The 60,371-nt window shown below is 46.3% G+C and overlaps 2 protein-coding genes across 7 annotated transcripts in view; both read right to left on the bottom strand.

Moving 5' to 3' along the window:
* Positions 1-1,835: 1,835 nt before the first annotated feature.
* CDK5RAP1 (CDK5 regulatory subunit associated protein 1) lies at positions 1,836-41,280 on the bottom strand. Of its 5 annotated transcripts, none has more exons than XM_025398725.1 (14): positions 40,823-41,280; positions 36,156-36,331; positions 34,420-34,523; positions 33,426-33,460; positions 31,529-31,629; positions 30,467-30,677; positions 28,464-28,584; positions 21,599-21,829; positions 14,624-14,721; positions 13,336-13,391; positions 12,632-12,762; positions 9,029-9,178; positions 3,364-3,504; positions 1,836-2,122 (listed from the first exon to the last, which is right to left on the bottom strand). In XM_025398725.1, exons 1-14 carry the CDS (start codon positions 40,951-40,953, stop codon positions 2,042-2,044), a joined length of 1,767 nt encoding a protein of 588 aa, XP_025254510.1. In that variant the 5' UTR covers positions 40,954-41,280; the 3' UTR covers positions 1,836-2,041. The 5 variants fall into 5 exon arrangements, with proteins under 5 accessions (XP_025254510.1, XP_025254513.1, XP_025254511.1 ...); XM_025398728.1 differs by having other exon boundaries at positions 36,156-36,247; XM_025398726.1 differs by having other exon boundaries at positions 36,156-36,479; positions 40,823-40,964.
* Positions 41,281-49,113: 7,833 nt separating this feature from the next.
* The window catches only part of SNTA1 (syntrophin alpha 1), a 35,478-nt gene continuing 24,220 nt past the window's right edge, over positions 49,114-60,371 (bottom strand). The window contains exons 3-8 of one of the 2 annotated variants that reach the window (XM_025398730.1): positions 59,441-59,645; positions 53,702-53,909; positions 53,424-53,554; positions 51,297-51,493; positions 49,861-50,048; positions 49,114-49,759 (exon numbers count right to left, since the gene is read on the bottom strand). In XM_025398730.1, coding sequence (XP_025254515.1) covers positions 49,667-49,759; positions 49,861-50,048; positions 51,297-51,493; positions 53,424-53,554; positions 53,702-53,909; positions 59,441-59,645 — 1,022 coding nt within the window. In that variant the 3' untranslated portion in view covers positions 49,114-49,666. The remainder of the gene's footprint in view (positions 49,760-49,860; positions 50,049-51,296; positions 51,494-53,423; positions 53,555-53,701; positions 53,910-59,440; positions 59,646-60,371) is intronic. The other variant, XM_025398732.1, reaches the window with a different exon arrangement.

Here is a 60,371-nt window from a genome sequence, read left to right as displayed (position 1 = left end):
GGCTGGAGTGCAGTGGCCGGATCTCAGCTCATTGCAAGCTCCGCCTCCCGGGTTTTTACGCCATTCTCCTGCCTCAGCCTCCCGAGTAGCTGGGACTACAGGCGCCGGCCACCTCGCCCGGCTAGTTTTTTTTGTATTTTTTAGTAGAGACGGGGTTTCACCGTGTTAGCCAGGATGGTCTCGAACTCCTGACCTCGTGATCCGCCCGTCTCGGCCTCCCAAAGGGCTGGGATTACAGGCTTGAGCCACCGCGCCCGGCCGCCAGGATGGTCTTGATCTCCTGACCTCGTGATCCACCCGTCTCGGCCTCCCAAAGTGCTGGGATTACAGGCTTGAGCCACCGCGCCCGGCCTTGGTAATGACATTTTCTAAAACTCCAAGTGCTGTCAGACCTCACAGGCTAAAAAATGCTGGTGGCAAAGGCCAGGGAGGCTTTGGAGGGCAACGAGGCTTCCAAGGAGGCAAAGGAGGAAGAAGAGACCACAGCTACAGGAGAGAATATGAAGTTTGAAAAGCTTCTTCTATCCTTGTCTTTTCCTCATCCATTTGAAAGGACTTGGGTTTTTACTCTGTGCCTGATCTATCACAGAGCCTTCTGAGGACATTCCAAGACAGTCTACAGTCCTGTGGTCCACTTGGAAATTCAGACAGATAACATTTCAAGGGGAGAGTTGGTTTTGACTGAACACTCATGAAAACTTTTAAAGAAGTGAGTGACAGAGGTAAACCACATCTCTAAGTTTTGTTGGTTTTCATGTTTTTTATTTTTTTGAGAAAGGGTCTTGCTCTGTCACCCAGCCTAGAGTGTGGTGGTGTGATCACGGCTCACTGCAGCCTCTATCTCCTGGGCTCAAGTGATCCTCCCATCTCAGCCTCCCAAGTAGCTGGGACTACAGGACTGCACTACCACACCCAGCTAATTTTTTTTTTTTTTTTTCCCTATAGCGTCAGGGTCTTGCCACATTGCTCAGGTTGGTCTCCAACTCCTGGGCTCAAGCAATCCACCCACTTCAGCCTCCCAAAGTGGTAGGATTACTGGTGTGAGCCACCATGCCCAGTTTATGTTTTGAATTAACAGTTTCTTTTTTTTTTTTTTATTTTTGCGATGGAGTCTCGCGCTTCCCCCAGGCTGGAGGGCAGTGGCATGATGTCGGCTCACTGCAGCCTCCACCTCCCAGGTTCAGTGATTCTCCTGCCTTACCCTCCTGAGAAGCTAGGACTACAGGCGCCTGTCACCATGCCCAGCTAACTTTTGGAGTTTTTTTAGCAGAGTCAGGGTTTCACCACGTTGGCCAGGCTGGTCTTAAACTCCTGAGCTCAAGTGATCCGCCCACCCCAGCCCCCCAAAGTGCTGGGATTATAGGTGTGAGCCACCGTGCCCAGACGATATTGTTTCATCTCAAGTAAAAAAAACATTTTTTTCCAACAAATAATTTTTTTTGTTGTGGGGGCTGTAAAGGAAAGCAGAGTGTTTTATCAAGTTTTTTGCTTTAGTGGCTTTAGAACAATTTAAAAGTCAACTTTGGTGTCAGAAAAAAAGAGGACCATGAGGGAAATCCTCAGGTAAAACACGTAAAATAAAGTGCAGCGATAGGCAGCTAAGTTAGTGGCATCCAATGCAAATGTCAGGAGGGTCGAGAGCAGTTTTCCCAAGCAAATGGTTCTCCCCACCTTCCTCTCCTTCAGTCTCTACCTCCTAGGCCCAGAGGAGAAAACCAGAGAGGTAGCAGTGTCCACAGGAGAAACTGGGTTGGAAAACACTTAACACAGACTGCAGGGAAAACTCCAGAAACACTAACCAAGGTAAAAATGAAGTAAAATTGAGAGACAAAGGGTTAACTTTAGTTTAGGTAAATTTAATGACTATAAAAGCTGTTCACATAGCAGCTTTAAAGAGACACGTTTTCCATTGACATAAAGTTGCTTCACCCCTTGCAGCTTATCTCCACAGCTTCATGACCTCTTTCCTCAGTGACTGGCAATGTCTCCCCTTCCTGTTGGGGAGGACTGCCCAAGTCAGCTCTGAGGCCATCCTCTCAGGTCAGCAATTTTCAGAGGAGTCCTTCAGGGTGGTCCTGCAGAGAACATGTCCCCTGAGTGTCTGAGAGCTGGCCGAGGTGATCTGAAAGAAAACCAGGCAGAAGGAGGCAAAGTAACTAGGACTGTACCACTGGGACTTCACATGGAGCCTCTAGAGGAGAAGCCCCTAAAAGGAATCTGATGGAGGCGACTGGCTGGCACAGACCACATGGCTCCTGTGTGCCCCTGATCCTGGCAGGAAGAGAGGCCTCATGGAATGGCAATATATATAATTTAAGAAGTCAAAGCAGGTCAGACCCAGACATGTCTCCCTTTTCTCTTGGAAGATGGCTCCTCCTCAACTCTAACCATAAAATTCAGGTGAAACTGCCCATCACAGACCCTGTCCTCCTAACTCCAAGGCTGAGCCAGTCAAATCCTTCCTTAGGATATTTACAGCCAACAATTGGTGAGAAATGTTCTCTCTCCTCCAACCGAGAGCTCAAAGAATATGACCCAAAGTTATCTGTGGTCACATTTCTTACCATAAGAACAAGTCAGTCCATTAGTAAATACTTACTAAGTACATATTTTGTACCCAGAATTGCCCTAGGTGCTAGAAGATAAAGATAAATAAACAGAAACAAAACAGGCATTTTCCCTGCCCTTAAAGGAACTTCTGTGGATGCTCTAGGGCATCAGTCTGTGTCCTGCCTAACCCATTAGTCCGTGTCCTGCCAGCTTCTGGTTCTGAGGCGAAGTGGACATGAGAACAAGACAGGGAAGGTGGCAGTAGCAGAACTGGGCAGTGTGAGAAGAGAAGGCAGAAGAAAGGAAGAAATGGAAGGAGAGAATAAAAGAAGCATATCACCAGTGAAAGAGAGAAAGAAAGAGAGGGAAAATCCCACAGCCATATAGCTGATCTGCAAGTCCAGGGAAGAGACCCAAGAAACTTGAGCACATGTACGTTAGAGAGGCCTGATCCGTCAGAGATCACAAAGAACACGTTGATCTCCGTCAGGAAACACTCTCTACTCACTGGAAATCACTTACACCTCCTGGCCTCTCTGCAGCAAGAAACTACATGCCACTGCTTACTCCAGACTCACCGAATTCCCACAAAGAACCCTTCCAGGGCAGGGCAGGAGAAAAGGTAAGAAGAACAAGAAAGCATTAGTAAGGAGCAGTCTAAAATACAATCCAAAGTGCCCTTCCATTGTACTGGTTGAGAGGAGATTTTTATTTTACTAAAATGTGTCTCTAGGACAAAACTTTATTACCACAAATTATCCAAACCAACACTCATTTCACAGTACAAGCCGACAGCCCAAAAGGACTCCTCACCTTCACCAGCACATAGTCCCCAGGCTGGGCTCTGACCCTGAGCCCAGGGTTATTGACATCCTCCATCTCTGCATCAGGGAAGATCACCTTAAGGTTTCCATCATTCCTGCCGCACAGGTCAGTGGCAGAGCGTTTACTGAGCTGCAGAAAGAAGAGAGAAGAGTTTATGGATTTGTCACAGTCGTAAGTTCTTGGAGGGTAGAACTTGTGCCTTCTCTGTCTTGGATCCCCAAGAGTCCGACCCACAGAGCAATCCTTAACCAAGGAATCACTGAAGACTCAGTGTTTGCTGCCGCTTCACCAGCAAGGGCAGTGTATGGCCCACAATAGAAACACTAAAGTTTTGCTAACTCTATTGTAATGAATCAATTAATCAATGAGTCTGTAGAGAACTGCCTTCTGCAAGAATGGACCTCCAACAGGCCTAAATCCAGAGACATATGAGTGATGCATTTGGAAAACCAACTGTCACTTTACCCAGTCTCATACTAATCACTCATGAATGTTCTGGGATTGTTTGGCCTGGATTACTTGCCGTTACTGAATAGACAGACTGAAAGGCAGAATCTCCATCACAACACCCAGAAGACAGAGCCAGGAAAATACTAACATCACTATGATGGGATGAACTTCTAGAGTCTACAGAAACCCTTCTCTTCCAGCCATGATAAAGAGAGAGAAACAAGTTTACCCTTCAGCCTTATAAATAATAACCAGCAAATTGGGCAAAATACATGAAACAACCGTTTTCGGATACTGGACAAAAAAGATCACACAAGACTGTGAACTGCGAGAGAAGGAAAACAAAGTGAGCCCCCCAATCACCCCTGCTTTCTGCCAGAAGGCAATGCCAGACGGGAGCCTGTGAAGCAGGAGGGGAGAGCCCACGCACAGCACAGCGATCCTCCCTGCGCTGAAGAGAGAGGGATCAGGCTCCAGGGAGCCTGAAATAGTTAGAAACTGTGAAGCAAATTCTAGAAAGGAGGGAGCGAAGCAGAAAAAGAATTTCAGAAATATGCAGGGGGTCCTTATGAGTCTTCACTGAACACTAACACTTGCACAGGTAGCATAAAACTCCATGAAGTCAGGCAAAGAGAGTAACCTGGGAACTGTCCACTGAACAGTTCCGAGAACTCACATGTGGCTTGGAATCCACCACCAAATAGAAGAGTTCATGGATTTGTCACAGTCGTAAGTTCCTGGAGGGTAGAAATTATGCTCATCGGTTCCTTGGGATATATTTACTAGCAACTCCTGACAGAAGGCCACATCTTAGTAGTGTGGCCAAACTATCCAGAGAATAAAAAAGTTTTTTTGGCTAGGCGCGGTGGCTCACGCCTGTAATTCCAGCACTTTGGGAGGCTGAGGCGAGTGAATCACCTGAGGTCAGGAGTTTGAGATCAGCCTGGACAACATGGCGAAACCCCATCGATACTGAAAATACAAAAATTAGCCAGGCATGGTGGCGCACATCTGTAGTCCCAGCTATTCGGGAGGCAGAGGTTGCAGTGAGCCGAGATCATGCCACTGCACTCCAGTGTGGGCAACAAAGTGAGCCTCCGTCTCAAAAATTAAAAAATTTTTTAAAAAAAAAGGAAGGAAGGGAGGGAGGGAAGGAACAATCTCTGTGATCTCTGGGACAGTATCAAGTGGTTGGACATATGTGTAATTGAAGTACTGAAGTGGTGGAGGTGGGTGGAAGAGGAAGCAGAGCAAAAAAAATCTGAAAAGTAACAGGTGAAATTTTTCCAGATTTGATGAAAACTATAACCCCAGAAACTAAGAAGCCTCAAAAAAATCCCAAAGAAAACACAAAGGGGTAAACACAAAGAAAACCACCCCCAGCCACATCAAATTCCTAAAAACAATGATAAAGCAGAATCTTAAAAGCAGCCAAAGAAAACAGCATAGAGTAAAGAAGAATGACCACAAACCTGTCAGAATCATGTATGTCAGAAGTCAACAGAATGATACCTTCAAAATGTCAACCTAAAAGTCAACACTCGGTGAAAATATATTTTTAAAAGGAAGGTGAAATAAAGATCTTTTCAGACAAACAAAACCTGAGCGGCATCACTGCCAAAAGACCTGCATTACAAGCGATGTTAAAAGAAGCCTTTCAAGCACAAACAAAACGATGCCCAGTGGAAACGTGAACGTACACAAGGGATGAAGAATGCCAGAAATAGTAAATGAGTGGGTAAATACAGACTTTTTTCTCTCATTTATTAAAGTTCCTTTAAAAGATAATTGTTTAAAGCAAAAATAACAATGATTTAGGGATACAAAAGTAAAACTCTGGAACAATAGCACAGAAGAAGGAGGAAAGGACAGAAGTATATCATTATAAGAATCTTACATTAAACACACTGAGTGATACCCAGTCCGGGGTTAAAATAATGAGCCAAAAAGAATCCAAAGGGCACATAATCTGCCATTAGAAAATCAAGTTCTGACTACATGCTATATTCTTAAGTAATCAAAGACACAGGAAGGAGTTCAGTCTTTAAATGAATACCGCTTTAGGGAAACAACCTTCAGCTGAGGTTTAGAGTCTCTACTATTTCCTACAAAATACTTACTAGTTACAAAAGGAAAAAGAGTAACTTTACAGTCAAGAAGGCTGGGAGACAGTATCTTCCATGTTTTCAAAGTTAACATCATCAGTAATGAGACAAATCAAAACTGTACGCCACCTCACAGGATACGATTAGAATACAACGTCCTCTCTCTGGTATTCCTGCCAAAGAATGCATAACCTGAATCTTATCATGAAAATACATCAAATTAGGGACCTTCTACAAAATAACTGGCCTGTAATCTTTAAGTGTCAAGGTCATGGAAGTCAAAGAAATAATAAGGAACCATCCTAGACTAAAGGAGACTAGAGAGACATGACAGTTAAATGCAACATGTGGTACTAAACCAAATCCTTTTCCTATAAAGGACAGTTTGAAGACAACTGGAGAAACTTACATGGGGTCTCAGGATTGGATAGTAGTAATCTAACAAGGTTAATTTCCTGATTTTCATAGTTGTACTACAGTTATCTAGGAGAATGTCCCTGTTTGTACAAGATACACATTACAGTATTTGGGGGTTTAGGGACATCAGGGCAGCAACTTACTCTGAAATGATTCAAGGGTCTTTGTAATACACTGCAACTTCCCTATGGGTTTGCAGTTGTTTTACAATAAATTTTTTTAAAAAAAGAGAGTTCAGGCCAGTGCAGTGGCTCATGCCTGTAATCCCAAAACTGTGGGAGGCTGAGGTAGGAGGATTGCATGAGTCAAGGAGTTTGAGACCAATCTGGGCAACACAGCAAAACCCGATCTCTACAAAAAATTTGAAAAATTAGCCAGGCATGGTTGTACACATTATAGTACCAGCTACTCAGGAGGTTGAAGCAGGAGGGTCAATGTGAGCCCAGGGAGTTCAAGGATATAGTGAGCTATTGTTACACCACCACACTCCAGCCAGGGCGACAGAGCGAGAGACTTTCTCTCAAAAAATATAAAAAATAAATAATAAAATCAATTAAATTGAGAGTTCAGGTTCTATGATTTGAAAAAAAACCAAGTGTAAAAGAACATTCATGAGACAAACAGGGAAATTAGAACACTGAGCAAATATTTGATAATATTAAGAAAGCTGGAAGTGCTCTGGAAATCCAAAAAGAATATTAAGAAACTGTTGTCAATTATTGTCAGATATAATAGCACTTTGTTTATAATTTTTTTAAAGTCTTTATCTTAAAGGCATATATACTGAAGTATTTACTGAAGAAATATCTTTTTTTTTTTGAGATGGAGTCTTGCTATGTCACCCAGGCTGGAGTGCAATGGTGTGATCTTGGCTCACTGCAACCTCCGCCTCCCAGGTTCAAGCAATTCTCCCACCTCAGCCTCGTGAGTAGCTAGGACTACAGGTGTGCACCACCATACCTGGCTAATTTGTTTTTTCAGTAGAGACAGGGTTTCACCATGTTGGACAGGATGGTATCGAACTCCTGACCTCAAGTGATCCACCCACTTCAGCCCCCGAAAATGCTGGGATTACAGGCGCAAGCCACTACGGCCAGCCTTCATGTCTACATATGTTTAAAATTCTCCATAATGTAAAAAAAAAAAAAAGGCAGAGCGATTATAGACGCTGGAGATAGAGCTGTATCAAATACTGACTCTGCCACACACTAGCTGTGTAACCTTAGGGAAGTTATGCTCTGTCTCTGAGGTCAGTACCCTCCTGCACAAAAGGGAGCTAATAACAGCACCTTTCTCCAAGGACAGTGGTGGCATTCTGTGCTGATGGCCATAAAGTGCACAGTTCCTGGCAGACAGTAAATGCTGAGTGATGTGAGCCATTATCATCTTTTCTGCCACTCTGGACATAGCAACTTGGTGTTTTAAATTGGCCATGTCTGGAGGAAAGAAAGTCTCCTCTAAGAGAAAGCAATGACTCCAACTGCTAGCCTTGAAAAACCTATTTATTCTCTAGACCCAAGTAAGTAATGGCTATGTTGGATGTTTAAGAGCTTTGTGGTCGAGAGCAGTGGCTCACAAGAGTAATCGCAACTCTGGGAGGCCGAGGTGGGTGGAGTACCTGAGGTCAGGAGTTTGAGAGCAGCCTGGCCAATATGGTGAAATCCTGTCTCTACTAAAAATACAAAAATTAGCTGGGCATGGTAGTGGGTGCCTGCGATCCCAGCTACTCTGGAGGCTGAGGCAGGAGAATTGCTTGAGCCTGGGAGGCAGAGGTTGCAGTAAGCCAAGATCGTGCCACTGCACTCCAGCCTAAGCGAAAGAGTAAGACTCCGTCTCAAAAACAAAAACAAAAAAAGGCCGGGCATGGTGGCTCGTGCCTGTAATCCCAGCACTTTGCGAGGCTGAGGTGGGCGGATAACTTCGAGACCACCCTGGCCAACATGATGAAACCCTGTCTCTACTAAAAAAATGCAAGAATTAGCCAGGCATGGTGATACACACTTGTAATCCCAGCTACTCAGGAGGCAGAGGCAAGAGAATCGCTTGAACCTGGGAAGCACAGGTTGCAGTGGGCTGAGACTGTGCCACCGTACTCCAGCCTGGGCAAAAGAGCGAGACTCCACCTCAAAAAAAAGGCCGGGCCTGGTGGCTCACACCTGTAATCCCAGCACTTTGGGAGGCTGAGGCGGGTGGATCACGAGGTCAGGAGATCGAGACCATCCTGGCTAACACAGTGAAAACCCGTCTCTACTAAAAATACAAAAAATTAGCCAGGCATGGTGGTGGGCACCTGTAGTCCCAGCTACTCAGGAGGCTGAGGCAGGAGAATGGCGTGAACCCAGGAGGCAGAGCTTGCAGTGAGCTGAGATCTTGCTGCTGCACTCCAGCCTGGGTGACAGAGTGAGACTCTGTCTCAAAAATAAATAAATAAATAAATAAATACTTTTTTTGTGTAAATCTAACAAAACATGGACAAAATCTGTATATTGAAAACTACAAAAACTTTGATTTAAAACATCAGCCTGTAGTCCCAGCTACTTGGGAGGCTGAGGCAAGAGGATCACTTGAGCCCAGCAGTTTGAGTCCAGCCTAGGCAACATAGTAAGGAAAAAAAAAAATCAAAGATCTAATGTTCTGAAACATAAAAAACAACATAATAACACAAACACATATGGCCTCACCCCTTCCACTAGCACCAGCTGGGTACAGCCCACAGAGATCTGATTGGCTTTTGTTGCTTCTTCACGGAAGACAGTGATAAGTTCCTCCAAACGCCTTAATTTTACTTCTTCTGGGACATCATCCTTCAGCCTATGATATGCCCGTGTCTTCTATTAAAAAAAAAGAGGAAACAGAGGTCACCCAGGACTTGTAGAATCTATTCTTAATGCACAGAGGGACACCATGTTCATTCTACCTACAAGTTACAGACACATGTACAGAAACCCAAGCCAGAGCCAAGAGCTTTCTCTGGCTCTGGGAGCATTCCAAGATAGAAATGTAGTGGAGTCACATTTTTGCAAGGGTTAAATTCTAAATTTAGCACATGAAAATCACAGACTCAAAATTACTCTTCATATTTATCCTAACATTACACTTATACATATACCAAATGGCTCATATACACTAGGTTACTCAGCAGCACTATTTATAAAGACATAAGATGCAATGCAGCCTAAATGTTTCATTAGGCAAGTAGTCACAGAAATTATGGTTTATCTATACAATGGAATATTGTGCAGCTATTAAACAGAATTATAGTTCTATATGTACTAATGTGGATTGTTCTCCAAAATCTACTGTTACTTGAAATAAGCAAAGTATAGATGAACACATATAACTTTGGTGTAGACAGAATACATACAGGCATGCTTATGAAAACATGAAATATCCTCAGAAAGTTATAAAGAAATTGCGAAGAGTAGTTGCCTTAAGGGAAGGAACTAAAACATTAGGCAACCTAGGAAGAAGGAAGAACTACTCATGTACACCACTTAAACTTTTGAATTTTATACTACAAGCATGTATTACCTAGTCCAAAAGAAAAAAGGGAATTTATCCTTAAAACGCCTTTAAATCATTCAAAACCACAGTGTGTATATATATCTTTATGGCATGAGCTCATGCTCAGTACAGCTGGAGAACCACTGAGCTAGACAAAAGTATGGAATAAAAGGAGTATCTATATACCAAAGTCTGGACATTCAAACCAGTCTGCCTTGAAGAGAAGATCCACAGAGGAAAATGGAGAATCCTAAAAATATTGCAGAGTTTACTCCATTCTGTCTACTAACAACAATAACTTACCTCTGTTGTGCATTTACTATGCATGAAACACAACTGTAACTGCTTTAAATTATTATCTTACTTAATCCCCAGAACAACCCTATGAGGTTGGTACTAATGTTATCCCCATTTCACAGATGAGGAAACCAAGACATTTGCCCAATGTCACACAGTTTTTGTTTGTTTTTTGTTTTTGTTTTTGAGACAGAGTCTCGCTCTGTAGCCCAGGCTGGAGTGCAGTGGCACGATCTCAGTTCACTGCAAGCTCCACCTCCCGGGTTCACGCCATTCTCCTGCCTTAGCCTCCCGAGTAGCTGGGACCACCACGCCCAGCGAATTTTTTGTATTTTTCGTAGAGACGGGATTTCACCGTGTTAGCCAGGATGGTCCCGATCTCCTGACCTCGTGATCTGCCCACCTCGGCTTCTCAAAGTGCTGGGATTACAGGCGTGAGCCACCGCGCCCAGCCAATCTCACACAGTTATTAAGTGGCAGAGGCACAATTTGAGTGCTTGCTCTCATTCACTAGGTTCTTGATTAAGTTCCTGTAACCTTAACCCTAACTTAGGAATTCAGTCCCAAAGTGAACATTCATATTCACTGACCATAGGATGCTTCTCCCACATGCTGAAAACCCATTTCCCATCCCTAGGATTTTTTTTTTCTTTTTTTGAGATAGGGTCTCACTCTGTTGCCAAAGTGGAGTACAGTGACACAATCTTGGCTCACCACAGCTTCAACCTCCCAGGCTCAAGTGATCCTCCCACTTCAGCCTCCCAAATAGCTGGGAACACAGGCATGTGCCACCACGCTTGGCTTTTTTTTTTTTTTTTTTGTAGAGACAGGGTCTCCCTGTTACCCAGGTTGGTCTGAAACTCCTGGGCTTAAGTGATCCTCCCACCTCTACCAATCCTAGTATTAAAAAGATTTTCTCAGGCCAGGTGCAGTGGCTCACGTCTGTAATCTCAGCACTTTGGGAAACCAAGGTTGGCAGATCACGTGAGGTTAGGAGTTGGAGACCAGCCTGACCAACATGGAGAAACCCTGTCTCTACTAAAAATACAAAATTAGCCGCGTGTGGTGGCACATGCCTGTAATCCCAGTTACTCAGGAGACTGAGGCAGGAGAATAGCTTGAACCCAGGAGGCAGAGGTTGCGGTGAGCTGCCATGCCATTGCACTTCAGCCTGGGCAACAAGAGCGAGACTCTGTTTCAAAAAATTTAAAAAAAGAATTTATCTTGGGAGGCTGAGGTGGGTGGATCACGAGGTCAAGAGAGCAAGACCATCTTGGCCAACATGGTGAAACCCTGTCTCTACTAAAAAATACAAAAATTAGCCGGGTATGGTGGCATGTACCAGTAATCCCAGCTACTCAGGAGGCTGAGGCAGGAGGATCGCTTGAACCCAGGGGTGGAGGTTGCAGTGAGTCAAGATCACACCTCTGCCCTCCAGCCTGGCGACAGAGCGAGACTCTGTCTCAAAAAAAAAAAAAAAGAATTTCTCTTGCATATTTGTGATGTCCATGGAAAAAAAGCAAAATAGAAACTAACAGTTCCTCTGAAGCTTCATCTCTCCAAAACAATAAAAGAGACATGAATAGATACATACATCGGCACAGTTATGCTGTCCACAGAACACTATGCAGTGGCTTTAAATGAATTAGTCGAGGTGTCATGACTCACGCCTTTAATCTCAGCACTTTGGGAGACCGAGGGGGAAGGACTGCCTCAGCAAGACACTGCTTCTTAAAAAAACAAAAAAAATAGTTTGGTTGATGGCAGCTCAGTAACAATGACAATGAAGTCATGGGTTCAGTCATTCGTCAGCCAGCTTTTCTGAGACCCCTGGCCACAGGGGCCTTCAATCTCCTGCCCAAACACAAGCACACTGCCACAAAGGTGACTGAGGGAATGAGGAGTGAACCATGCAAATCCATGCCTACAATCAAGAAAATGACAGTCAACCAGGACTATCCTTCTCTGCAGGAAAAGTGCACTAATCTCTCCTTTCCTAATCTCCTTCTGCTTTGTTTTCCTGGGAATCTGTTTTGTTTCTTGGGAAGCTTCCAAGTGAGTTCACTTGCCTAGGAAAACAGAAATGAGGAACCACTGAGGATGGCTGCGAAGATGACCAGGGGCCCCGGTAAAATAAATCACACCTGCAAACCAAAAAGGAGTTCTGCATGTTAAGAAACAATCTTAGACTTCTTATAAAGAAAAGGTTTTCTCCTTCCATATTCAAATTGTAAACAATCTAAACATAATGTTAAAATATTTTAATGAAGAGGAATACTGGCACAGTAATCATGTATCACCAAACTGCTGAACTATTTCAAAGAGTAGACAGAGTGGACTAGAAAAATGAAAGGAAGTGAATCGTAAGAGCCTGTGGTTTCTCAAGGACTGCCTTGCCACCACTCTCTCTTCTGCCCAGATCTCCACAATCACCTCCAAACTGGTCAGGAATGACGTCAGTGCTCCCCAACCCCAGGACTCACCTGTCTCATGCTGTAGGCAAAGAGGAAGCCCATGTTGTACTGAACTTCCCGGAGCAAAGACACTGTCTGGACGTGATCTTCCTCCGTCTCACCACAAAAGCCAGCAATGAAGTCGCTGCTGAGGCTCACACCTGTGACACACAGCAAAGGATGACAGGTCACTGCTGTTTACCTTCAAGGGAGGCCTTTGGCATATGTGGATTACAAGGGAGGGATAGCAACTGTAAGGCCCTCCCTAGGACTATTCAGCCCATGCATAAGTAAAACAAATAGTCAGTACAGAAGGCCAGGCGCGGTGGCTCAAGCCTGTAATCCCAGCACTTTGGGAGGCCGAGACGGGTGGATCACGAGGTCAGGAGATCGAGACCATCCTGGCTAACACGGTGAAACCCCGTCTCTACTAAAAAGTACAAAACACTAGCCGGGCGAGGTGGCGGGCGCCTGTAGTCCCAGCTACTCGGGAGGCTGAGGCAGGAGAATGGCGTAAACCCAGGAGGCGGAGCTTGCAGTGAGCTGAGATCCGGCCACTGCACTCCAGCCTGGGCGACAGAGCGAGACTCCGTTTTTTAAAAAAAAAAAGAAAAAAGAAAAAAGAAATTGTGTCACAAGGAAATGCCAAAGGTGATGACGGCTGCCTGTATCTAACAACAAGGCTGGTCACTGGTAGAGTAACATGCACAGCAGAATGGGTTTCTTAAATGTACCTGGAATAGATTCTCTGATATGGTGAACTAACTCCACATAAGCTTCTCTTGAATACCTGCAATAAAGAACAAAAGGAAAAGGCCTACATAAATCCAATCTTTTTAAATGAATGCTACAAAAAGATAATACTATGAATTCCCACGTGTAATCACTTCTCATCCACATGGCAGGGCACACGAGTAGATTAAAGTATCCAAAAGAGCCCTTTTGATCCAAGCTGTAGCTTCTAATCTAATCTAGAGCCTATGGATTTTTATTTCAAGGACATAAACTTTTTTTTTTTGAGACAGAGTCTCACTCTGTCTCCCAGGCTGGAGTGCTGTGGCACAATCTCAGCTCACTGCAGCCTCAAACTTCTGGGCTCAAGTGATTCTTCCACCTCAGCCTCTCAAGCAGCTGTGACCACAGATGTGCACCACCTACACCAGCTAGTGTGTGTGTGTTGTGTGTGTGTGTAGAGACTGGGTTTCGCCATGTTGCCCAGGTGTGTGTGTGTGTAGAGACTGAGTTTCACCATGTTGCCCAGGGGGTTTTGTGTGTGTGTGTAGAGACTGGATTTTGCCATGTTGCGCAGGGGTGTGTGTGTGTGTGTGTGTGTGTAAAGACTGGGTTCCCCCATGTTGCCCAGGCTGGTCTATTCTCAAACTACTGAGCTCAGGCAATCTGCCCACCTCGGCCTCCAGATTAAACATTTTAGAGGACCTCTAGAACACTAGGCCCTGTGGAAAAAGACAAAGCACTAATTCCATACAGCTTGCCTTGAGACACATTCTCCCTTCAGTCTCATCTGTGTAATACTTATTATTCTCAAAGTGAACACATAGAGTGACATTTAAATTCTAAGATGTAACAAAACCTTAATGTTAACATTAAAGAATTAAAATCTCAGAGTGTGCCACACCATAGATGCTTAATTTTAAAAAACATACTAAACAGTGAAAATGGGTGACCCAGTCCTTAGCCTATGCTTATGGAATTAGCAGAAGCAAGCTCCAGTGCTCCATAGCTTAGTCATACAATAAATACTCACTGGCACACAGTAGCTGCTCAGTAAATATTTACGTTTTTTAAACTACACAGTGAAAATGGGTGACCAGTCCTTAGCCTTTGCTTACGGAGTGAGCAGAAGCAAACTCCAGTGCCCAGTGGCTTAGTCATACAATAAATATTTACTGAGCAGCTACTGTGTGCCACACACTACGCTAGGTTCTTGGCAACAAAGACACTGTTTGGTCATTAAGGAAACATGGAAAAGTGGGGGATGCCCCCTCTCCAAGCAAGTCTGACCCCCTCCGCATGGCCTCCAACACACGGCTGCTTCCACTCTGGGCTGGTAGGTGGATCTGTTTACAGATGTTATCTCTCTCATGAATCAGCTGCAGAACCTGATGAAACAGAACACATTATAGGTAATCAAAATCTCACCAAAGAACCTTACAGAAAGCAACACCGCTCTTACTATGTATCCTCTAAGGTTAATTTTCACATAATAAAGAGGCTAATTAAACCAAACACACAAATCACCTATTCCCTAACTTTTGTTCAAGTCCCCTTCTGTTGTCCCAGACATTTCACCTAATGGCATCTCTGCTTTCAGAGTAGAGAGAAGAAGCCGGGCGCGGTGGCTCACGCCTGTAATCCCAGCACTTTGGGAAGCCGAGACGGGCGGATCACGAGGTCAGGAGATGGAGACCATCCTGGCTAACACCGTGAAACCCCGTCTCTACTAAAAATACAAAAAAAAAATCAGCCGGGCGTAGTGGCGGGCGCCTGTAGTCCCAGCTACTCGGGAAGCTGAGGCAGGCGAATGGCGTGAACCCGGGAGGCAGAGCTTGCAGTGAGCCGAGATCGCGCCACCGCACTCCAGTCTGGGTGACAGAGCGAGACTCCATCTCAAAAAAAAAAAAAAATCAAAGAGTAGAGAGAGGCAAGCAAGCAGAGGTCAGATTAAAGCCATGGAGCTGAATACAGGTAGTGCTGACACTAGGGTCAGCAGGCAAAGAAGGCAAAAATGGCACTTCTTTCATCTAGCTTACAACAAACTAGTCACTTTCTTTTTCTTTTTTTGAGACAGAGTTTTACTCCCTCACCCAGGCTGGAGTACAGTGGTGCCATCTCAGCTCACTGCAACCTCTGTCTCTTGGGTTCAAGCGATTCTCCTGCCTCAGCCTCCCTAGTAGCAGGGATTACAGGTGCGAACCACCACGCCTGGCTAATTTTTGTATTTTTAGCAGAGACGATGCTGCCCAGGCTGATCTAGAAATACTGACCTCAAGTTATCTGCCTGCCTCAGCCTCGCAAAGTGCTGGGATTACAGGCGTGAGCCACCATGCCCAGCCCAAACTAGTCACTTTTAAACATACCATCAGGCCAGGTGTCATGGCTCACCTCTGTAATCCCAGCACTTTGGGAGGCCAAGGCAGGAGGATTGCTTGAGGCCAAGAGTTCAAGACCAGCCTGGACAACACAGCAAGGCCTTGGGTCTATTTTTTTTTAATTTTTAAAAGAAGAAAAAAGGAGGGAAAAAAAAAGATGCCATCAAAAAACTGATACTAGGGGAAAATATTTGAAAACATATTGACAAAGGATTTGAATCAAGAATACATAGAGGCCGGGCGTGGTGGCTCACCCTTGTAATCCCAGCACTTTGGGAGGCTGAGGTGGGCAGATCATTTGAGGTCAGCAGTTTGAGACCAGCCTGGTCAACATGGTAAAACCCCGTCTCTACTAAAAATACAAAAATTAGCTGGGCATGGTGGTGTGCACCTGTAATCCTAGCTACTCGGGAGGCTGAGGCAGGAGAATCACTTGAACCCCAGAGGCAGAGGTTGCAGTGAGGCCAGATCACGCCACTGCACTCTAGCCTGGGTGACACAGCGAGACTCCATCTCAAAAAAAAAGAAAGAAAGAAAGAAAAAGAAAAGAAAAGAAAACATAAAGAGAATGGAGCCCAGTCTCTCTCCTCCATTGCAAGAAAGGCCGTTTTGCAGTGGTCAAAAAATTAAAGGATATATAAAGAACTTTTACAACTGAATAAGAAGACAATCCAGAGGAAAAAAGATGAAAGTGGGGGCCAAAAGAAAGACATTTCACTGAAACCAAAAACCTCCAATAGAAGGTTTCAGATGCAGGCTTACCTACTCCATGCCAGGCCCTGTGCTAAGTACCTTTGACACAATACAGGCATACCTCAGAGATATCACAGGTTTGGTTCCAGATCACCACAATGACAAGAATATTACAATAAAGTGAGTGACACAAATGTTTTGGTTCCCCAGTGCAAATAAAAGTTATATTTACTCTATACTGCAGTCCATTAAGTGAAAACAATGTACATACCGTAATTTCATTATACTTAAATTTTTTTAAATATATTGAGATAGGGTCTCAGTCTATCGCCCTCACTAGAGTGCAGTGAAACCATAGCTCACCCCAGCCTTGAACTCCTAGACCAAGCGATCCTCCTGCTGCAGCCTCCCAAGTAACTATGACTACAGGCATGTGCTACGATGCCCAGCTAATTTTTTTATTTAAAAATTATAGGGTCAGGCGCAGTGGCTCACACCTGTAATCCCAGCACTTTGGGAGGCTGAGGCGGGAGGATCACGAGGTCAAGAGTTCAAGACCAGCCTGGCCAACATGGTGAAACCCCGTCTCTACCAAGAACACAAAAATTAGCCAGGCGCGGTGGCACGCGCCTGTAGTCCCCACTTCTTGGGAGGTGAGGCAGGAGAATTGCTTGAACCCGGGAGGCAGAGGTTGCAGTGAGCCAAGATCATGCCACTGCACTCCAGCCTGGGCGACAGGGCAAGACTCAGTCTCGAAAAAAAATAAAAATAAAAATTATAAAGTTATGTTGCCTGGGCTGGTGTCCAACTCCTAGGCTCAAGTGATTCTCCTGCCTCAACCTCCCAAAGTGCTGGGATTACAGGGATGAGTCACCACACCCACCCTTAGAATACTTTATTGCTAAAAAAAATGCTAACGATCATCTGAGCCTTCAAGTGAGCAATGGTGCTGGTTGCTGACTGATCAGGGTGGTGGCTGCAGAAGGTTGGGGTGGCTGTGACAATTTGTTAAAACAAGACAACGATGAAGTCGGCCATATCAAATGACTCTTTCATGAAAGATTGCTCTACAACATGTGATGCTGTTTGATAGTATTTTACCCACAATAGAATATTTATTCTATAATAATATTTTACCCCAATAGAACATCTTTCAAAACTGCAGTCCTCTCAAACCCTGCCACTGTTTTATCAACTAAGTTTATGCAATATTCTAAACACTTTGTTGTCATTTCAATAATATCCATAGCATCTTCACCAGGAGTAGATTCTATATCAAGAAACCATTTTCAGGCCAGGCACGGTGGCTCATGCCTGTAATCCCAGAACTCTGGGAGGCCCAGGTGGATGGATCACTTGAGGTCAGGAGTTCAAGACCAGCCAGGCCAACATGGCATAACCCCATCTCTACTAAAAATACAAAAATTTAGCTGGGCGTGGTGGCAGGTGTCCATAATCCCAGCTACTTGGGAGGCTGAAGCAGGAGAATTACTTGAACCTGGATGCAGAGGTTGCAGTGAGCCAAGATTGCAACATAGCACTCCAGCCTGGGCGATAGAGTGAGACCCGTCTCAAAAAAAAAAAAAAAAGAAAAGAAACCATTTTCTCTGCTCATTCATAAGAAGCAACTCCTCATTCATTGAAGTTTGACAATGAGATTGCAACAATTCAGTCACATCTTCAGGCTCCACTTCTAATTCTAGTTCTCTTGCTATTTCCACCACATCTACAGTTATTTCCTCCACTGAAGTCGTGAGCCCCTCAAAATCATCCACGAGTGTTGAAATCAGTGTCTTCCAAACTCCTATTAATGTTGACATTTCGACCTGTTCCCATGAATCATTAATGTTCTTAATGGCATCTAGAATGATGAACTATTTCCGGAATGTTTTCAATTTACTCTGCCCAGATCCATCAGAGAAGCCATTATCTATGACAGCTATAGCTTTATGAAATATATTTCTCAAATAGTAAGAATCGATCTTATATAAAAACTAAAATAATAGGGCTTGAAAGTTGAAATTACTCCTTGATCCATGGGCTGCAAAATGGATATTGTGTTAGCAGGCATAAAAACAACACTAATAATCTCTCTGTACATCTCTATCAGAGCTCTGGGATGACTTAGGTGCATTGTCAATGAACAGTCATATTTAGAAAGGAATCTTTTTTCCTAAGCAGTAGGTCTCGACAGTGAGCTTAAAATACTCAGTTAACTAGACAAGCACAGTGGCTTATGCCTGTAATCCCAGCACTTTGGGAGAATGAGGTAGAAGGAGCACTTGAGTCCAAGAGTTTGAGACCAGCCTGCGCAACACAGGGAGACACCAACTCTACAAAAAATTAAAAATTAAATATTCAGTAAATCATGCTATAAACAGGTGTGCTATCATCCAGGCTTTGTTCCTCTATTTATAGAGTACAGGCAGAGATTTAACATCATTCTTAAGGGCCCTAGGATTTTCAAAATGGCACATGAGCACTGGCTTCAACTTAAAGTCACCAGCTGCCCTGGCCCCTAAAGAGAGTCTGGCTGGGCGCAGTGGCTCACGCCTGTGATCCCCGCACTTTGAGAGGCCTAGGTGGGAGAACTGCTTGAGGTCAGGTGCTCAAGACCAGCCTGGGCAACACAGTAAGACCCCATCTCTAATTTTTTTTAAAAGAAAACAAAAGAAAGTCAGCCTGTCCTTTAAAGCTTTGAAGAATGGCACTGACACTCTTCTCTAGCTATGAAAGTCCCAGATGGCATCTTCTTCCAATAGAAGACGGCTCATTTACACAGAAAATCTGTTGTTTAGTAGAACCACCTTCATCATTGATCTTAGCTAGATCTTCTGGATAACTTGCGCAGCTTCTACATCAGCACTGTGGCTTCCCCTTGCACTTTGATGTTAGAGAGAGGGCTTCTTTCCTCAAACCTTGTAAGTCAACCTCTGCTAGCTTCAAACTTTTCTTCTTCAGCTTCCTCACATCTCTTGGCCTTCAGAGAACTGAAGAGAGCTAAGGCTTTACTCTGGATTAGGTTTTGGCATAAGGCAGTGCTGTGGCTTCTTTGATCTTCTCTTCAGATCACTGAAGCTTTCTCCATATCAGCAAAAAGGCTGGTTTGGGTTGGTGGGTTTTTTTGTTTTTTTGGTTTTTTGTTTTTGAGATGAAGACTCACTCTATTGCCCAGGCTGGAATGCAGTGGCACAATCTTGGCTCACTGCAACCTCTGCCTCCTGGGTTCAAGCAATTCTCCAGCCTCAGACTCCCAAGCAGCTAGGATTACAGGTGTGTACCATCAAACCCAGCCAATTTTTCTATTTTTAGTAAAGACAGCATTTTGCCATGTTGGCCAGGCTGGTCTAGAACTCCTGACCTCAGATGATCTGCCCACCTTGGCCTCCCAAAGTGCTGGGATTAAAGGTGTGAGCCACCACACCCAGCCAAAAGGGCTGTTTTGTTTTCTTTTTTTTTTTTTTTTTTTTTTTGAGACAGAGTCTCGCGCTGTGTCACCCAGGCTGGAGTGCAGTGGCGCGATCTCGGCTCACTGCAAGCTCCGCCTCTCAGGTTCACGCCATTCTCCTGCCTCAGCCTCCGAGTAGCTGGGACTACAGGCGCCCGCCACCACGCCCGGCTAGTTTTTTGTATTTTTAGTAGAGACGGGGTTTCACCATGTTAGCCAGGATGGTCTCGATCTCCTGACCTCGTGATCCACCCGCCTCGGCCTCCCAAAGTGCTGGGATTACAGGCTTGAGCCACCGCGCCCGGCTGTTTTCTTATCATTCATGTGTTCAGTGGAGTAGTACTTTTAATTTCCTTCATAAACTTTTCCTTTGCATTTACAACTTGGCTGGTTGGCATAAGAGGCCTTTCAGCCTAGCTCGGCTTTCAACATGATTTCCTCAGTAAGTTTAAACATTTCTGGCTTTTGATTTCAACTGAGAGCTGTGCGACCCTTCCCTTCACTTGAGCACTTTAGAGGCCACTGTAGGGTGATTAAATGACCCAATTTCAATATTGTTGTGTCTCGGGGAATAGGGAGGGCTGAGGAGAGGGAGAGAGATGGGGGCATGGCCATCAGTGGAGCAGTCAGAACACACACATCATTATCATTTATCAGTTTAGGTCGCCGTCTTATGTGGGTGTGGCTCACAGTGTCACAAAACAATTTTAAGAGTAACATTAAACAGCAATGATCACAGATCACCATAACAGACATAATAATAATGAAGTCTGAAATACTGTGAAAATCACCAAAATATGACAGAGACGTGAAGTAAGCACATGCTGTTGGAAAAGTGGTGCTGACAGACTTACTCAGAATTCCACAAACCTTCCACTTGTTAAAAATAACTCCATAGTATCTGCACAGTGCAATAAAACAAGGTATGCCTTTGTATCTATTTCACAACAACCCATAGCAGGAGGTAACTGTTAACGCCTTATTAACCCCATTTTACAGATAAAGATGAAAAGCTGAAAACATCACATGCTTGCTGGTAAAGCAGTGGAAGAGCTGAGATTTGAACCTGGGTCTATCTGAGGCAAAAGTCTGGGCTGTTTCCCAGAGCACCACACCACCTCCTTCCTGTCCGCCCCATACCACCATTACCACCCCATCACCATTATTACAACTCAGCTGCCCACTTTGTAACGAACCCTCTCTGTATAGCCCTCATGGTCCTGCAGGTGGTCTTAACCTCTGCTGAATATCAGTCCTACCTCCACTCCCACCTTGGCAGACTTTTTTTTTTTTGAGACACGGTCTTGCTGTGTCACCCAGGATGGAGTGCAGTGGTGCGATCTTGGCTCACTGCAGCCTTGACTTCCTGGGCTCAAATGATTCTCCCACCTCTGTCTCCCAAGTAGCTGGCACAATAGTCGTATGCCACCTCACCCAGCTAATTTTTTGTATTTTCAGTAGAGACAAGGTTTCGCCATGTTGCCCAGGCTGGTTTCCAACTCCTGAGCCTAAGCAATCCACCTGCCTCAACCTCTCCAAGTGTTGAGGTTATTGGTATGAGCCCCATGCCCAGCCACTGGTGGACTTTAAATCTTCAAAGGACCAGCAGATCCAGAAGGTGATGCAGCAATACCCCACAGGATCCCTGAGCAGGACTCCAGGTCTCTGTTGCCTCCCTACTAGGTCCAGCCTTTGCCATGCTCAAGAATACTAATATCAGTTTGTCACAGCTAACCTGATGCTCACCTCATCAGGAAAATCCTTGGGGTGGGGAGAGGTAAAACGGATCCTCATTTCAGGATCTACTCTGGAGACCTGATCCAGAAGATGAGCAAAACGAAGTCCTCCTTGCTTGGCTTTATAGTTGGTGGTAAAGCCACGGCTGAGATTGGTAGACACTGCATTGTTGAACTGGACCTCTGAATTGTCCCGAAAACTATTAACATTCTGACCAAGAAGTGTCACTTCTTTCAGCCCCTAAACATGGGAAAATATATTGGAATTTTAAAACTTTTGGGTAGCTTCATAAAAAAACACTAATTAAAAATTAGCTGCAATTAACACCTTTTGTTTTAAACAAAAGAAAAATCAAACCTACCAAGAGACACCGATAAATGTGTTGTGTCTATAACCTGATAATTTCAAGCTTAGACATCTTACCTAAAGAGCTAAAACTCATAATGAAGCCTTATGTAAAAATTAATCTTCAAAACATTATTTAGAATAGAAGAAAAACTGGAAACAAACTCAATAATCAACAATAATGGTTAATTTATGATAGATCTGTCATTTGAATGTTATACACCATGACTATATAAAGTATTCTCATCAAAAATATTTAACCTAAAGTAATCAAGCTTTTACACCTAACTTCCAGTTACCAGAATTCAGGGAGATATATTAAATGACAACATGAGGGAAAAAATCAGACAAAGGAGACTCATGTCTGATCTCTTCAAAAAGTTAATGCATCATTTAAAGCAAACAACAAAAAAATAAATAAAAGAACTGTTTTAGATTTTTTTTTTTCTTCTTCTTCTTGAGACAGGGTCTCCTTCTGTTGCCCAGGCTGGAGTGCAGTGGCATGATCATAGCTCACTGCAGCCTCGACCTCCCAGGCTTAAGCAATCCTCCTGCCTCTACCTCCCAAGTAGCTGGGACTACTTTTTTTTTTCTTTTGTAGAGAAGGGATTTCACCATGTTGCACAGACTGGTTTTAAACTCCTAAACTCAAGCAATCCTCCCACCTCAGCCTTCCAAAGTGTCTGGCTTAGATAACTATTGATCTTCATATATATATAACGATACCATGGTTATAAAGAGAAAAATTGTTACTCATAGGACATGCATACTGAAGTATCTAGGGGCAAGTGTCCTGAGGTCTACAAATTACTTCAAATGGTTCAGAAAAAATACATTTATGGGTGCATGGAGATAGGTGTATGACAAAATGTTAACAATCACGTTTTTCTATTATACTAGTCTTTCAATTTGTCTGTTTGAAATTTTATATTATAGGCCGGGTGCAGTGGCTTACTCCTGAAATCCCAGCATTTTGGGAGGCTGAGGTGGGCAGATTACAAGGTCAGGAGGTCGAGACCAGCCTGGCCAACATGGTGAAACCCCATCTCTACTAAAAATGCAAAAAATTAGCTGGGCGTGGTGGCAGGTACCTGTAATCCTAGCTACTCAGAAGGCTGAGGCAGGAGAATCACTTGAACCCAGGAAGTGGAGGTTGTAGTGAGCCGAGACCATGCCACTGCACTCCAGCCTGGGCAACAGAGCGAGACTTCGTCTCAAAAAATAGAAATGTTATATTATAAAGTTTCATAAATAATGGTTGCTAGAAAAGACTTGTTTTGTAACTTTGTTTTGACATAATTTCAATTTACAAACTGCAATATTAAAAGAATTCCCATATACTCTTTACCTAAATTCATCAAATGCTAACAATGCTCCCCATTTGTTTATCACTCACATTCAGACACTCATATACACTCTCTTTCAACACACATATGACTACATTTTTTTTAAGCCTTCTGAGAAAAAGTCACAGATATCATATTCTTTTACTCCCAAATACTTTAGTACATATTTCCTAAAAACAAGGCATTCTCCTATATAATTTCAGGACAATCATCAAAATCAGAAATATTGATACAATACTATTATCTAATCTACTTTCCATAAATCAAATGTTACCAATAGTCCAAATAATGTTCCTTTTTTTTTTTTTTTTTTGAGACAGAGTCTCACTCTGTCACCCAGGCTGGAGTGCACTAGCACGATCTTGGCTCACGGCAACCTCCATCTCCCAAGTTCAAGTGATTCTCCTGCTTCAGCCTCCTGAGTAGCTGGGACTACAGGCGTGTGTCACCATGCCCAGCTAATTTTTTGTATTTTTTAGTAGAGACAGGTTTCACCATGTTGCCCTGGCTAGTCTCAAACTCCGGAGCTCAGGTAATCCGCACACCTCAGCATCCCAAAATGCTAGGATTACAGGTGTGAGCCACCACACCCGGTCCAAATAATGTTCTTTATAGCATTTTTTTCCCTGATCAGAATCCCAATCAAGGACCATGCAATGCATTTAGTTGTCATAACTCCAGTCTCCATAAAGGCTATTTATTTGTGTAAGTCATTCTCTTATCTAAAAAGTAGGATATACTAAATGCAATGGGAATCCTGGATTGGATCCTGGAAACGAAGTAAGACATTAGTAGAGAAACAGGCAAAATCCAAATCAAGTCTCAAGAGAGTTGATAGTAACACACCAATATTAATCTCTTAGTTTTTGTTTTGTTTGTTTTGTAATAGAGACAGCATCTCCCTGTGTTGCCCAGGCTGGTCTTGAACTCCTACGCTCAAGGCACCCTCCTGCCTTGGCCTCCCAAAGTGCTGGGATTACAGCACCAAAAAATGTACCAAAGAAAGATGGTAACGCTCAAGGAAACTCTCTTTGCAACCTTCCTGTAAATGTAAAGTCATTCCAAAACAAAGAGTTTATTAAAAAGTAGCATATAAAACTAAGTAAAATACACACACATATATAAAAAGACATACAAACCAAATGCAGAATGACTTAAGGAACAATTAGGGAAGTCTGAATAAAGATGAAATGGAATGAGACGGTATTTAGCAATTTTTGTTAATTAGCAATTTTTGTTAATGTCACTGGAAGAACTAATGGTATTAAAAATATTCTTGGCTGGGCGCGATGGCTCACACCTGTAATCCCAGCACTTTAGGAGCCCAAGGAGGGTAGATCACCTAAGGTCAGGAGTTCGAGACCAGCCTGCCCAACATGGTGAAACCCCGTCTCTACTAAAAATACAAAAATGGGCCAGGTGCGGTGGCTCACGCCTGTAATCCCAGCACTTTGGGAGGCTGAGGCGGGCAGATCACCTGAGGGCAGGAGTTCGAGACCAGCCTGATCAACATGGAGAAACCCCGTCTCTACTAAAATTACAAAATTAGCCGGGCGTGATGGCACATGCCTATAATCCCAGCTACTAGGGAGGCTGAGGCAGGAGAATCACTTGAACCTGGGAGGCAGAGATTGCGGTGAGCCGAGATCGTGCCACTGCACTCCAGCCTGGGCAACAAGAGTGAAGCTCCGTCTCAAAAAAAAAGTAAAAATAATGAGCTGAGCGTGGTGGTGCATGCCTGTAATCCCAGTTACTCGGGAGGCTGAGGCAGGAGAATCACTTGAACCCAGGAGGCGGAGGTTGCAGTGAGCTGAGATCGCACCATTTCACTCCAGCATGGGCAAAAAGAGTGAAATTCCATCTCTAAATAAATATATAAATAAATAAATAAAATAAAAATATTCTTTAGCAGTGCATGGTAGTGCATGCCTATAATCCCAGCTACTCAGGAGGTTGAGGCAGGAGGATCACTTGAGTCCCGGAGGCAAAGGTTGCAGTGAGCCAAGATTGTAACACTGCACTCCAGCCTGGGCAACAGAACAAGATGCTGTCTCTCAAAATAAATAAATAAATAAATAGGACAGGCGCGGTGGCTCACGCCTGTAATCCCAGCCCTTTGGGAGGCTGAGGCAAGCGAATCACCTGAGGTCAGGAGTTTGAGACCAGCCTGGCCAACCTGGTGAAACCCCATCTCTACTAAAAATACAAAATTAGCCAGGTGTAGCGGTACACATCTGTAATCCCAGCTACTTGGGAGGTTGAGGCAGGAGAATCACTTGAACCCAGGAGACGGAAGTTGCAGTGAGCCAAGATTGCATCATTGCACTCCAGCCTGCGCAAAAAAAGTGAAACTCCATCTCAAAAATAAATAAATAAATAAATAAATAAATAATAAAAATCTTTTTAAAACAGAAAATATCCTTATTTTTTAGAGATGCATATTTAAGGGTGAAATGACATGCTCTACTTTGAAATACATTTTCAATAAGAAAAAAATAAATGAGGCCAGGTGTGGTGGGCTCACACCTGTAATCCCAGCACTTTGGGAGTCCGAGGTGGGTGGATCACTTGAGCTCAGGAGTTTGAGACCAGCCTGACCAATATGGTTAAACCCCGTCTCTATTAAAAATACAAAAATTAGGCCGGGTGCAGTGGTTCCTGTAATCCCAACACTTTGGAAGGCCAAGGCGGGCGGATCACCTGAGGTCAGGAGTTCGAGACCAGCCTGACCAACATGGAGAAACCCCATCTCTACTAAAAAAATACAAAATTAGCCAGGCGTGGTGGTGCATGCCTGTAATCCCAGCCACTTGGGAAGCTGAGGCAGGAGAATCATTTGAACCTGGGAGGTGGAGGTTGTGGTAAGCCGAGATCACACCATTGCACTCAAGCCTGGTTAGTAATAAGAGTGAAACTCTGTCTCAAAAAAAAAAACCAAACACAAAAATTAGCCAGGTGTGGTGCCAGGCACCTATAATCCCAGTTACTCAGGAGGATAAGGCAGGAGAATCACTTGAACCCAGGAGATGGAGGTTGCAGTGAGCTGAGATCACACCACTGCACTCCAGCCTGGGCAACAGAGTGAGACTCCATCTCAAAAAAAAATGAAAAATAAAAGTAAATGAAACAAATATGGCAAAATGCAACAATTGTTAAAATTAGGTGATTGTTAGCTGGGGCAGAGGGGTCATTGTACTATTCTCTCTTTTCTGTATATTTAAGTATTTTTCATATAAAAAGATTTAGAAGACTTTTTATAAAAGCTGCTTACTTAGAAGACTTCCAATGGATAATCATTGTTTGAATGAATAAATGGACATTCTGGTAAAGGCACAATATTCTATACTCTTTGCAACTGTAGTCTAAAAATCTAAATGAAAGAAAAAAATCTTAAAAGTTACTATACAAGCAAAATTATTAAATGACTAACAGATACTCTAAAATACAAGTAAAATCTTAATTTTCCACAAGTCTGTGGCCTTGAATTCACTAACACTCACTTCAATGTTATTAAGTTCCTTCTTTTACAGGCAAATGGCCTAGGAAGGCTGGTTAGTTTTGTCACCATCTCAATCTATTTCAACAGAATGTCTCTATCTTGAAGGAGTGAGTTTTGGTACCAAGGGAGAGCTGGAAGGGGAGAGGAAGGAGACAACTTTAGACCAGGAAGCACTTTGAGAGGTAAGGTATGGAGAATGCCTCACAGAGTAGGGGAGCAGCTAGGGGCCAAATCAGGGAACTGATTATCTGGGAGTGGGGCAAGAGAAGACAGCACTGCCAGAATGTGAGGATAAAAGCCAACTGGTGACTTAGAAGTGAAGCAGGGAGGCCAGGCATAGTGGCTCATGACTGTAATCCCAGCACTTTGGGAGGTCAAGACAGGATGATTGCTTGATCCCAGGAATTCTAGATCAGCCTGAGCAACATAGTGAGACTTAATCCCTACAAATATTTAAAAATTGGCGGCCGGGCGCGGTGGCTCAAGCCTGTAATCCCAGCACTTTGGGAGGCCGAGACAGGTGGATCACTAGGTCAGGAGATCGAGACCATCCTGGCTAACACGGTGAAACCCCACCTCTACTAAAAAAATATAAAAAACTAGCCGGGTGAGGTGGCGGGCGCCTGTAGTCCCAGCTACTCGGGAGGCTGAGGAAGGAGAATGGCGGGAACCCGGGAGGCGAAGCTTGCAGTGAGCCGAGATCGCGCCACTGTACTCCAGCCTGGGCGACAAAGCGAGACTCTGTCTCAAAAAAAAAATAAAAATAAAAAAAATAAATAAATAAAAATTGGCTGGGCATGGTGGCATCTACCTGTGGTCACAGCTACTTGGGAAGCTGAGGTGGGAGAATCGCTTGAGTCCAGGCAGTTGATGCTGCAGTGAGCTCTGACCATACCACTGTACTCCAGCTTGGGTGACAGAGTGACAGCCCGTCTCAAAAATAAAAAATAAAAAAAGAACTGGAGCAGAGGCTACCCTGGCCCCCTCCCATGATTCCTGCACCAAACAAGTTAGGAAGCAGGGAGACACCACTGGAAGGAAAAGCCACCATATTCCCACCTATTGTCCTCTTCTGCAGGGGTAGCAGATTCAGGCCTGGGGCTAAGGAAAAGACCTCCTCAGAAGCTGAGGACCAGCTCCCAGTGGGAGGAAAAGGAACAGATCTCCTCTGTGGCTTCTGATCCGCCTTAGTCCCCTCATTTATTCTGTTCCTCAACTAGTGAGCTGGATCAGTGATAAAATGAACAATAAATCTGGGAGTTTTTCCTGGAAGAGACAAATACCTAATTCCTCGAAAACTTAGCTATGTGCCAGGTAATTAAAAACTTTTCCTCCAATTCTTCTAATAACCCTGCAAGCAAGGTATTCTTTTATTCTCTTTTCATAGATGAGGTAAATGCATTACAACAACAGTTAAATTGACATGCCTAGAAACCAAGCCAGAATTCACACTCCATCACCTGACTGTAAACCCATGCCCTCTCCATCCACTGTGCTGCCTCCACAGTGGAGCTCTGTAATTTATGGGCAATAAACCAATGATGTACACCCAGGTAGTTCTTTCTGGCCAAGCATGGTCCTAAACTTTAATAACTCAGAGACAGCACAGGCTCCAAAACTACAAAGGTTATCCTCATCCTCACCCAAACATGCTCACAGCAAGAAAGCCTGGAGAACTCTTCACCTGCTCAGAAAGCTTCTTCACTTCCTCTAGAATAGAGGCAACAGGCCGACTCCTCTCCCTTCCCCGGGTGAAAGGAACAATGCAGTAGCTACACATGTTGTCACAGCCTCGCATGATCGACCTGGAGAAGAAAGTACCAGAACTTAGTAACAGTAGCAGGGTGTGCTGGTGTGACCCAAGGAGCAGGTCTCAGCTCTAATGGCATTATTCTTTGGCTCTGAATCCTCTTGCCACAGTGCTCACACTGGACCAATCTGATATCTAAGCACTAAAATAGACCTTTTTTATCTTTAAAAATTGGTATCTAATCACAGAATACAAACCAAACTATAACCAGTGGGACAGTGGCCAGCCTTGAGGAAGCACAGTGGTGAGGGGCTCGAGTACACACTTACCACACCTGGACTTTCTACTGTTTTTTTGTTTTGTTTTGTTTTGTTTGAGACAGAGTCTCACTCTGTCACCAGGCTGGAGTGCAGTGGCTCAATCTCAGCTCACTGCAACCTCCACCTCCTGGGTTCAAGTGATTCTCCTGCCTCAGCCTCCCGAGTAGCTGGGACTACAGGCGCCAGCCACCATGCCTGGCTAACTTTTATATTTTTAGTAGAGATGGGGTTTCTCCATGTTGGCCAGGATGGTCTCAATCTCTTGACCTGGTGATCCACCCGCCTCGGCCTCCCAAAGTGCTGGGATTTACAGGTGTGAGCCACCGCGCCCGGCCCCTCTACTGTTTTTAAATTCTTTTTTCCAGACAGCCTAAATACATTTGTACCTATTGTTTTTATGAGTATATTATCTGGACTTTTTACATCCAGACCAGAAAAAAATAAATGTTATAAAATGTTTGTATATGTGTGCGTATAGGGCAAGAAGACTCTGGATTTAAAACACAGAATTCTGCATTTCTCACGCATTCCTGATCCAACTGCTAGATATCTAAGCTAAATCACTCTCTTTAATTCACATCCTGCACGTGAAAGCCTCAATCTATCTGAAGGAAATAATTACGGATATGTATCAAAGACGTTCACTGAAGAATTACGTAATAAATGTTAGCTATTATTTTTACTAAGCATTCCAACAAGAGAATATTACACAGCCATTAAAATAAACAGAGGTTGACAAACTTTTCTGGAAAAAAAAAAAAAAGATAGTAAATATTTGAGACTTAGCAGGCTATAGTCTCTGTCCCAACTATTTAACCTTGCTTTAGTGGCAAAAGCAGCCAGAGACAATATGTAAATAAATGGGCATGCTTGTATTCCAATAAAACCTTATTTACAAAAAGAGGTGGTAAGCTATTTGGCAACCTCTGTTATAGAAAATTTAATGCCTTGCCAGGCATGGTGGCTCACGCCTGTAATCCCAGCACTTTGGGAGGGTGAGGCAGGCAGATCATGAAGTCAGGAGATCGAGACCATCCTGGCTAACACGGTAAAACCCCATCTCTCATAAAAATACAAAAAAAATCAGCCAGGTGTGGTGGCACACGCCTGTAGTCCCAGCAACTCAGGAGGGCCAGACAGGAGAATCGCTTGAACCCGGGAGGCAGAGGTTGCAGTGAGCCAAGATTGCACCACTGCACTCCAGCTTGGGCAACAGAGTGAGACTCGGTCTCAAAAAAAAAAAAAAAAAAGGAAAAGAAAATTTAATGCCATGGCCAGACACGGTGGTTCATCCTTATAATCCCAGGATTTTGGAAGGCTGAGGTGGGAGGATCACCAGCGCTCAGGAGTTTGAGACCAGCCTGGGCAATATAGTGAGACCCTATCTCTGCAAAAATTCAAAAAAAATTAGCCGGGTGTGGTGATACACACCTGTAGTCCCAGCTACTCAGGGGACTAAAGCAAGAGCCCAGGAGGTCAAGGCTGCAGTGAGCCCTGATCATGCCACTGCACTACAGCCTGGGTGACAAGAGTGAGACTGTGTCTCAAAAAAAAAAAAAACAAAAACGTGTGAAAGAAAGAAGAGGCTTATTCCCCATCTCTTAGGCAGTGACTCACACAAAGGCAGACGTGGCACTGGGGCTTGTCTGGACTGGCATGACATCAGCATAGGTCTCGTCCAGAGAGAGCAGCACGTTGGCAGCTTGCTGGCCTGACTCAGCAATAGCCAGCAGCCGGGGAAGGTCCCGGTAGGCATCAGGACCAGCCAAAACATCCACCATTTTCTCCCTGTTGAGGATCTCCTCCTTCAACCTCTCAGCCATGCAACCTGGAAGGGAAAAAGAAACAAGCACCTTTCCCCAAATTCACCGGGTGTTTAATGGCTTCTTATTCCACTTTATCTCTAGCTGGGATTAGAGACCAGGGCACAGAAAACTTCTCTAAAAATTGAGTACCATCCTTCAAATTTAACCAACACTCCCATACCACTGGAGCCTGCATCTTCCTATATAAGAAAATCACAGAAAAGGGTTCCAGAGCAATTCAACTATAATGCCCAGAAAAAAAATTAAACCACCGGCCCGGCGTGGTGGCTCATGCCTGTAATTCCCGCAATTTGGGAGGCCAAGGCAGGTGAATCACCTGAAGTGGTGAGTTCAAGACCAGCCTGAACAACATAGAGAAACTCCGTCTCTACTAAAAACACAAAATTACCTGGGTGTGGTGGCACATGCCTGTAATCCCAGCTACTCAGGAAGCTGAGGCAGGAGAATCGCTTGAACCCAGGAGGCAGAAGTGGCGGTGAGCCAAGATCTCACCATTGCACTCCAGCCTGGGCAACAAGAGCAAAACTCCACCTCAAAGGAAAAAAAAGGAAATTCATGCTGTCCCTTCAGACTCCAATTCTATCCATAACTCTGTGATACCATGAGCCGCATTAGACTCTAGGCAGGATATACCACTTTCTGAGCACCTATTACCTTAAGGAACTATGGAAAGCCCTTTCATGAACTTTATCTCATTTAATCCTGTAGCCTCTGGCAGTAAGTACAAGAATTGCATGGGGTATATAAGATTTCTTCAGACACTGGGAACCCAGCCTCTAAAGGAAACACTAGCAAATAAAGCCACATAGAATCCAAGTGTCAAAACTGACAAAATGCGTAAATTACCAGATACCTAGAATCCCAATCCTCAGAGGAACCCGGGAGCGGGGCCGCCTTGTCTTCAAGGCTTTAAGCTGATGTAAACGGTTCCAGATGGTCTGCTCAGCCTTCTCCCTACAGAGATCAAAGGAGGCAAAATTGAACCAAAAATAAACCACAGAGGAATCTAAGAGAGTAGGACAGTGGGAAGAAAATAAAAACCACTTTCAACCCTTTAAATTAAGCTTTTCCAACCTACAGCCCACGGGCCGCATGCAGCCAGGATGGCTTTGAATGCAGCCCAACACAAATTCATAAACTTTTGTAAAACATTATGAGATTTCTTTTTTTTTGCGATTTTTTTTTTTTTAGCTCATCAGCTATTATTAGTGTTAGTATATCTTATGTGTGGCCCAAGACAATTCTTCTTCTTCTTCCAATGTGGCCCAGGGAAGCCAAAAGATTGGACAGCCCTGCCTTAAATGCGTATCTACCATGTAGACTTGGGGAAGGTAGGTAGGGGCCACCTGAAGAAGCAACACTTGCTATGATTTACCTTTCCTAGAATGACACCCTTCCTACACATCTTCAAATCCTAACAAGCCTTTAAGCCAAACTCAAAAACAATCTACTTCATAAGGCCTTCCCCAATTCTCCTCTGTTGGAGAGTTTGTCCTTCCTTTAACTGCCCTTCAACTTTTTTTTTTATGATTCCAGATCCTAATGCCTTTCTACTTTAACTAGATTTTTCCCTGTACTTAGCAATTTCTCTTTTTTTTTTTTTTTTTTTTTTTTTTTATGGGGTCTCATTTTTTCACCAGGCTGGAGTGCAATGGCGTAATCTCGGCTCACTGCAACCTCCAACTCCCTGGTTCAAGCAATCATCCTGCCTCAGTCTCCTGAGTAGCTGGGATGACAGGCATGCATAACCAGGCCTGGCTAATTTTTGTATTTTTAGTAAAGACGGGATTTCACTATGTTGGCCAGACTGGTCTCAAAGTCCTGACCTCATGATTTGCCCACCCTGGCCTCCCAAAGTGCTGGGATTACAGGTGTGATCCACCGTGCCTGGCCAGCAATTTATCTTTTATTTTTCTTTGTAGATACAGGGTCTTACTTTGTTGCCCAGGCTGGTCTTGAATAGCTCCCTGCAGCCTTGAACTCCTGGACTCAAGTGATCCTTCCCACCTCGGCCTCTAAGAGTGCTGGGATTATAGGTGTGACACACTGCACCCAGCCTCATTGTTTGATTTTTTTGAACTAGCATTTTCTGCCAGATGTTGGAGCTATTTGTTCATCTATCTTAGTTCCCATATCAGACTAAGCTCCTCAAAGCCAGGCCAAGGAAAAAGGGTTCATTTCTGAATCACCCAAAGCACATAGCTCAGTGTCAAGCAGCAGAGGTCTACAGAAGAAAAATGTCAGATGAATTAATTGAGGGTATAGCCGGATATGGAAACATTAACACTAGCATGTCTTGAACACAGAACCAAAGTGAGAAAGAAGGTATGTTCACCTCTGATGGATGTCACCCACCTCTATTCAAAACTCTCCCTGAGCCTATGACTGTATCCTACCCCAGGCAGCTATACTATAAATACATGCCATTAGTTACAAAACAAAGCTCAGGAAGAGCTGAGTGGCTCAGCACATTCTTGGTTTCCTTATCTATAATAGCACCAAACACACAGCGTTGTTGTGATCATTAAATTTGTTCATGCATTATGTTACTCACTCAGAACCTGACACCACGGTATATGCTCAGCCGATGTCAGCCAGTCGTATAAAGACTATCTCCACTGTGGGAAAACTGCAAGTCCTACTGCCATGGGGCCACTGGCTCATCTCCATAGACAGCCAGGCCAGGCACTATTAGCTGTGGCATTATTACATAAGATACATTCACTCCTAGGAAAAGAACAAATTCGCACCTGATAGAGCACGTGACAAGGAGAATCACATCTGCCTGAATGGAGAGAAAGGAAAACAAGGAAAATTACAATCTCGGAATCTTGGATATTAGCCTTGTACAGTTCCTGCCCTACAGCTCTTTATTATTTTTTTTTTTCTTTTTTTTTTTTTGAGACAGAGTCTCACTCTGTTTCCCAGGCTGGAGTGCAGTGGGGCAATCTCGGCTCACTGCAACCCCTGCCTCCCAAGCAGTTCAAGCAATTCTCCTGCCTCAGCCTCGGATTACAGGCACCCACTACCACGCCCAGCTAATTTTTGTATTTTTAGTACAGATGGGGTTTTACCATGTTGGCCAGGCTGGTCTCAAACTCCTGACCTCAAGTGATCCACCCGCCTTGGCCTCCCAAAGTGCTAGGATTACAGGCATGAGCCACTGCACCCACGCTATTATTTTTCTTTAACTATTTTTTTCCTTTTTTTTTTTTTTTTTTTTTTTAAATAGAGAAGGGAGTCTCACTCACTTGCCCAGGCTGAAGAGCAATAGCATAACCATAGCTCACTGCAGCCTCAAACTCCTGTCTTCAAGCAATCCTGCCTTGGCCTCCCAAAGTGCTGGGATCACAGGCATGGTAACCCACACCTGGACATTTTAACCATTTTTAAGTGTACAGTCCTGTGGCATTAAGAACATTTGCAATTTCTTAACTATGCATTCTCCATAACTTTTTCATCATCTGCAACTAAAACTCTGTACTCATTAAACAGTAACTCTCCAACTTCCCTCCCCACAGCCAATTCTTAACTTAGCTCCTTGCCTGAAGGCGCACATCACCATAAAAGTTTCAAAAACAGCTGGAACAACTCAGTACAACTCAGTCCCATGGTGAACACTTCACCCAAGGGAACTCTCTCTCACCAGGGGGCACCCTGCTCCTGAAACTGCACCTAAGAATGGGCACAAATGCAGAATCTTGCCCAGGTCCAGGAAACAAAGGAAATAGGAAATGCATGTACCTCTTGGAGGTTACTGGTCCGCAGGTAGCCACTCTTCTGTAAGATGGACCAGGCTATCTCTGTGTCATTCACATTCATCTGGCAGCCATAGGTCTCAAGGTAGACTGCAGTGAGAGGTTGGGGGGAATCCATGGTAGACAGACAAGAAGGGGCCTCATGTCTCAGAAGGTCTCCCTCCCAAATGATCTAGAAATATCTGAGGCATCTGGTTATCCACTGAGTCCCCTATTGCCTCAATCCTAAGATAACATAAATTGCCAGATGTACCCCCAAATTAATGACAGACCTTCAGAACAAAAGAAATACCACATTAGGCTGGGCTCAGTGGTTCATGCCTACAATCACAGTACTTTGGGAGGCTGAGACAGGAGGATTACTTGAGCCCAGGAGTTTGAGACCAGCCGGGGCGACATAGGGAGACCCTGTCTCTACAAAAAATTTAAAAATTAGCCAAGTGATACATGCCTGTGGTCCCAGCTACTCAGGAAGCTGAGGAAGAACTGCTTGAGCCCAGGAGTCTGAGGCTGCAGTGAGCCATGATCACACCACTGCACTCAGCCTGGGCAACAGAGTGAGACCCTGTCTCAAACAAACAAACAAAAATACCACATTATATATCCACACCAATTACAAGGCATGTTATCTTTTTTTAAATGGGGAAAACATGTACCTGAGAATCAAGGAAATATAGTTTTAAAACCAATTAGAAAAGGAAAGACTAGGCCAGGCGTGGTGGCTCACGCCTGTAATCCCAGCACTTTGGGAGGCCAAGGCAGGCGGATCACTTGAGGTCAGGAGTTCGAGACCAGCCTGGCCAACATGGTGAAACCAATGTCTCCACCAAAACACAAAAAATTAGCCAGGTATGGTGGTGTGCACCTGTAATCCCAGCTACTCAGGAGGCTGAGGCAGGAGAATCACTTCTCAGGAGGCAGAGGCAGAGGCTGCAGTGAGCTGAGATCGCACCATTGCGCTCCAGCCTGGGTGACAGAGTGAGTCTCAAAAAAAAAAAAAAAAAAATGAAAAGAACAGAAAAGGAAGGACTAGGTGATAGTGTTTATCAGCCTGAAGGGAAAATAAGTTTAAATCCACATGTTACACTCCTCCTCAAAATAAAGAGGTTTTCCAGCCTCTGGAAGTAGCAGCAGTGGCCAGAGGGTACATAAAGTCACAAAATTAAAATGAGGCCTCTTCTTAGAGTAACTTCATCTTAAATGAAAGCAAGGCTATATTATGAAGTAAAACAAATTTTGTACACAGTTGTAGGAATATGAATTTCACATTCTGGCAGCTGTCCCCACCAGCAGGTCTTATTTCCAGACTCCAATAAATTCCAACTAAAAGTTAAGAGCTGAATGATAATAAGCTTTTGCTCAAATGATTCTCCCACCTCAGCCTCCTGAGTAGCTAGGACTACAGGTGCAGGCTATCATACCTGGCTAATTTTTTATTTTTTGTAGAGACGGTGTTTCACCATGTTACCCAGGCTGTTCTTGAACTCCTGGGCTCCAGCAATCCAACCATCTCGGCCTCCCAAGGTGCTGGGATTACAGGCATGAGCCACCGTGCCCAGCCAAGTTTCTTGATATTAATATTATTGGGTGGAGTCTGATGATTCCCACAGCCTTCCCACACTGTTAACCTTCCAAGCCAGGTCTGTAATAAAAGAATCACGCCAGGAATGACAGAAAGGAGCAAGGCAGGAAGCCCAAAGGGATAAGAGAAGTAAAACCAACCTTTTCTCTGCCTTCCAAGAAGTTCATCCATCGTGAGATAGGGAGGTGGGTCTTCCACTTCTGAAGACAGCTTCTCCTGAGGAGCTGAGGCACTTTTTAAAAAATGTTGAAAAGTCGGTCCAGCGGCCAGCCTGGAGCTGAAATCCTTCGGAGCTCCATCCTCCTGCCTCTCTGGACTGGGACACGTGGTACTAGAGAGACTGCTGTGTGCCCTGCACATCCTCAGCGACAGCCAAGACACAGAGGCCAATGGCCCCCACCCCAGAGACCTCTGCACTTGGAGGACACACTGTAAAGGGTGCATGGCACTAAACAGCCCACGGTCTGCAAAAGAATGACAGACATCACCAGCATTTATTGAACACTATGGACAGAACACTGCTCTGAGCACTTCAAGTGTATACATCCATTTACCCCTCACAAAAGCCCATGATGAAGGTACTCCTAATAATATGACCTTTGTTTTACAGTTGAAAAAACGGAGGCAACTTGCCCAAGACCACACAGAGGAGTGCCAGAGATGAGATGCAAATCCAGGCAGCGTTTTCAAAACAAGGGGTGGTAGAGATGAGATGGAAAGCCCTGACAAAATGACAAAATAGCACCTTGTGCCAAGACCAGTTCCCAAGGCTTTAAGCGTATTAACTCATTAAATCTTTACAGCAATCCTAGGAAACAGACACTATTATTGTTCCTATTCCGAAAGACATAGGTTGAGGAACTCACCTAAGCTCCTACAGCCAGTAAGCAGTCAAACAAGAACTCAGGTAAAAATCCGCATGGATGCAAAGCCCGTGCCAATACCCATCTTGCTACACTGCCTCTTAATACTGTGAAAACCACTCACTGTCTGAGGGCATCTTCCTTTGAGTTCCTTCAGAAGGAAAGCATCTAATGTGAGGGCACTATATGCCTGATCAGTGACTCCTTCTACCCTTTAAGAGTCTTGGCTGGGCGCAGTCGCTCATGCCTCTAATCCCAGGACTTTGAGAGGCTGAGGCAGGAGGATCACTTGAGGTCAGGAGTTCAAGACCAGCCTGGCCAACATAGCAAAACTCCATTTCTACTAAAAATACAAAAGTTAGCCAGATGTGGTGGCACGTGCCTATAGTCCCAACTACTCAAGAGGCTGAGGTAGGAGAATCGCTTGAACCCAGGAAGCAGAAGTTGCTATGTACTGAGGTCGCACTACAGTCTGGACAACAGAGCGAAACGCCATCTCAAAAAAAAAAACAAGAGTTTCAAACTACTACCTTCAAACTTTCCACCCAGACCCTCTCACACTTGGTTTAGCAAATAACACAACCTTTATAGAGAACAATTTGCCACTTTCCATCAAAATTACAAGTGTGCAAACCATCTGACAGAGCATTTCCACTCATATTTATCCTGCAGATAAATCTATACACATACAAAATGACCTATGTATAAAGACATTCAGTCTAGGCATGGTAGCTTACGCCTGTAATCCCAGCACTTTGGGACACTGAGGCTGGTGGATCACTTGAGGCCAGGAGTTCGAGACCAGCCTGGCCAACACAATGAAGCCTCATCTCTACTAAAAATACAAAAATTAGCTGGATGTGGTGGCACACACCTGTATTCTGAGTTACCCGGGAGGCTGAGGCATGAGAATCTCTTGAGCCCAGGAAGAGAAGGTTGCAGTAAGCCAAGATCACGCCACTGCACTCTAGCCTGGACAACAGAGTGAGATTGTCTCAAAAAATAAAAAGATATTCAATGCAACAGTGTTTCTAATAGCAAAAGAAAGGGAAAGGTCTAAATGTCATCAATAAAGGACTAGTTAAGTAAGTTCTGGTACATCCATACAATGGAACAAGATACAACTGTTAGAAACCAAGGCTGGTGGCCAGGTGCAGTGGCTCATGCTTGTAATCCCAGCATTTTGGGAAGCTGAGACAGAAACATCACTTGAGCCAGGAATTTGAAACCAGCCTGGGCAACATAGTGAGACCTCATCTCTATAAAAATAACAAAAAATAGCCAGGCACAGTGACGCACACCTGTAGTCCCAGCTACTAAGGAGGCTGAAGTAGAAGGACTGTTTGAGCCTGGGAGGTCAATGCTGCAGTGAGCCATAATCGCTCCACTGCCTGGGTGACGGAGTGAGACCCTAGCTCAAAAAAAAAAAAAAAAAAAGTGAGGCTGAACCTATACGTGACAAAGGCAAGGAAGTAAAATGCTCCATGCTACCTACATTATACTACTGATGAATCTGTGGGGAAAGCGGGTAGGAATATTGAGGTACCTATTTGCAGGTACATACAATATCTCTAGAGTGCATAAGAAACAATAGTTGCCTCCCAGGAAGACTTAGGTAACTAAGGTACAGGAGATGAAGCCATACTATTTAATTTTTTTTTTTCTTTTTCTGACTAAGGAAGAATTCTAGGATCACCATATATTTTTAATGGACCCCCTGACTATGGCCTACCACACTCCAGCCATGCCACACTTCTTTGTATTAATCTTCACTAGCTTGTAGGATTTTACACACGCTGTTCTCTGGCTGGCATATCTTCCCTCTAGTGGCTGTATAACACCTGTGATACTTTCAGCTTTCTTCCTCTGGGAAGACTGCTCTGGCCATCACCCTCGAAGTCTAGGTGGGATCCTTCTCTGGGTTCCCAAAGCTCTCTTCTAGCTCTCCATCACAAGACTCATCACACTTTGCTGTTATTACTGACACTTCTGCCAGCCCTAGTAAACTGGCAGGTTCCTGCAAGCAGGGAACAGGCATCATTCATTTCTACACCTTCACCATCTCCTATTGTGGTAGCTGCCTCATGGCAGGTGCTAAACATCAGTGGTTCCCAACCTTTTTGGTACCAGGCATCGGTTTCATGGGAGATAATTTTTCCACAGACAGGGAAGCAGGGGTATGTTGAAACTGTTCCACCTCAGGCATTTAGATTCTCATAAGGAGCGTGTAATCTTGAGCCAGTGCGGTGGCTCACATCTTTATAATCCCAGTACTTTGGGAGGCTGAGGCAGCAGGATTGCTTGAGCTCAGGAGTTCAAGACCAGCCTGGGCAACATGGCAAGACCCCGTCTCTACAACAAATTAAAAAACAAAAACTTAGCCAGCCATTGTGGTGTGTGCCTGTAGTCCCTGCAACTGGAGAAGCTGAGGTAGGAGGATCACTTGAGCCGGAGATGCAGAGGTTGCAGTGAGCCGAGATTGTGCCACCACACTCCAGCCTGGGCAACAGAGAGAAACCCTGTCTCCAAAAAAAAAAAAGTAAATGGAATGCACAACCTAGATCCCTTGCATACACGCAGTTCACAATAGGGTTTGTGTTCCTATGAGAATCTAATGCCATGGCCGATATGACAGGAGGCAGAGCTCAGGCAGTAACACCAGCTTGCTGCTCACCTCCTTCTGTGCGGCCTGGTTCCTCACAGGCCACGGACAGGCACCATTCTGCCACCTAGGGTCAGGGGAACCCTGCTATACATGTGTAAAGAGCAGATGTGGTCCATTACCTTTCCAATGAGATCACCTGCCACATCTGCTACTAGCACTCAGGAGCAATGCCAACCCAGTTTCAAGTGTCACAGAAGAACAGCCTTAAAGTGTGAGCTTTAAAATAGCCCATTTCTACTCCATAATTGCTGTGTGACCTTTGGCAAGACAAATTTCTGTCTCTGAGTCACCAATTCCACTTGTGTAAAATAAGGATAAAAGCAGCACTTACCCCCTCCAAGAAGTGTTATAAGAATAAGATATTAAAAACCCAACTTGAGATACAGTAAGTGTTCACTAACTGCAATTCACAGCCCACACCCCCTTTCATGGAGAGTATTAGAGCATCCTGGTTAAGAGCATGGACTCTACTAAAAATACAAAAATTAGCCGGGTGTGGCGGCATGCGCCTGTAATCCTAGCTACCCAGGAAGCTGAGGCAGGAGAACAGGAGAATCGCTGGAACTCGGGGGGCAGGGGCTACAGTGAGCCGAGATCGCGTCACTGCACTCCAGCCTGGGCGACAGAGCAAGACTCCGTCTCAAAAAACAAAAACAAAAAAAAATTAAAAAAAACAGTATGGACCCTAGAGTCTGAATCTGACCCCACTGCTGCTAAGCCAGCTAAACCTTAGGCACCTGTCTTAAACTCTGGGAGCCTCTAGATGGGGATAACAGCACCTATCTCCATAAGCCTACTGTGGGATCAAATGCAGTAATACAAGCAAAATGTTTTGCATAACACAGTGTAGAAGCCTCTCTGCAGGCTCGAAATTAATTCTGACAGTCGGCAATGAGGCTAGAACAATAGTGTACAACAACATCCCAAACACTTTATTGGCTGGTTACAATGCGTTAGGCATGGTGCAAAGCATTTTCCGCGAATTATTACCTATAACCCTCACAGCAACCCTGTGAGGCAGGCTGTACTGTCAACCCCACTTCACGGGTGGCGAAGCGAAGCCTTGGAAGAAGTGGAGGTGACCTGTCCAAAGTCACACGGGGTTAGGCGGCGGGGTTAGGGTACGAACCCCGACAGCCTGACGCCAGGCCCCACGCCGTAACCACCGTGCCATCCTCCCTCTTGAACACCGCGCGCTTCCCGGGATCCGCGGCCCCTCCTGCCCCAGGCGCCACTCAAAAGCAGGTGCGCAGCCCACCCCGGCGGGCGCGCTGCTCACCTCCCGCAGCAGCAACAGTGCCCGGGGTCCCGCAGCGTTAGTTCTGCCGGCAAATCGGGTCCACTCACCGGTCCGCCGCTGGGCTGATACACAAGCGACTTCCGTTCCGCCGGTACTTCAGGCCGGGTCATTCTAACGGAAGTGCTTCGTTTTTACAGTCCGGGTGGACCCAAAGCTCCGTGGCGGCGCTGAACTTTAGGGCAGCCACTAGCCACGGGCTTAAGAGGCAATTGAGCGCCTCAGCGTGGGTGAGTGCAAATGAAATGTGCGCTAAATGTCAGATACATCGGATGTGGAAGAAGAAATGTCAAATGGTGTGAAATAGTTCATATATGTTTATATTGATTGTGTGCTGCAATAATTGTTGGGACATATTGGGTACATTCGTTGAATTTTTTTTTTATTTGTAGCTATGGTGACAGAAATATTTGAATTAAGTTCACCTGTTGTTTCTTTTTACTTTTTCAATGTGGCTAGCAGGGGGTAAAAAATTGGTGTGGTCATGGCTCACTGCAGCTGCCGCCTCCCATGCTAAAGCAGTCCTCCCACCTCAGCCGCCCAAGTGGCTGGGACTACAGGCAGGCGCCACCACGCCCAGCTAATTTTTTTTTTTTTTTTTTTTTTTTTTTTTTTTGGAGAGACGGGTCTACCCGTGTTGCCCAGGCAGGTCTCAAACTCCTACCTAGGCGCAAGCCATCCTCCCACCTTGGCCTCCCAAAGTGCTGGGATTGTAGGTGTGAGCCACTGTACCAGGTCCTTACTGGGAAATTTTAAGTCACCTAAGAGGTTCATGCTCTATTTCTATTGGAGGGTGCTGCCCTGTAGGTTAATGACTTCCTGATTCACATCTCCAGCTGGACCCTCCCTGCAGTTCCAGAGCCATAGCTCAGCTGCCTACTTGACACTTCTTGGGTGTCTGATGACCATCTCTATCATGAACTCTTCATTTCCACACACGCACCTTCACCAAAAACCTGTACCTGCCATTCTGGCCCATCTCAGTAAATGGCCCAACCATCCTTCCAGGTGCACTAGGAGGAACTGAATGGTCATTTTCTTCACCTCCCTGGATCCCCACGTTCTACCTGTCAGCAAGCCCTGTCAACTTTAACTACAAAATGTCAAATCTGTCTACTCGGTAGCTACAACTACCCAGGCCACCACTGTCTCATCAGAAACAATCACAGTAGGGCCGGGCGCGGTGGCTCAAGCCTGTAATCCCAGCACTTTGGGAGGCCGAGACGGGCGGATCACGAGGTCAGGAGATCGAGACCATCCTGGCTAACACGGTGAAACCCCGTCTCTACTAAAAAGTACAAAAAACTAGCCGGGCGAGGTGGCGGGCGCCTGTAGTCCCAGCTACTCTGGAGGCTGAGGCAGGAGAATGGCGTGAACCCGGGAGGCGGAGCTTGCAGTGAGCCGAGATCCGGCCACTGCACTCCAGCCTGGGCACAGAGCAAGACTCCGTCTCAAAAAAAAAAAAAAGAAACAATCACAGTAGCCTGCTAACGGTCACCTTGTCTCCTGAGAACAGTTTCCCACACACAGCCTAAGGGAATTTGTCTGTTTTATTAAATCAAATTACATCACTCCTCTCCTGAAAACTCTCCGTGGCAGGCTGGGCATGGTGGCTCATGCCTGTAATCCCAGCACTTTGGGAGGCCAAGATGGGCAGATTGCTTGAGCCCAGGAGTTCTAGACTAGCCTGAACAACATGATGAAACACCATATCTACAGAAAACACAAAAATTAGCCTGGCGTGGTGGCGGGTGCCTGTGGTCCCAGCTACTCAGAAGGCTGAGGCAGGAAGATTACTTGAGCCAGGGAAGTTGAGGCTTCAGTGAACCATGATCTCAACACTGCACTCCAACCTGGGTACCAGAATGAGACCATGTCTGGAAAAAGAAAAACACAAAAACGGCCAGGCACAATGGCTCACGCCTGTAATCCCAGCACTTTGGGCAACTGAGGTGGTTGGATCACGAGGTCAGGAGTTCAAGACCAGCCTGACCAATATGGTAAAACCTCATCTCTACTAAAAATAAAAAAAAAAAAAAATTAGCTGGGCTTGGTGCCACATGCCTGTAGTCCCAGCTGCTCGGGAGGCTGAGGCAGGACAATTGCTTGAACCCGGGAAGTAGAGATTGCAGTGAGCCGAGATCGAGCCTCTGCACTCCAGCCTGGGCGACAGAGCAAGACTCCGTCTCAAAACAAAACAAAACAAAACAAAAAGCTTAAGAGCTTTCGGTTGCCCTTGCAATAAAATCCAGATTTCCTACTGTGTCCTAGGGGCCTGCATGATGTGGCCCCGCTTACTTGTTTTGTTTGTTTGTTTGTTTGTTTTTGAGATGGTGTCTCACTCACTCTGTCACCCAGGCTGGAGTGCAGTGGCGCAATCTCGGCTCAGTGCAACCTCTGCCTCCCAGGCTCAAGCGACTCTCCTGCCTCAGCCTCCTGAGTAGCTGGGATTACAGGCGTGCACCACCACACCAAACTAATATTTGTATTTTTAGTAGAGCAGGGTTTCACCATGTTGGCCAGCTTGGTCTCAAACTCCTAGCCTCAAGTCATCCGCCGACCTCGACCTCCTAAAGTGCTAGCATTACAGGCAAGCACCACCATGCCCAGCTGATTTTTGTGTTTTTACTAGAGATGGGATTTTGCCATGTTGGCCAGGCTGGTCTCAAACTCCTGGCCTCAAGTGATCCTCCCACCTCAGCCTCCCAAAGTGCTGGGATTACAGGCATGAGCCACCATGTTTGGCCCCCTGCTTACTTTTACTTCTCCAACCCATGTACTTCTTACCACTTACTTCTCCTACTGTGTTCTCTCTAGTTGATATAGTTCAACTACATAATTTTATTTTGCTCCTTAAATATCCCAAGCAAATATTTATTTCAGACCCTCTCTCTCTCTCTTTTTTTTTTTTTTTTTTGAGACAGAATCTTGCTCTGTCACCCAGACTGGAGTGCAATGGCATGATCTTGGCTCACTACAACCTCCGCCTCCCGGGTTCAAGCAATTATCCTGCCTCAGCCTCCCAAGTAGCTGGGATTATAGGCACGTGACACCATGCCCACAGAGCCTCTCTTCTTACTATGATCTTTCTGGAATGCTCTTCTCCAAAATTGTTTCATGGCTGGCCCCTTCTCATCCTTTAGGTCTCAGCATAAATGTCAGCTCTTCAGAGAGACCCTCTCTGACCACTTCATATAAACTACTTCATCACTTCTCGTATTATTTTCTTCACCGTATTTGTCACTATTCAAAATGTTGACATTACTTGTTTTCTTATCACTGCCTATTCCTTGGACTATCAGCTCCCTGAGAGGAGGGACACATCGTGTCTTGTTCAAGGCTTTATCCCCATGATCTACGCAGGGTCTGACTCATAGAAGGGCTTAATGAATATTTGTTGAATGAATAAATGACTGCTTTCTGTCTTAGTTTGGGTTCCCCAGAAGCAGACCCTAAGACAAGTATTTTTTTTTTTTAGACTGACTCTCACTCTGTTACCCAGGCTGGAGTGCAGTGGCCCAATCTCGACTCACTGCAACCTCCACCTCCCGGGTTCAAGCAATTCTCCTGCCTCAGCCTCCCAAGTAGCTGGGATTACAGGCACACGCCATCACGCCCAGCTAATTTTTGTATTTTTAGTAGAGATGGGGTTTCACCATGTTGGCCAGGCTGGTCTCGAACTCTTCACCTCAGGTGATCCACCCACCTTGGCCTCCCTAAGTGCTGGGATTACAGGCGGGAGCTACTGTGCCTGGCTCCTAAGACAGGTACTTGAGTGCAGGTAGTTGATTTGCAAAGTAATCTCAGGAAACACTGGTAGGGTAGTAGGGGAGTGAAACAGGGAAGGGGAGGCAGCCAATAAACATTCTTTTTTTTTTTTTTTTTTGAGACGGAGTCTCGCTCTGTTGCCCAGGCTGGAGTGCGGTGGCGCAATCTCGGCTCACTGCAAGCTCCGCCTCCCGGGTTCACGCCATTCTCCTGCCTCAGCCTCCCGAGTAGCTGGGACTACAGGCGCCCGCAGCCACGCTGGGCTAATTTTTAGTGTTTTTAGTAGAGACGGGGTTTCACTGTGTTAGCCAGGATGGTCTCGATCTCCTGACCTCGTGATCCACCCGTCTCGGCCTCCCAAAGTGCTGGGATTACAGGCGTGAGCCACCCCGCCCGGCAGCATTCTTATCAAGCAACTTTCTTGCAGGCATCTAGGCCTTAATCCTGCTGGAGAACACTGGGAAATAATACAGAACACTGTGCTGGTTAATTATTTGTGTCAACTTGACTGGGCCACAGGTTGCCCAGGTATCTGGTTAAATGTTATTTCTGGGTGTGTTTCTTGAGGAAGAGATTAGCTTTGGTAGACTGCACTCCACAATCTGGATGGACATCATCTAACCCCTCGGGGACCCAAATAGGACAGGAAGGCAGAGCAAGGTTGAACTATCTCTCTGCCTGTCTGCTTAAGCTGAGACATTGGTCTTCTCCTGCCCTTGGACTAGGACTTAAACACCATTGGCACTCCTGATTCTCAGTCTTTTAGATTCAAACTGGAATTTACACCACCACCTTTCCTCGGTGTGCAGCTTGCAGATGACAAATTGTAGGACTTCTCGGCCTCTATAATCACTTGAACCAATTCCTTATAATAAATCTCATTCTAGATATAAAAATATACATATAGTGACCAGGCACAGTGGCTCATGTCTGTAATCCCAGCACTTTGGGAGGCCAAGGTGGGAAGATCACTGGAGGTCAGGAGACCAGCCTGGCCAACATGGTGAAACCCTGTCTCTACTAAAAATACAAAAAAATTAGCCAGGCATGGTGGCAAGCGCCTGTAATCCCAGCTGCTCAGAAGGCTGAGGCAAGATAATTGCTTGAACCTAGGAGTCAGAGGTTGCAATGAGCCGAGATTGGGCCACTGCACTCCAGCCTGGGTGACAACGTGGGATTCTGTCTCAAAACAAAAAAAATTAGCAAGGCATGGTGGCACATGCCTGTAATCCCAGCTACTCGGAAGGCTGAGGCAGGAGAATCGCTTGAACCCAGGAGATGGAGGTTGTAGTGAGAGTTCACCTCCTGATTCTCTCACCTCAGCCTCCCAAAGTACTGGGATTACAAGCGTGCGCCACTGCGCCCCGCCGAACTTCATTTAATTTAAACTGTGATGCACAGCTCAGTAATTGGAAGACTTTAGAATGATTAGAACAAGGGTATGTGACTCTACCGTAAATGCTATAAAATCTGAATACAAATCAAGTATTTCCAATGAAAATTTGACATCTGAATAGAGATGTGCTAGAGGTATAAAACATACACTGGGTTTCCAAGACTTAGCGCAAAAAAGGATTATAAAACATCTCACTAGTAAACGCTTATGAGTTGAAGTGATAATATTTTGGGTACATTGGGTTAAATAAAATATGTTATTAAAAATTATTTTCATCTATTTTTAAAACTTTTTAAAATGTGGCTACTAGAAATTGTTAAATTTGATAAGTGGCTTGTGTTATATTTCTGTTGGACAGTGCAGGGCCAGAAAGTCTCCAAAGTGAACAAGGGCTTTGAAGTCAGACAGACCTGATTTGAATCCCAGGTCAGATATTTCATAGCTGTGTGACATTTGGCAATTTACTCTCCCCTTCTGAGCCCAGGTTTTCTTATCTATGAAACTGAGATAACTGTGCCCACTATATAGGTATATGGTGAGGACCCAGTAAGATAACGTATGCACAGTGTCTGGAAGATCACACTGTCTACATGTTAGCCATGGCTGGGGCAAGAGGGGAAGTGGCCACTGTGCCTTTTTTTTTTTTTTTTTGAGACTGAGTTTTACTCTGTAGCTCAGACTGGCGTGCAATGGCGTGATCACAGCTCACCACAACCTCAGCCTCCCAAGTAGCTGGGACTACAGGCACATGCCACCACACCTGGCTAATTTTTGTATTCTTAGTAGAGACGGGGTTTCACCATGTTGGCCAGGCTGGTCTTGAACTCCTGACCTTCAGTGATCCACCCTCCTTAGCCTCCCAAAGTGCTGGGATTACAAGTGTGAGCTGCCACACCCAGCTCGCCACGCCATTCTTAAAAGGGGGCCAAGGCTGGGAATAGTGGCTCCTGCCTGTAATCCTAGCACTTTGGGAGGCCAAGACCAGAGGATTGCTTGAGTTCAGGAGTGTGAGACCAGGCTGGGCAACATGGCAAGACCCCATCTCTACAACAAGTTAAAAAATAAAAAATTAGCCAGCCATGGTGGCACAGGCCTGTGGTCCTAGCAACTTGGGAGGCTGAGTTAGGAGGATCACTTGAGTCTGGGAGGCCAAAGCTGCAGTGAGCCAGGATCCCGCAACTGCACTCCAGCCTGGGCAACAAAGCGAGACCCCACCTCAAAAACAAAAAATAGGGCGGGGGGTGGTGTTCCAAGTGAAGGCACCAGACTGCTGATGGCCAGAAGGAAAATGAGTGAGTCTTTGGTGGTTTGGGATGTTGCTTAAAATTTAGTGGATAAGCTGAGAAAGTTTCATTTTCACAAAGAAACAATGCTGCCATTATAAGTAAGCTAAAAGTAATTGCCTCAAAGTCAAGTTACCTGGTCTCAATTTTTTTTGTTTGTTTGTTTTTGAGACGGAGTCACGCTCTGGGGCCCAGGCTGAGTGCAGTAGCGCAATCTCTGCTCACTGCAAACTCCACCTCCAGGGTTCAAATGATTCTGTCTTAGCCTCCCAAGTAGCTGAGATTACAAGCGCACACCACCATGCCCGGCTAATTTGTTGTTGTTGTTGTTGTCATTTGTTTTGTTTGTTTTTTTGAGACCGAATCTCACTCTGTTACCCAGGCTGGAGTGCAGTGGCGCGATCTCAGCTCATTGCAACCTCCACCTCCCAGGTTCAAGCGATTCTCCTGCCTCAGCCTCCTGAGTAGCTGGGATTACAGGCAGGTGCCACCATGCCCGGCTAATTTTTGTATTTTTAGTAGCAACAGGGTTTCACCATGTTGGCCAGGCTGGTCTTGAACTCCTGACCTCAGGTGATCCACCCGCCTCAGCCTCCCAGAGTGCTGGGATTACAGGCATGAGCCACTGCACCAGACACATCATCTTTGTTTTATCTCGTGGCTACACTGAAGAAACTGAACCTTTAGAAAGTTAAAAAAAAAAAACTTCTGGGCTGGGCGCGGTGTCCTAGCACTTTGGGAAGCTGATGCAGGAGGATCACTTGAGGTCAGGAGTTTAAAACCAGCCTGGCCAACATGGTGAAACCCCATCTTTACTAAAACTACAAAACAGTAGTGGGGCATGGTGGTGGGCAGTGGTGGGCACCTGTAATCCCAGCTACTCGGGAAGCTGAGGCAGGAGAATCGCTTGAACCGGGAGGTGGAGGTTGCAGTGAGCTGAGAACACACCACTGCACTCCCACCTGGGTGACAGAGCAAGACCCCATCTCAAAAAAAAAAAAAAAAAAAAAAAATTCTCCATCATTGCTGTTGTCGTTGTGATTTTAGTAGGGAGTCATAACCACCACCCACTCACATCCAGTCAGCACATCGCAGTTTCCGAAGCACCAAACACATTCCACTCCACCTCCCTTCTGCAGGAAAGGGTCCTGAAGCTCTCTAAGATGGCTTTAAAATGGATCCACAAATTATTTGACATTCCTTTCTTCAAGAAGTGGAGCCTAATTCCCCTCCCCTTGAGTGTGGACTGAACTTAGTGACTCACTTCTAACAAATAGAACAAAGCAGAAGCAACAACAATGTATGGCTTCCAAGACTGGGTCGTAAGAGGCACTGTTTGTGGCTTCCTTCTTGCTCTCTCTTCTGTCTCATTGTGGGGAAAGCCAACTGCCATATCATGAGAAAACTCAAGCAGCAGCTCTAGGGTTAGCCCTACATGGTGAGGAACGGAGACCTCCTACCCACAGCCATGTGCATGAGCAGTATTGGAATGGATCATCCAGCCCCAGTCAAGCCTTCAGATGACTGCAGCCCTAGCTGACAATTTGACTGCAACCTCATGAGCGACCCTGAGACAAGAACAGCCCAGCTTAGCCCCTCTCAAATCCCTGACCCACAGAACCTAAGAGATAATGAATATTTGTCATTTTAAGCTGCAAAAATGTGGGGTAATTTGTCACACAACAATAGATAACCAATACACTCTCTTTGGCCCATGTGGTAAAAGTCTGTTCTTCTCCAGGGAAAGGTGCCCCAGTCCTTGGTCTGGTCCATCTTGGGACTGCAGGAGCCACCCCAGGACCCAAAGGCCAAGGCACAGACCACAGACACTGGGCCGGGCTGCCTGTGTCTCACAGGCTGTTTATTTATCCAAGAGTAAGGAGGAGAGAGAGGATGAAGAGAAAAACCAGACTCCCCAAGGTGGCAGGGCTGAGGGGAAAAACAAACAAAGTCTCCTCTTGTTTCTCTTGCCGCTGACCCCAGGGGACTCCAGCTTCAGATGGGACCTCTAGGGGTGGCTTAGGGGCCTCGAGGAGGCCTGGCAGCTCAGCTGTTGGCTGGGGTCAGGATCCGCACAGGGGCAGGTCCCAGACTCGGAATGGCTTCTGTGTACACAAAATATCTCTCCGCAAAAGGCACTGGTGGAGGGGGGCAGCAGGAAGGCCACCCCATCACAGGCAGAGTCCACTCTGTCCTGGGTCTGGGTCCTGGGCCCCGGGCCCCAAGACCAATCCAGTCTCCCTCAGGGGTGGGGTCTCAGAGGCCCTTGTTCCTCTCCTCTCCCTTCCCTCAGCCCAGGGGTGAGCAGGCAGTCGGTGGAGGCCCAGCTCAGGCCATGTCATGGACACCCCTCTTCAGGGCTAGTGCATCCGGTGACTTCTAGGCCAATAGCCCAAGGCGGGTGACTTTGGCCGAGAGGAAGGAGTGGATGATGAAGACTATGGTTTTGGGACACGAGTGCAGGTCCAGCTGCTGCAGGGTGGATGGAGAGAAGAGTCAGGGCCCTGGCCAGCCTGGCCTCCAAGAGTGCATACCCCCTCCTCCCCAGGGTGCAAAGGCAGCCCCTCACTCACGATCTCGCCTTCAGCACCTCCAAAGTCCAGGAAAAGGAGACTGGCACCATCATCTGAAGACATCTGCAGCTTCTCGAAGGGCTGTCGCAGGAGCACAGCTCGGGCTGCACCTGGCTCAGCCGCCCACAGTGTGAAGCCCTTGTCGATGTGCACAGACAGGCTGCAGGGACGCCCGTTCCATGTGCAGGCTGCAGGGAGGGCACATAGGTACAGGCACAGCTGGCACCTCAGACAATACACCCCAACCTCCAACCCCCACCGCAGCTTACAAAGTGGGGCCTGAATGCCTCCAGGGACGGGAGGCTCACTGTTTGTCGTGGCACCTGTACACCCACCCTGCAGAGAGTCATCACCCCCACCCTCAGAGGACCTACACCCACTTCCAGTCCACAAGTAGAAAGGGGGAGCTTAAAATCTGCCATGGACTGGAGGCTCACTCCTGATAAAGGCATCATCAGATCGACCAAGCACCGCCCTTGGAGACCTGCAGAGTTGCCCAGCTAAATTTAAATTTCAGATAAACAATGACTAATTTGGGCATACTTCTATGAAAAAAGTATTCACTGTTAACCTGAAATTCAAATGAGGCTGGGTGTCCTGTATTTCCTCTGGCAACCCTACCCCAAGTGCCATCTCTCACATCCTCACCAGCAGATTGACAAAGCTGGAGCAAGAAAACCCCAGGGAGAAGAGTCTCTGCCTGCCAGGGCACCTGCACATCCAAAACAGAGGGCCCAAACCCAACTTCCTTTTTTTTTTTTTTTTTGGAGAAACAGTCTCACTCTGTTACCCAGGCTGGAGTGCAGCGGGCACAATCCCAGCTCACCACAACCTCCACCTCCCGGGTTCAAGCGATTCTTGTTCCTCAGCTTCCTGCATAGCTGGGACTACAGGCACCTACTACCATGCCCAGCTAATTTTTGTATTATTATTATTATTTTTTTTTTTTTGAGACAGAGTCTTGCTCTGTTGCCCAGGCTGGAGTGCAGTGGTGCAATCTGGGACCACTACAACCTCCGCCTCCCAGATTCAAGCAATTCTTCTGCCTCAGCCTCCTGAGTAGCTGGGACTACGGGCGCCCGCCACCACACCTGGCTAATTTTTGTATTTTTAGTAGACACAGGGTTTCACCATTTTGGCCAGGCTGGTCTTCAACTGCTGACCTCAAGTGATCCACCCGCCTCAGCCTCGCAAAATGTTGGGATTACAGGCATGAGCCACCACACCCAGCCAATTTTTGTATTATTAGTAGAGACGGGGTTTTGCCATGTTGGCCAGGCTGGTCTCAAACTTCTGACCTCAGGTGATCCACCCACCTTGACCTCCAAACCCCATTTTCTGTCCCCTCCTGAAGTGCCCTAAAGAAGGAAGCTTGAATGCCCCTGGGGATAAGAGGCTCATTACCAGAGGGACACTCCCAGATCCTCCCAGCACACCTGTAGACACCTCCTGCACACCCTCGGCGGCCCGGTGACAGCCATCCACCAGCTGGCGGGTCCAGGCAGCCAGCTCCTGCGGTGACTCCACGCTGAACAGGTGAGTGTCCACACCGTGATGCGTGCCCGTGCGCAGGGCAAAAGAGAGCTCTGCGTCGTAGGGCACTGAGCCCTTGGAGGGGCCTGAGTGCACCAGTCTGGGGGTGAGGGGCAGAGGGCTGAGCATGAGGCCTCGGGCAGGGGGCAAATAGTTCTGGGCAAAGGGGCCAATGACCTGGGAAAAACCCTGTAAATCCTTTACCACCTAACAGGACAGGACTTGCCAGGGGGCACTGATTGACTCAGCAGGAGACATCTCCTGCCACCCTCCCTGTCGCTCCCTTGGCTCCGGCTACACTGGTGTCCTCACACACACCTAGCACACGCCTGCCTCAGCACCTCTGCGTATGCTGTTCCCTCTGCCTATACACGCTTCCCTGATTATCTCCATGGCTCACTTCCTTCAGATGTTAGTTTAAATGTCACCTCCTCTGAGAAGCTTTCCCTGGCCTGCCAGTCCAAAATAGCACCCTTGTCACTCACTAGCCTTACTTTTTCATCATGGTACCAGAAATTATACTTTTTATTATTTGTTTTTGTTGGTTTTTCACTGTCTTTTTCACTAGGATGTCAGCTAGGTTAGAAATGTTGATCTTGCGTTCACCACTGTATTCCCAATAAGTAAAACTATGCCTGACCACAGTAGGTGCTCAATAAACATTTGTTGCCTGACTTGAATCACTTGATTAGGTAGACAATCCAGGACCTAATTATCCCTAGTAGCCAGCAGGCTCCTGACACACGGGCCAGAGCCAGCCTGAGGTAAGGAGACATGGGTGACAAGGACTTCAGACCCCTGCAGCTTGACTGTCACTTGCTGTGTGGCCTTGGTAAGCCAACTGCCCCTCTCTGGGGCAGACCTAAGAGTTCTGCCCCATATCCCTCTTTGTTCCTCCCTTCACCCACTCTTTCTCCTATAGCTCACATCCCCCCCAGACTTCTGCTGACGCCAGCCTTCCACTTTCCAGCCCTGAGCTGCAGACCCCTGAGTCCCCAAGCTTCCTATCCAAGCTCCCTCTCCATCCCACACACACTCTGGACTTGACTCAGCATCTTGCTCCAGCCTCCTCCCTTTCCACCCCCACCCCCAGTCCCACGCTCACCCAGACACCAGCTCCAAACCTCCTGTTCATTCCAGACCCCTCCTTCACCCGCCCCATCTGGCAAGCACGGAGCCCTGTTAATTTTACACCCATGTGGTTTCCAATGCCAATGCTGCCTTTCTTCTCCATCTGCTCCTGCCGCCCACTTCCACCTCCCCCAGCCACCATCATCTCTCCTGCACGACTGCAGCGCTTCCCCACTTCCATCCTGTACTCTCCGCAGCATTTTCCATGTGGCAGCCACAGGGATTCTCTTAAAGCAACCAGAGCACCTCGCTCCCCAGCTTAAACCCTTCAACACTGCCAAACTCTTAAGATAAAGCTAACATTCCTTAATCAGGCAAAAGAAGCTCTGCAAGATCAGGCCCTGCCAACTCCCTTCTCTCCATTTCCTGCATGAATTCTGGTTATCACAAACTCATCATGCCTCTGTACCTTTGACCATGATGTTCTCTCTGCATGGGATGCTCTTTCACCCTTTCTTAAACAGAAAACTTCTACTCATCCATCAAAGTCCAGCTCAGATGTCACCTCCTCCCTGAAGCGTTCCTCAACTACCCCTACAGAGTTAAGTGGCTCCTACAAACTCTGCACTGTAATGGCTGTTCCTGGGTCTGTCTCCCCAATCAGACAAGGTTCTCTCTGGAGGCAGCGACTGTTGGGGTCAGCTCTGTGCCCTCTGACCCATGCAGCATAAGGCATAAGTGTCAATGAATGAGTGGCTAGCGGGGACCTTATGTCCTTTTGTTCCAAGCACCCATTTTACAGATAAGGAAACTGAGGCCCAGATAGGGCAGAGACTTGCTTCAGGTCACCTAGGGAATAGCTGAGGGTGGACAGGGCTGGAGTTTCCAGCTTCTGGGGCCCTGCTGGAGCATCTCCCGGCAAGTTCTGGGGCAGACATACTGCCCCTGCCCATGGGTACCTGGTGGCGATGAGTGGGGCAGTACGGACTGGCCGGCTCAGGGCCTCGCGGGTCTCAGGGAGAGAAGAGTAGAGGAGCAGTTCCTTTTCAGTCAGCAGGGCCAGGGTGGGGGCCGTGCCCCCACTGGGCAGCTGCAGGGGACAAAACAGCAGTAAGGATGGGTGGGGGAAGAGAGGGCAGAGGGCCAGGGTGGGGCAAGGTAGCTGGGGCACTGGGAACAGGGCCAGCTCCAAAGGAGCAGAAGAGAGGGAGGGATAGGTCCCAGGCCCAGCAGGCACCTGCTCAGTCAGCCAGCCAATCTGCTTGATGTCCTGGCTGGCAGCTGTGCTGGTGGCTGCCAGCAGTGCCTGCAGCTCATCCTTGACCCGCAGCATCAGAGCGTTGACCTGGGCTTGGATGGCACTCGCCCACGACCTCGCGCTGGCCTCATCCTTGGCCCTCAGGAAGAGGGTGTCTTGGCCTTCTGCCGAGCAGATCTCCAGATACCTGCAGGCACAAATGGGTGGAGGCAAGGACCTGACCACTAGGCTGCAGCTGCCCAACCCTGGCCCAAGAAACCCCACCCACCACCAAACCAGAAGAAACCAGGGGGATGTCCCTGAGAATCAGAAGCGACCCTCACTACTGGGCTCCAGCCGCAGTTGCTGTGGCCTCATGGGGCATAGGGACAAGAAAGTGTGAGACACACACACATATTCATGTATTTTGTGGGGATTTTGTTATTTTTGAAACAGAGCCTCGCTCTGTCACCCAGGCTGCACTGCAATGCCCCAATCTCAGCTCACTGCAATCTCCGCCTCCCAGGTTCAAGCGATTCTCCTGCCTCAGCCTCCCAAGAAGCTGGGATTACAGGTGCACGCCACCACACCCAGATCATTTTTGTATTTTTAATAGAGATGGGGTTTCACCATATTGGCCAGGATGGTCTTGATCTCCTGACCTCGTGATCTACCCGCCTCTGCCTCCCAAAGTGCTGGGATTATAGGCATGAGCCACCGTGCCTGGCCTTATTTTTTTTATTTTTAGTAGAGATGGGGTTTCACCATCCTAGCCAGGCTGGTCTCGAACTCCTGACCTCAAATGATTAGCCTGCCTTGCCCTGCAAAGTGCTGGGATTACAGACATGAGCCACCGTGCCTGGCCTACACATATGGATATACACACAAATACACACACACACTCAAACATGCACGATGGTGTGATGGGGCCTAAATTATTGCTGTGTGACTATTCCTAATCTTGCCCCTTTCTCCTGGTTTCTAAGGAACATCCTCTTCTGGGCCAGCTCCCAGGTTCTCCTTGTTGCACAGAACCGAACTAATTCACTAATAAGAGCAGGAAAAAAAAAAAGAAAAACTAGGCTGGGCATGGTGGCTCATGCCTGTAATCCCAGAACTCCGAGAGACTAAGCCAGGAGGATGGCTTGAGCCCAGGAGTTCGAGACCACCCTGAGCAACAAAGTGAGACACTCATCTCTAAAAAAGAAAAAAAAAAAAAGTTTTTTTTTTCTTTGAGATGGAGTCACGCCCTGTCATCCAGGCTGGAGTGCCGTGGCACAATCTCTGCTCACTGCAAGCTCCGCCTCCCAGGTTCATGCCATTCTCCTGCCTCAGCCTCCTGAGTAGCTGGAACTACAGGCACCTGCCAGCATGCCTGACTAATTTTTGGCATTTTTAGTAGAGACAGGGTTTCACCGTGTTAGCCAGGATGGTCTCGATCTCCTAACCTCATGATCCGCCCGCCCCGGCTTCCCAAAGTGCTGGGATTACAGGCATGAACCACTGCGCCCGGCCCAAAAAAAAATTTTTTTTTTAGTTAGCCAAGCATGGTGACATGTGCCTGTAGTCCCAGCTACTTAGAGGCTGAGGCAGGAGAATCACTTGAGCCCAGGAGTTTGAGGCTGCAGTGAGCTATGAGGGTGCCACTGCACTCCAGCCTAGATAACAGCACAAGATCTCATCTTAAAAAACAGAAAAACAGGCCGGGCGCAGTGGCTCATGCCTGTAATCCCAGCACTTTGGGAGGCCGAGGCGGGTGGATCACCTGAGGTCGGAGTTCAAGACCAGCCTGACCAACATGGAGAAACCCCGTCTCTACTAAAAATACAAAATTAGCTGGGCGTGGTGGCACATGCCTATAATCCCAGCTACTAGGGAAGCTAAGGCAGGAGAATCGCTTGAACCTGTGAGGTGGAGGTTGTGGTGAGCCGAGATCGCATCATTGCACTCCAGCCTGGGCAACAAGTGTGAAACTCCGTCTCAAAAAAAAAAAAAAACACACACACAGAAAAACAGACCGGGCGCGGTGGCTCACGCCTGTAATCCCAGCACTTTGGGAGGCCAAGGCAGGCAGATAACCTGAGGTCAGGAGTTCAGGACCAGCCTGACCAACATGGAGAAACCCCATCTCTACTAAAAACACAAAATTAGCCGGGCATGGTGGCGCATGACTGTAATCCCAGGTACTAGGGAGGCTGAGTCAGGAGAATCGCTTGAACCCGGGAGGTGGAGGTTGTAGTGAGCTGAGATTGTGCCATTGCACTCCAGCCTGGGCAACAAGCGTGAAACTCCATCTAAAAAACAAAAACAAAAACAAAAACAAAACAACTACAACAAAACTAAACTAAAGAGGTTTGAGGCCAGGCATGGTGGTTCACACCTATAATCGCAGCACTTTAGGAGGCTGAGCTGGGCAGATCACTTCAGGCCAGGAATTCAAAACCAGCCTAGCCAACAGGGCAAAACCCCATCTCTTCTAAAAACACAAAAAAATGGCCGGGCGCGGTGGCTCAAGCCTGTAATCCCAGCACTTTGGGAGGCCGAGACGGGCGGATCACGAGGTCAGGAGATCGAGACCATCCTGCTGACACAGTGAAACCCCGTCTCTACTAAAAAACACAAAAACTTAGCCGGGCGAGGTGGCGGGCGCCTGTAGTCCCAGCTACTCGGGAGGCTGAGGCAGGAGAATGGCGTAAACCCAGGAGGTGGAGCTTGCAGTGAGCTGAGATCCGGCCACTGCACTCCAGCCTGGGCGACAGAGCGAGACTCCGTCAAAAAAAAAAAAAAAAACAAACACAAAAAAATTAGCCAGACGTCATGGCGGGCACCTGTAGTCCCAGCTACTTGGGAGGCTGAGGCACCAGAATCACTTGATCCCGGGAGGTGGAGGTTGCAGTGAGCTGAGCTTGCACCACTGCACTCCAGCCTGGGTGACAGAGTGAGATCCCCCATCTCAAAAAAAAAAAAAGAAATAATAAATTATTGTTTTCTAAACCACTAAATTTTAGGAATGGTTTGTGATATAGCAACAGATAGCCAAAATACCAGGAGAAAAGACTTTGGCTTTTGTCTTCTTTCTGCCTGGAATATGAACACAATTCTTGGGATGCAGCCACCATCCTGCCTCCACAAAGAAGAAAACCGCCCATAATTAAAATGGCAGAGCAGGAAGCTAGAAGCCTGGTTCCTTGATGGCATCCTGGAGCATCTACAGCAGCCAGAATAGCTGACCCCTGGACTTTTTTTAAACGTGGGAAAATTAACCCCTTTTATTTAAGTAATTTCTTGTTGGAGTTTCTATACTTGCAGCCCAGTGCAATCCTAACATTGAGTAAAAGTTTGAAGTAGTTTTCATTATATTTTGGTTGCCAGGCTGTATCCCTATGACTGGGATACTGCACTGACAGTGGGCCATATGGAACCCCAGTTATATTCAGATTACATGTATACTCAGGCATGTACATGTTCAAACACACATGCAGACATATGTGCATACACACATACAAATAACATAAACACACGTACAAATCTATACTCACATGCAAATGCTCTCACATATACATACAAACACTTGCATTTACATGTCATCTACATGTGCACACACTTGGAAACATATACACACATGTTTCAGGTAATGTCTGGGATCAGGCTGGGAATCTAAGGTTCTGTGAGTCTCTGAAAGGACTAATACTACCTCACCTTCACCCTCACAAAAGGCCTTTCCGGGCCAGGCATGGTGGCTCACCTCTGTAATCCCAGCACTTTGGGAGCCCAAGGTGAATGGATCTTGAGGTCAGGAGTTTGAGACCAGCCTAGCCAATGTGGTGAAACCCCATCTCTAGTAAAAATACAGCCGGATACATGCCTGTCATCCTAGCACTTTGGGGGGCCGAGGCAGGCAGAATGCCTGAGCTCAGAAATTCAAGACCAGCCTGGGCAACATGGTGAACCCCTGTCTCTGCTAAAATACAAAAAAAAATTAGCCGGGCATGTTGACAGGTGCCTGTAATCCCAGCTACTTGGGAAGTCTGAGGCAGGAGAATCGCTTGAACCCAGGAGAAGGGGACCGCAGTGAGCCAAGATTTCACCACTGCACTCCAGCCTGGGCAACAGAGCGAGACTCCATCTCAGAAACAAAAACAAAAACAAAGGCTCTTCTGTAGAGCATCTGCAAGTGACCTGTGAATCACCAGGTCTTGCCTCATGGGGGCAGGCAAGAGGTGTGGCATCAAGTGAGACCAAGAGATTTGGATACTGGACATTATTAACCAGCCCTCCCAGCCAATGTTGGGCATTTGCTTGGCATTGAACCCTGGCTGTCACTAGGACCCACAGCCCAAGCTTGTAATGCATATACCACTTAAGCATCACCTCCAACACTGCATATCCCACTTGACCAAATATGCGCCATTCAGCCACCACCATCACTCAGGCATCTTGCAACTTCCAAAGCAGAAAGGACTACCAGGAATGAGGCAAGCACCACCCTTTCTGGTTGTGTGATCTCAAGCAGGTTACTTCCCCTCTCTGTCCTCATCTATAAAATGGAGGTGAGCTGGGAACGATGGCTCATGCCTGTAATCCCAGCACTTTGGGAGGCCAAGGCAGGCAGATCACCTGAGGTCAGGAGTGCGAGACCAGCCTGGCCAACATGGTGAAACCCCGTCTCTACAAAAAAATACAAAAGTTAGGCAGGGCACAGTGGCTCACGCCTATAATCCCAGCACTTTGGGAGGCCGAGGCAGGCAGATCACCTGAGGTCAGGAGTTCGTGACCAGCCTGACCAACATGGAGAAACCCCGTTTCTACTAAAAATACAAAAAATTAGCCAGGCATGGTGGCGGGCGCCTGTAATCCCAGCTACTTGGGAGGCTGAGGGAGGAGAATTGCTTGAACCCAGAAGGCGGAGGTTGCAGTGAGCCAAGATCACACCACTGCACTCCAGCCTGGGCGACACAGTGAGACTCTGTCAAAAAAAAAAAAAAAAAAAGTTAGCCAGGTGTGGTGGCGGGCACCTGTAGTCCCAGCTACTTGGGAGGCTAAGGCAGGAGAATCATTTGAACCCAGGAGGCAGGATTGCAGTGAGCCAAGATCATTGCACCACTGCACTCCAGCCTGGGTGGCAGAGCGAAACTCTGGCTCAAAAATAGTAATAAAATAAAATAAAAAGGAGGTGAAATAATAGGACTTTGCCCATTGGGCCTCTGTGAGAGCTAAATAATACTGCACATGGAAAGCACTCAGCACAGTGCTGGGTACACAGTATACACTCAGTAAATGTTTGGTGGTATCAATATTATCAATGAACTGTTAAAGGCTGCTCAGATGTGAAGGATGTAACCGTCCATGGCCCTGATAAAACCAGACATCTCAGAGCTCAAGCAGAGTGGGAAGAGACGAGAGGATCGGTGAGTCTAATAACCTTATCTCACAATGGATAATCTAAAGGTCAGTGAGGAAAAGGGCCTAGTTCAAAGAGAACCAGGACTGGAACACAGGGTTCTTCCCCAGACCAAGTTCATCCCCATATGTGAGCTGCCCAGAGGAAGAAGTGAGAAGCAAAGCATACCATCATCTCCATAGCTTCACTCATGCTTCCAGTCAATCTATCTTTTAAGCACCTACTATGTTCTGGCATCATGCTGGTCATTCGTACAACACAGAGGTGTCTTTCCGTTGGTCCTACCACCTGACACCAGAGCATCTGTCTGTCTGAGTTGCCCCCCAGCCCAGCCTTACCTGGGCTCCGGGTCAGTGGGGGTGCACCTCTTCGAGACATATGCCATCTTCAAGGACACGTGTTTGGCCTCACTGAGGTTCTGGGGTGTGGGGCCAGGGGAGGAAGGCTGCCGCTGAAGGGGTGAGGCAGGAGGTGAGTCCCAGCCGACCGAGGTCCCACCAGCAGAGTTCTTGAAATACGGTGAGACGTCCTTCATATACTTGACTGATTGGGAGAGACATCAGCAGTCACCACTGTGACATGGGCTCCCAGCACATATCACAATTGTCACTAATTTATTAAGAGTGTCCAGTGTCACTATTAGACCTTTAGTAAGCAAGAGTCCAATAGTGATATTAACAAATTCTTCTAGGTTAAAGTCTCTGATGGGGCAGTGGAGCAGAAAATACCGTATCCCTTTTCTCTATCCCTATATAGAGATAGGGCCTGCCTATATCCCTTCTCTCATTTTCCCTGTGGTTGATAGACACACAGCCACTGGAAGAAAGACTCTATTTCCCAGCCTCCTTTGCAGTGAGGTGTGGCCATGTGACTTTTTTTTTTTTCTTTTTGAAACAGTTTCTCTCTGTCACCCAGACTAGAGTGCCGTGGTGCTATCACAGCTCACTACAGCCTCAGTCTCCCAGATCAGTCAATCCTCCCACCTCAGCTCCCTAAGTAGCTGGGTCTACAGATATGCACCACCACACCCAGCTATTAATTTGTTGTAGAGATGGAGTCTCACCATGTTGCTGGTCTTGAACTCCTAGACAGTGTATACAAGAAGGTGGTTAAAAGACTTTCCCAGGCTGGGCGTGGTGGCTCACGCCTATAATCCTAGCACTTTTGGAGGCCAAGGCAGGCGGATCACTTGAGGTCAAAAGTTCGAGACCAGCCTGACCAACATGGTGAAACCCCGTCTCTACTAAAAATACAAAAATTAGCCGGGCG

Source organism: Theropithecus gelada, chromosome 10, assembly GCF_003255815.1.
Source record: "Theropithecus gelada isolate Dixy chromosome 10, Tgel_1.0, whole genome shotgun sequence".
NCBI classification, from domain to species: domain Eukaryota; kingdom Metazoa; phylum Chordata; class Mammalia; order Primates; family Cercopithecidae; genus Theropithecus; species Theropithecus gelada.
This window is presented reverse-complemented; position numbering and strand designations above follow the sequence as displayed.

What these genes read in the sequence shown, in the direction of transcription:
- CDK5RAP1 (XM_025398725.1), bottom strand. Translation starts at nt 40,953, where the DNA reads ATGACCCGGCCTGAAGTACCGGCGGAACGGAAGTCGCTTGTGTATCAG. An exon ending in CTTGTCACGTGCTCTATCAG is followed by an intron (nt 31,630 to 33,425) that starts GTGCGAATTTGT and finishes TGATCTCTGTAG; the next exon opens with GGAGAAGGCTGAGCAGACCA. An exon ending in TTGGAGGCCATGCGGAGGGG is followed by an intron (nt 13,392 to 14,623) that starts GTCAGACTTGCT and finishes TCTTTATTGCAG; the next exon opens with GTATTCAAGAGAAGCTTATG.